Source organism: Silene latifolia, chromosome 7, assembly GCF_048544455.1.
Source record: "Silene latifolia isolate original U9 population chromosome 7, ASM4854445v1, whole genome shotgun sequence".
Taxonomy (NCBI): Eukaryota; Viridiplantae; Streptophyta; class Magnoliopsida; order Caryophyllales; family Caryophyllaceae; genus Silene; species Silene latifolia.
The window spans coordinates 124,140,512-124,192,434 of NC_133532.1; the positions used below are offsets into that span (position 1 = coordinate 124,140,512).

Below are 51,923 nucleotides of genomic sequence, written 5' to 3' on the forward strand. Positions count from 1 at the left end.
TTTAACGAATAAACTTTGACCGACCATAATTCCCGAGTACGAGTTGAGACGTCGGTGAATTTTTTTTCAAACGGAAGAACTCTTAAAGTCGTTCAATTTGGAAAAAAAGTTTATCGTATTCTGAACTTGTAGCCAAGAGTTATTGACGGTCAAAGTTTTTTTTGCATAAAAGGAGGGGTATATCATAGAAAATGAAAAAGTTATTGATGATCAAAGTTTTTTTTGCATGATATATATTTCTATCGACATGCAATAATTATATGCACGAAGATATTTAATTCCTTCCGACATGCATGACCCGTTAACTTTCTCTAATAAGAGGCTCCCACTTCAAGTACATACTTAGCCTCTATCAACTTTTCTTTCACTTTCCATTCAAACTTTTCTTTAGTACGATTTCTATCACGATAATTTATGGATATATAGAGTAATTTGCAAGCAAGAAGCTTGGAAATAAACTACTCATTAGTATGTACTCCGTAGTTGTTATTAATTTACCGGTTAGTATATTAAGATACTCGTCGATTGTTTGGGCCCAATTTCTACATACGTGGGCCATACTATCAAATAAGAGTCAACTGGGACCAAGTCAAGGAGTTGACGGGTCACGGGTAGCAGGCGAACGGGGAGCTGAGTCAGGCCAATTAATTAAATAGCGGCATATACTATCTTGAAGAGCAAGCCAATTAAACTCTACTAGGGTTTATTCCTATATAAGACGATGGGAAGTAAAGGAAGATTCATTCACAACTCAAGCTACAACCCTAATCTAAGCGAACATACACTAGCAATATTGCCGCCTAACTCTTCTTGTACTCGCGCGTGACCTAAAGTTATAATATTGGTGAGACTCCGTCTCCCCCCGCGGTTGTTTCCCTCATAGGGTTTTCCGCGTCACCAAATCTCTTGTGTCAGTTATTTATGTTCTTTATTATTCGTATTGCAATCACTATCACTTACATAATTAACCAAACATAACCTAAATACACGATTATCGAATAAGACCGCTTTAACTCGTTTAATATCATCTACTCGGTAAAATTTACCAAAACATCGATATTTATTAGTGAAAATAACGTGACAGACGAACAATTTTAATCGAATAATTTGTCACACCCCGTTTACAAAATATCGTTAATGAAATAACTAGGAAGTCTACGATATGCATATGGTGGCACTATTAACACATGTACGTACGTAAGTGACTTGCTGGATTAATTAGTCTACAGATTATTAATAACATCTTAATCATGATTGCTTAGTTTATTGTAGGGTAGGAATAATTATGCAACAATAATTGCAGAAAACAATCACTAGATTGTACATGCATAATTCCTAGAGCAGGTAAAGCAATCACTTTTGTTACTACCTTGTTCTTGTCCCTTTTAGCCCCCTCCTCTATTACTTTTCTTCTTCTACAATGTAGGAGATAATCACGCGTCGGCCCGTTCTCTTCAGTTTAATGTCAGTTCATATAGTTTAGCTTAACTTATTTGTAGTTTAATTGAGTTCACTTCAATTCAGTTCAACTTCATTCATCGGTTAGTTTAATTGTACTCATTATTACATAACTCAACTCTCTCAGCTTATTTCTATAATTCAGTTAAATTCAGTACAGTTCAGCTAATTTTAGCCCGAAAGAACATGACATATACTATCGACAAGTTATTTTTTTGACCGCCGTTGAATTTATTGTTATAATTAAATTTAGATTTCAAAAATTCATATACTGAATCCATATATTACCGCTTGAATTTAAAATAAACATATAACTCGTGATTCATATCCTACCCAAACCTGATATTATCAAACTTATAACATTATCGTTTCGAGACGTTTGATGAATTTATTGTAAATCATTTCCAATTAAAGAAAGACTTAACTTTTTTTTTACATGCAAGACAGATCAATAACGGTGGACAAAAGTGTCCATAGCGCAAGGACGTACATGCATGGGAAAAAATTAACGAAGAAAATGACAATAAAACGTAACTTTCACCAAATGGGCAGCCTTTAACCAACAACTAACTAATAACCATAGTTGTTAACCTCGAGAAAACTATGCATAAAATGCTACAAGACATCACATGTTTGTTAGCATAATTGAACATCAATATAACTTTATATTCCTCATATTATTATTAATTAATCTCCGGTCTTAACTTAAGACGGAAAAATGTCATCATTTTATAATAAAAGGAGACCATTTATTAAAAAGTTGTAATTAAAATTGTCACTTTCTAATCATAAACTGATTACAATTCTATTTATCGTAAAATGATCACATTTTATCTATCTTAATTTCAGACGAGTTCAGCCGTCCGGAAAGAGAATTTGCATACTATTATTATATTCCTTATAACTTAGATGTCTATTCACTATATATATTGACTTGTTATCTCCTCAATTTATCACACACTTACTTAAGTAGTTCTATTATAATTTGCTACAATTTGTCTCAAGTTATACAAAAAAAAAACATGAAAATGGCTTGTTTTAGTATGATCATAATAGGAATAATAGGGTTTTTAAGCATTGTTGATGCTCAATTAGAAATGGGTTATTATGCACAAAGTTGCCCGAAAGCCGAAGAAATTGTGCAAAAATTTGCTCATCAACACATATCAAATGCTCCAACTTTGGCTGCTCCGTTACTTAGAATGGTATTCCATGACTGCTTTGTTCGGGTATGTTATTATTCCGATTTTTTTTCGTTAACTTATACTTCGTATATTTATGTAACATTATGGAGTTGTTTGGTAAACAACATATTAGGTGAAATGAGTAGATTCCGGCGTAAATATAGTAGATTCACCAATCAATCTACTAATTTTAAGTGTTTGGTTAATGACATATTTAGATAGCATATTGGCCGGAATCTAATGTTTATGAATATGCTGCTAATTCATTTTATACATGAAAATGGTAGATTTGTCCTATAATCTGCTAATTACGTATCAAACACGTTTTCTTAATTCTGCTAATTTAATTCGATGGTCAAACTTGCTGCTAAAATCTGCCAACCGTATTATGCTAATATTATGTGCTAGCTAATATAAATCTGTTTCTGCTGTTTGTCAAACAGGGCCTATATACGTAATGTAAACCCTAACACATTTTTGTTAATGTTTCGTATTTAAGAATTTACATTTGTTAGTATAATGTTTACGAGTTACTAATTCATTTTGTTCCGGGTGAACGTAGGGATGTGATGCATCGGTGTTACTAAACGTAACTCAAGCATCGGGAAACAAAACTGAGAAGACCGCGACCCCAAACCAAACACTTCGCGGGTTTGGATTCATTGATAGTATTAAGAGTCTCGTTGAGGCCGAGTGCCCTGGTGTTGTTTCTTGTGCTGATATTCTAAATTTGGCTGCTAGAGATGCTGTTGTTACCATTGTAAGCTCTCCATCTTCTTTTAATAAACTACATTAAGACGTTATTATAAAGCAGATGTCAACTAGTTTAGTTGGTAAAGTCGTGAGATGTGGTACTCATGACTTGAGTTCAAATCGCCCTTTTGGACCCTCTACAAAAAAAACGGTATTATAATAGGGTAAGCTAGCTAAGAATTTCGACTTTTTTTTTTTTTGATGACGAGGGGGTTGAATCCCCCCGGGCCCATGCATTCCCGCACCACCACATGGACCATGTAAGCCACCCCCTTCGGAGGCTGCAGTGGCCAAGTGATCATCGCCCCAGCTGGTAGTCGAACCCGGGAACTCTCAACTCCTGCATTTTTGCAAACTTCAAGGTTTAACCCGGCTACCACTGAACTAACACCACTTGGTTAAATTTCGACTTTTGGCAAATGCACAATGTTATTAAAATTTTATGTACTTGTATAAGAGTAATTGTCGAACAATTTATTAATGGTTCGGTATCACAGGGAGGACCGTATTGGCCGGTGGCGACAGGCCGACGGGACGGAAAGGTCTCAAGCGCTAAAGAAGCACTCAAAAATATCCCACCACCTACTAGCAATTTGAGCTCACTTCTAACCTTTTTTGGTAGACAAGGACTTGATTTGAAAGACTTGGTCGTGCTTTCTGGTAAGACTTGGTCACACTTTGATAGACTTTATTGTTGTTATTAGTTGGAATGAAAAAATTCGATGTCAATGGATCTGGACCGGGTTTTAATCAGCTAAAAGTTAAATGGAATTTGATCTTGATCTCCACCTTATTGGGATCCAGATTCAATTTCACTTAAAAAATCCAGATTCAATTGTCACGTCTGAATTTAGATTTAAAATACAAATTCAGACGTGACAATTTACTGATTTTGATAGGGTATGTCATGTTTAATAGGGTTGAGCAAAAAATCCGATTATCCAAACTGATCCGATATCCAATCCGAATCCGATCCGAATTTTTGGATATCCGATCCGAAAGTTAAGTTTGGTTTAGATATCTGATCCGAAATCTTTGGTTTTGGTTTGGATATGGATATTAGAATTAAAACATTTGGATATCCGATCTGATCCGAAACTATAGTTTTGTAGTATATTTTCGAGAAAATAAAATTTTATTTGATACAACAACTTAATTAATGTTTAAAATATTAGAGAAATATCTAGGTGATATTTAAATTTTATAGCGAGAACATTGGAATAAGAATACGAAAGAAAATATCATGTAAAACTATGAATATAATCGTGTTTCAAACTTAATTTTAAAGTAAATTCAAAAGTATGGATATCCGATGGATATCCGCATCCGATCCGATTATTTTGGATACCCGAACATTGGATATCCGAGACATTTGGTTTGGATATTGGATATCTAACTTCAGGATTTCTAATATGGATATCCGATCCGAACTAGCACTTTGGATCAAATACCCGTTCCGTACTCTGCCCTAATGTTTAACATGTTACAATTGGTTTGCCTACCACTCTACCAGGTGCGCACACAATAGGGATATCACACTGCCCATCATTCACAGAACGTCTATACAATTTCACGGGAAGAGGATTCGGTGAAGACCCAAAATTAGACAGCGAGTACGCAGCCAACCTTAAGGCCCGAAAATGCCCTAACCCGAAAGACAACACTACCATAGTCGAAATGGACCCTGGTAGCTTTAGGACATTTGATCTCGACTACTACAAACTCGTCTTGAAACGTCGTGGTCTATTCCAATCCGATGCAGCATTGACCACCGGAGTCACGGCTAAGTCGATTATCTTGGAACTTGTCTCTAGTCCACTAGAGGTTTTCTTTGAGGAGTTTGGAAAGGCCATGGTTAAGATGACTCAAATTGGTGTGCACACTGGGTCTAGTGGTGAGATTAGGAAACATTGTGCATTTGTCAATTAATGCTAAATTTTGATTAAAATTGATTGTATTGTACTCCTCCCGTCCTCGTCCAATCATTTGTTTACCTTTTTTTATTCCTGGTGAGGGATATTTTAATTAAAGGTAAACAAATTAATAAGACGGAGGGAGTACTTAATTTGGACCGACGTATATCTTTATTACTTGTATTTTATTTTTTGTTTATTTATTTTTTGTTTTAGGTGTGATTTGGTGTGGAGGTGATTTTGTAATCACTAGGAATAAGTTGAAAGGGCATAACTTGTTGCTCCTTTTAATTGTATCTTTTGAGTTGATTTTTAAATTAATGTATGATTATTGTTTGTGATAAGTGTCCTCTCAATTCTACTAACCTTGTCTCAATGTTTTATCTATTTTAGAATTATTAGTTTGTTCTATATATGTAAAAAACAAAAAAAAAACAAAAAAAAACAAGTTTTGTTGGAGGTAATGGAAAGAATCGTGTAACATCTCGACAGTTAAAATTCTTGAAGTCAAACGAAAATATAGTATTGTTAAATGGAAAAAATGATACATATACAACTCTAAGGAAAAAAAATGTATTTAAGATTCCAAAAGAGAAAATAAATAGAAGCTTAAATCGAACATAAATAAGAAAGTTGTCATTAACCTTACATTAACCAATAGATAGATCAAAAGCCAACTCTCTCTCTAAAAATCAGGTTTCTTTTTTCTCTCAAAAACCCCCAAAACCAAAAACCTAATTTTCCTTGAGCCGCCGCCGCCTCCATCCACGCCCTAGCCTCCAACCTGCCGCCACCCTTTCGCCGGAGATGGGGCCTTCTTTTGGCCCATCTCCGGCGACCGTTCTTCTCTTCGGCTTTATCTTCCTTTCACTGATCCGACACCCGGTGTTTTTCGGTTTTCTCGGCTTTTCATGGGTTTGTTTCTTGATCCGGGGTAGTTCTTGGGTGTTTGTGGGTGGTGTTTGTGGTGGTCGCCGGTGATTCGCCTCTTTCCCAACGATCTCCTTTTTCCTGGCTCCTTTCGGTCTTGCTTGCGGTCGTGTGGTGTGTGCCACGGCCCCTGGGGTTTCCCCCGCCCCTGGTATGGTGGCTCCGGTTTGGTGGCTGCTCTAGTTGTTAGGTTGTTGTCGGTCTCTGGGTTGTGTTTTTCCCCTTCGGGTTGGGTCTTGGTTCTCTGTCGTCCCCGCCCTTCCGTCACCTTGTCCTGTCACCGTCGCTTTTGGTTCCATCCTAGAGGTGATCCCCCCACTCCCCCCACCTCTTGGCTGGTTCTCTTTGTCTGCTTTTGTATGTGAGTCGATGAGTATAGCTCATCCGTCTGTGGCTCCTTGAGGGCGTGTTTTGGGTCTGTTTTGGTGATCCCCCCATTTCCCCCACCTTTCGGTCCCTTTTCCTTCACCTCTCGTGTGCGTCTGTGTTTTTTTTGGGTCCAGTTGGTTGTTTGACGGTGGTCCTGGGAGGTGCCGGTTGGTGAAACGGGTTTCGTTGGAGTGTATCTGATTCCTTTTGCGTGGTTTAGGTCTTTGTCTAGGCCTCTGTCCTTTTGTGGGGTTGCATGTAAGCCTTTTGTGGTGCTGTTGTTGGGTTTTCGTTTGGGTTCTTGTGGTCATCGTTTGGCGTTTGGGTCTTTTTGGTGTTGGCGGGTTTCTCCTTTGCCTGCCCTGGATGTTGTGATGTTACGCAGTGGTCTTAACCGGTGTGGGTCGGTGTTGGTGTTGGAGTCGTTTTGAGGTCCTTCGGGTTGGTCTATGGTGGGTTGGTTGTGGCGTTGGATTGGATGGCTTCGGTGGTCCTGTCTTTTTCTCATGCAAATTTGTTTTATTCTATGCTTTTGTTAATAATAATTGCATCCTGTGGGTTATGGGTGTCTTGTCCCATAATCTTTGGGGTGGCTTGTAGTGCCATGTCTCCCTTTCCAACTAGGGTTATGGTGTCTTCGCACCCGACTTTGAGCATGGGTGTCCTGTCCCCTTGGGTTCGTGGTCGTGTTGGACATTGCATTTCGGATTTCTTGGTCTGTTGGTCCTACGATCAAAGGGTTCAATCTCTAAGGTGTAGGAGTTTTATCTCCATCGGTGGCGGACTTAGTCGTCTTGCTTACCACTTTGTCTTTCTACGATCTTTTCGCAAGATCGTAAGTACATCTTGCTATTGTCACTCTGCGGCTCGTCTGTATCGGCAAATTTTGGAGGTCTTCCGTGTTTATGAAGCTCGTCCTACGGACCGTGGCTCTCTCGCTTGCGTTCACCATCATGTCCTTGTTGCTCTTCTAGCTTTTGTTATCGTCTTTCATGTTTATGTTATCTTTAGTTTTGGCTTGGTAACACTAGATTTGGTGGGTAGGTCTCTGGTGTTACCTAGTCGAATAGTTTACTTTGTAACATTTAAAATAATGTAAGCTATTCATCCTTGTTGTCAAAAAAAAAAAAAAAAAAAAAAACCAATTCAATTGCTCTCGCTAAGGGAACATCAACCTTACATTAACCATTCAATCGAGCACCAAAAAAAAAAAAAAAAAAAAAAAAAAAAAAACATTAACCATTCAATCAACAACACTTAACTTTAATTCATCTTTCGATGGTAGGTCATGACATCAATATATGCGTAAATTTGTCATGCATTCTTACTTTAATTCCACTTCATGAACTGCATTTATTTAATTCTTATTTCCAATCTTAAGGGTTGTATCTATCATTATCCTTATTTTATTACTTATATATAGAATTAATATAAAACAGATAAAGGTGCTACTCATGAAAAAAGTTTTTCAATAAGAAACTCAATCTCTAAATATTTTCATCAATTGGTAAAAGATCGATCTAACTATATCTAAATATTTTATTTTTTGACAGTAGGAGAAAAATAACTTACAATGTCACAGACGTTACAAAGTAAGCTATTCGACTTAGTAGCATAGAGATTACATAAAACTTATTTAAAATTATAAGTACAACAAAGAGAGATAAACTATAACATCGAAGGCTTGATGGTAACAGACAGAGAGGATGATAAGCTTCCGCATCAAAGTCAACAGTAAGGCAAACAACTTCTACTGGCCATTGAGACAGTTGAGGTGCAAAGAAGCAAGACCAAGATGCATTTACGCTACAAGAGCGTAGAAAGACAAAAAAGATAACGGGCCACGAAGTCCTGCCTCTGATGGAGAAAATTCTCCTACATCGAGGTAAATAGGTCCTTCAAACAACCCAGGCCAACAACCACAGAAACTCCGCCAATAGATGAGATGGAAAAAAGAAAACCCATTAGCCCAACGAACAACCACCTTCATACTTAAGGAGACCTCAGACAAATTAAAGAACATGTTTCCCAAGTTCGTCGAAGTCATTATTACCACATATATCTAAATTATTTGGAGGAAATGAGAATAAAGGCAATTAGACATTTAATTTTGAAGAACCACCATAACCGACAAACCAAAATCCACGGACCACCCCATATCAACACAACCAGGCACACCATTTTCGAACAGATTAATCACAGAATACCAATTTAAAAACAAGACAAACAGAGCCGTCTTCCCAACCAACAATAACAAAAGAAAACAAAAGCTTCATAAGATGCACCCAAAGACCAAACGAACAGAAAAGAGGACCAATAGTCAAAGCCAAACCCGACCCAAACAGACCATCAAACCCAAAAAACCAATCAAGTCCAAGATGGAAAGGACAACAAACAAAGAGAAAGACCATTCACACAAGGAGACATGCAAGACCGAAAAAAGACACCCGATTCACCAAGCGACACCTCCCAGGACCACCGCCATACATACAACCAGACCAAACAAAAGAACGACACTGACTGACACTAGTGATAAAGAAATTGAAAAACTCCATTATGTTTCCTTAGGAATATATTACTCGATTACGATGGAGTAAATTTTACTCATAGTTTTGAGAATTTTGTCACCCTCTTAACCATCCAAGGCCGTCGGGTAAATTATTAAGGCCCCAAATAATAAAAAAATCAAATTTGAAGTGCTTCATTCTTACTACCTCAAAGTTCCGTTATTACTTATTTTGAAAAATTTAAGCACCGATTTTTAAAACCTTTTGAACTTGCTAATCAACGGCTTACGACCCTGAACCCTTATTAAATCCAATTGAATAGTTTCTTTTTGGTATCGCAAAACGATTTAAAACGCTGACAGAATTTGAACTCACGTCATTAAGCTACTTGACATTTACAAATCCAATTAAATAGTTAAATAACATAGTTTCACAAATATCTTATTCTGGATACGACCAGCAAACCGTTATGTTTAGTTAATAGACTATACAACCAGTTGTAGTGGGTAGAATCTGAGTTTTATAATAAAGTTTTTGAGTTTTGTTTTAAATTAAAGAATTTAATAGGAGCCCGAAAATCAAGCAATCAAGGCTGGCAATCAGAAGGCTCCAACGGACTAAATCATGCTATTTATGTCTATATTGTTAATAGTGTATATTTACCATAGTTAGATTATTTTGTAGCTGTTATCATGTAGTCTATATATAGCCTTGTACCTCTGACAGTAATAACACAATCATATTAATAATAATATCTTTCTTCTCTATGCAATACATACATATCTCTCTATTTCTAACATGGTATCAGACGTGATATTTCTCTTCTGATCTCTTCATCCTCTTCTCTTCTCCATTTTTTTAATTTAATATCATCATGACAAACTCCTCATCAAACTCATCCCATAATTCCTCTGTGGTCTCGGTTATTCATTCTGAAAATCCGGGTACCAAGATCTCATATGTTTCGTTCAATGGTAATAATTATGACGAGTGGTCTCGTGCATTCCATCTCGCTCTCCTCGCTAAAGATAAATTGGGCTATATAGACGGCACTATTGTCAAACCCTCGGAGACGGCATCTGATTTTAAACTTTGGCGTTCCACCAACGCTCTTGTTACGGCTTGGATATATGCTACCATCGAACCTGCCATTGCTAAATCTATTTCATGTCGTCCCGAAGCCAAATTGGTTTGGGATACAATCCGTCTTCGCTTCAAGCAAGCCAATGAGGCACGCATCTATAGGCTGAAATCAGAGATTAGCACATGTCGACAGGGTCCAACGGAATCCTTGATGGCGTACTACGGTCGTCTTACCAGCCTTTGGGACGAATTGATGGAGCACGACCCAATTCCTCCGTGTTCCTGCAAATCGTGTCCCTGTGACTGGGTGTCTATTTTCGAAACTCGTCGAGACAAAGATCGGGTACGTGATTTTTTGATGGGATTAGACGATCGTTTTGATAATGCTCGCTCTCAAATCATTGGTATTACTCCTCTTCCTCATCTTGATATTGTTTACAATCGTTTATTGCAAGAAGAGGGAGTTAGATTATTGTCTAAAAGCCTCACTGACACCAATGAAAATCGCCCTGACCCTATGGCTTTCGCGGCCAGAGTGCGTAATAATAATAATAATAATTCTAGCCAGGGAGGGGGTCGGGAGTCTACTGCTCATCATGCTAATACTCATTATAATTCTCAGTATAATAATTCCACTAATAATTCTAATAATCGTCCATATTGTATCGTGTGCAAAAAGCACGGTCATTTTTTGCGAACTTGTTTTCGTGTTACGGGTAATTGGCCCGAATATTGGGGTGATCGTTTTCGTGATCGTGTTTATATCGATTTGAATGCCACGGATCTTAGTCAAGCAGTGTTCGTACCAGACCCTCGTCGCAATAAGCAAGAGCACAATAAGCCAAATACTGGTTCTGGTCCGCGCGCTCATATGGCCGCAGGCTCCTCTAATGGTAATAGCGCTTCTACTTCTCGTTCTTCTCTTAACAATTTGGACAGGATTGATTTTAATACTCTTGATGCCCGGGAGCTTGATGAGATAACTCAAATGTGGAAGAATCGTAAGACTGAAAATACTGATCGTCTCAGCGGTAATTTTTCTACTTTTTCTTGGATAATCGACACTGGTGCTTCGCACCATATGTCGGGATGTCTTTCTCATTTTACTAATTTACACTACATTTCGCCTTTGTCCGTGGGATTGCCCAACGGTGACAAGGCCGTTGCCAATCAAAGCGGTGACATACATTTATCCCCTCGTCTTATTTTACGGGATGTTATTTATGCCGAAAATTTACAATGTAATTTAATTTCTGTTTCCAAGTTACTCTTAGACACTTCGCTTACTATACAGTTTTCCCAACAACTTTGTTTAATACAGGACCGTACCTCGAAGATGGTGATTGGTGCGGGTGAGCAAAGTGAGGGGCTTTATTTCCTGAAAGGTGTCCGGAATGACAAGGTACACGCATATACCATTGGCAATCTTGACACCGTCGAACTTTGGCATCGTCGTTTGGGGCATCCGTCCTCCAATCTTTCCCGTTTTTTACCATTTATTGATAAAACAAAATTTTCTCATTCTACTTTTCACAGTAAACACTGTGACATTTGTATTCGTGCGAAACAAACTCGTGCCCCTTTCCCTTTAAGTTCTAATAATGCGGATGATATTTTTGATGTCATACACTGTGATTTATGGGGCCCGTATTCAGAAAATGGGTCATGTGGGTCGAAATATTTTCTTACTATCGTTGACGATTTCTCTCGCTCTACGTGGGTTTATCTTTTACGTCGTAAAAGTGATACTCGTCAAACTCTTTTAAATTTCTTTGCCATGATTGATCGACAATTTCAAAAACGTATTAAAATCCTTCGTAGTGATAATGGGGGCGAATTTCATAGTCTTGAAATTTTTTTTCGAGAAAATGGTATCATTTTTCAAACTTCAAATATCGACACCCCACAACAAAACGGGCGCGTAGAACGTAAACATCGTCATATTTTAAACGTCGCTCGCGCCCTTCTTTTTCAAGCTAGTCTACCTATTCGTTTTTGGGGGGAGTCCATTTTAGGGGCCGTCTATCTCCTTAACCGAACCCCATCTATGATTCATAATGGTAAGACTCCTTACGAAATGCTTCTTAATAAACCACCACCTATGAGTCACATTCGTACTTTTGGTTGTTTATGTTATGCGAAAAACATCAATCGGTCTCATGATAAATTTGCCCCCAGAGGCCGAAAATGCGTTTTCTTGGGATACCCGTTTGGTAAAAAGGGATGGCTTGTCTACGACCTTGACACGGGTACATATTTTTCCTCTCGCGATGTCATTTTTCTTGAACACGAGTTTCCTTATTATTCTCTAAACCTTCACGACACAACCCCATCTTCGACCTCATCCCTTGATGATAATCTGACCCCCATCGACCACATCATTGTTTCCACTCCATCATCTTCTCACGAGCCAACACCATCCACGTCCACTACCCCCAACAATCCCACTACCACCCCCTCCACCACAGACGCCACCCCTATCTCCACTTCATCGACCACCACTGAAACTATGGGCAAAGGCCATCGTGCTAAGATACCCAATACCCGGCTCGCTGGTTATGTTCGCCCACCTATCGGCCCCTCCACTCATCTCGCTTCCGCCACATCATCATCTTCATCAGGTACTCGATACCCTCTCTCCAAATTTCTTCAAAATGATAAATTTTCTACTAACCATAAAGTTTTCTTAGCGGCCGTGACTGACAATCACGAGCCATGTTCTTTCAAAGAAGCAATGCAGGATCCAAAATGGCGCGATGCTATGCAAAATGAAATCGATGCTCTCGAGCGCAATCATACTTGGACTCTTGAAACTCTTCCGTCTCACAAAAAGGCCATCGGTTCTAAATGGGTTTACAAAATTAAATATAATGCGGATGGTTCAATTGAGCGACATAAAGCTCGACTTGTCATTATGGGCAATCGTCAAATTGAAGGTGTTGATTTTCAAGAGACTTTTGCTCCTACTATTAAGATGGTTACCGTTCGTACTCTCTTAACTATTGCCGCAGCCAAGAACTGGGATGTCCATCAAATGGACGTTCACAATGCTTTCTTACATGGTGATCTGCAAGAGGAAGTTTATATGAAACCCCCACCGGGATTTCTTTCTAATTCAAACGGAAAGGTATGTCGCCTCCGTAAATCTCTTTATGGGCTCCGTCAAGCTCCACGATGTTGGTACGCTAAACTCGCTTCCGCACTCAAACATTATGGCTTCACTCAATGTCCCTATGATCATTCCCTTTTTTCCATCCTCCAACCCGATAATGAAATCCATGTTTTGGTATATGTCGATGATATTGTCATATGCGGGAACAACACTCACATGATCAACAAGTTCAAAACCTACCTAAGTAATTGCTTTCACATGAAAGACCTCGGTCCTCTAAAATATTTTTTGGGCTTGGAGATAGCGCGTAATTCAAGTGGTATTTACATCTCTCAACGCAAATACACCTTAGACATCCTTCAAGAAACCGGACTGTTGGGCTCCAAACCCGCATCCATTCCTATGGAACCAAACCACAACCTACCCGAGTCCGCCTCTCCCACCATTCACGACCCTCAACCTTATCGCCACCTTGTTGGTAAACTTGTTTACCTAACTATCACCCGACCCGAGATAACATACTCGGTTCATATCCTTGCTCGCTTATGCACTCGCCAAAACAGGACCATTGGCACGCGGCTCTCCAAGTCGTGCGTTACCTAAAATCCAATCCTGGTCAAGGTTTACTCCTTCGATCAAACACCCACCTTCTCCTCCATGCCTACTGTGACTCCGACTATGCCACTTGCCCCCTTAGTCGCAGGTCCCTCTCGGCATATATCGTCTTTCTCGGCGGCTCCCCCATCTCGTGGAAGACCAAGAAGCAAACAACGGTCTCTAAATCCTCGGCCGAGTCCGAGTATCGAGCCATGGCATATACCGTTTGCGAGCTCAAATGGCTCAAAGGCCTCCTTACATCTCTCGGTATTGCTCATCGCCCACCCATTGCGTTATCATGTGATAACCAATCAGCCCTTCATATCGCTCGCAATCCCGTTTTTCACGAACGCACCAAACATATTGAGGTGGATTGCCATTTTATCCGAGATGAAATCTTAAACGGTCTCATCAAACCAAACTATGTTCCTACCAAGGTACAACTAGCTGATATTTTGACGAAAGCCCTTGGACGTTCAATGTTCGAAGATTTACTATCCAAGTTGGGCGTCGTAAATTTACACGCACCAACTTGAGGGGGGGTAATAGGAGCCCGAAAATCAAGCAATCAAGGCTGGCAATCAGAAGGCTCCAACGGACTAAATCATGCTATTTATGTCTATAATGTTAATAGTGTATATTTACCATAGTTAGATTATTTTGTAGCTGTTATCATGTAGTCTATATATAGCCTTGTACCTCTGACAGTAATAACACAATCATATTAATAATAATATCTTTCTTCTCTATGCAATACATACATATCTCTCTATTTCTAACAGAATTCAAGTTATGACATAAAGTTTCTCAACACCCACCTAAACATAAAAAACAAGCTTTAAAATAACTCAGAAAAATAACACATAATCGCAGTTATATATAAGTTGGTTGTACGATGTTATTATATCACACGTATAATGTTATTTGTGGTTAGGTTCAAGTACCTACCAAGTACCAACAAACTATTATGTTCCAAGTACAGATCACTTGGTAAACACCTGATAAATATATATACATTATATTTAATAGAAGTATTCGTATACATTCATTTATATAATTTATAATATACATCATAAACATGATGCCATTTAAATATAGAAGACAAAATATTATGTTGATTATTAATATCATTTACAATTCTAACGTCAACGGTTGGTGAGGCCACAGGACGGTCCAAAAGCATATGGTACAACACCCTTTGCATCCCTTCAAAAGTCTCGTCTCCGTTCGATGTCGACCGTGATACATTCGAGTTTAATCGGGGCGTGACAAGGTACATTGTTTCCAAATTGGGAGATTTCGTCAAGAAATCTATTGCAAGTTCCATATCTGTACTTGTCCCTCGAAAATTAAGTAGTTTCACGTCCCGGAGATTGTTGAAGACGGTTTTGATGGGCTCGACGTTAGGTTTTCTGAATTCGCATACGAAGTTATCTTCCTTCGACACGGTTGATAGCTACAATGGATTAAATTGAGCAAAAAATAAGTTCACGACACATCCGATATATTAATGTTACCTAATTTTTAAGACGATATTTTACCAATATACGGTTTTTTTAGCTATTATTTATGGGGTAATGTTAAATACAGCCCTTAGAGCAATGGCAATAGTAGAACTTTATATAAAGTTCTTCACATGTCATGTCACAATACACCAATCCTAATTTTTAAGAATTTTTGTTTACAATAGAAGAACTTTATATGAAGTTCTTAGATGGAAAAAAACCATAAATAAATAATGTAAAATGGTTTCTCACATTTTACAAAGTTATATTTATTGGTTGTACATTTTTCAATACTTTAGAACTTGGTTCTTATTTTAGAACTTGGTTCTTAAAAATAAGAACCAACTTTTAAATGCAATAGAAGAACTTTTAAAATAAAGTTCTTGGTGACAACCCCAATGCTAAGAACTATTATTGCTAGCTATTGCTCTTAGGGTTGTATTTAAACATTTAATTTCTTCCATATTTGGTATTAACTTGGAAATTTATGATAAAATTACATATACATCAATGCAATAAATACATGTTTTAAGAATTTCTTTCTTATTTTTGTACCTTAAATATAGCCCTAAGAGTTGTATTTATCATTTTCCATTATTTAACCGATATGAGCAATATATAAATGATATACTCCGTATATACCTACTCGATATGACGGCTAAGCCGGCTATAACTAGCTTAATTATAGTCCGTGTATCGTTGACATAATTGATACTAGGGAGTATTATACTAGAAATTCCTCGGTAACGTTTCGAAACTATATGGAGAACACAAATTCTCATTGTAACGCGTCACATTTTATGATAAAAAGTAACTATTATCTGATAAATAAGAATTTGTAGATCATGGTTATTTTTTATCGTAAAATGGTCATTTCGTCCGTCATAACTTGTGTCCGTCACAAGAGAGACCAATTAAATCAAGAAAGAGGATCGTACCTCGATTGTAATCTTCTTCAAGGAAGGACAAGAACAATGCTTAAAGAAGCAATAAACATCAGTGTTGAACAGTCCAAATAGTGGACAATTAACAAGCACTAGTTCCTCCAAGTTGCTAAAATTCACCTTGAAATCTTTAAACAAACTTGGCTACACCAAGAAAAATCACATTAAACAATGTTAGACAAATTTAATGATAAAACAAACACAAAATCACTAAATACGTACTCCCTTTGACTCAGCTGATTTTGAAGAAGAACGTAAAGAAACAACTGAGACAGAAGGAGCGAAACAATTTTAAAATTTTCGGGAGGAAAGTACCATAGGGTTTTAAAGAAACATTACTAACTACGTACTCCCTTTGACTCAACTCATTCTGAAGAAAAACGTAAAGAAACAACTGAGACAAAAGGAGCGGAACAATTTTAAAAATTTCGAGAGGAAAGTACCAAAGGGCTTCAAAGGTACAAAGAAACATTACTAACTATGTACAGCCTTTGACTCAGCTGATTTTGAAGAAAAACGTAAAGAAACAGCTGAGAGAGAAGGAGCGGAACAATTTTAAAAATTTCGGGAGGAAAGTACCATAGGGTTTCAAAGGTACAAAGAAACATTACTAACTACATACGTACTCCCTTTGACTCAGCTGATTCTTTACATTTATTCAGACTTTCCTTTGAAAAAAACGTAAAGAACCAGCTGAGTTGAAGGAGCGGAAAAATTTAGAAAAATTCGAGAGGAAATTACCACAAGGTGTCCAAGGTACAAAGAAACATTACTAACTACGTACTCCCTTTTACTCAGATGATTCTTTACGGACTTTCCTTAGAGAAAAACGTAAAGAATCAGCTGAGTCGAAAGAAGCGGAAAAATTTAGAAAAAATTGAGAGGAAATTACCACAAGGTGTCCAAGGTACAATGTCAAACTCTTGACATGTGCAAAACTTGACAAAACCTCCATGAAAATGTACATAACTCCTCCAAACTCATCACCTCTTGTACCAATAAATACATTCTCCAACAATGGCATGTTTTCTAGCTTACATGAATCTAAATGACCACAACTGATAAGCAAAGACCGAATATTTGGACCGGAAATGTCGATAATCGAGGCGTTGTAACACTCGTAAACTGTCAGTTTTCTAAGGTTGATCACAGGTGACAGTATTCTGATTCTACTTAGAGACCCACATTCCTTTAAAACCACCTCTTCAAGAATTTTGCAGTTTTGGAAGATATTTTCGAGCATTTCGTCGAGTATATGAACTTCTTTGAGATACAATGTAGTAAGCTCTGAAAACCCAGTATAATTTCCTGGTAATGTTAATATACAACGTCGTAATTTGACAGTTTCGAGTGATTTGCAATCGAATAGAAAACCCGGTAACTCGAAAATTTCATGTTTGTCAATAATATGAGATTTTGTTAAGAAATGTATATGAATGTGCCTACAAAAATCTAAATCAAATTCTTTGATATCCCTTAAAACCGCGAATTCGATCCAATTTACGACATTTGATTTATGAAATTTATTTCTTGGGCTAAAAATAAGTTTAAATTTGTCAATTTTGTGGGATTTGTTTAGGGTTAGGATTGTGTTTAGGGTTTTTGTTGATTCATCTTGTGTATGATTTTTGGAAAAATCTTCACTAAAATCATAATTGTTGGCATATGTAAGATATTCAGTTGAAATTTGTTGGAATCTTTTGGATACTAATGATGTTGTAATGACTGATTTTGTTGGGATTAGAGAAAGAATGAGATTAAGGATGGAATTTGGCAATTCACTAATTATATCTTCATTAATTTCTTCATTTCTCGTCTCGGTTTCGTGTTTTTGCCTTCTGGTTAGCCGACCCTGAATCATTTTCGGTATTGGCTAGAATAATAAACTTAATTAAATGAAATGAAATAGAAGAAAACAAACTTTTGGTGTTTTGGTTTGATTTCGCCCTTCACGGATGGATGGTTAGCCGACCCAGAATAATTTTAACACTGCCTCGAAGAACAAACTAATTAATGAAATGAGATGGAAAAAAACAGAATTTGTGATGAAATTCCGGGTTTTTGGTTAATTAGTCGACTCTGAATTGTTTTTGGTGCATGGAGAACAAACTTGTTTATGGAGAAAGTTGGTGTTTTGGTTTGATATGGACCTAAAAAAAAAGGTTAATTACCACTAATTTATAGGGTAATTAATATTAATATTAATATGAAATTTGAGTTGAATATTTGTTATTTTAAGGGAATCAAATAAAAAGGATTGCTCACAAAACTTTGATTTAATTTGTGGAATTAGATATAGATTACATAAGAAAAAGATTGTAGTTGATTAGGTGGGTGATTAATTGATAATTAAGTGAATAATCTAGCTTAGCTACCAGCTGATGTAAGAAAGACAAAGACACATCTTTTGTTGCTAAAAGATGTTTAATTAACACCAACTTGGCCTAACAAAGTAACATTGAGTCACCCTTTTAATAAACAAATAGGGTCTTCCTTAAGTTGGACGTATTCGTTTAAGAATAAAACGCACGGGTTAAATAATACCCTATTGCATAGATGAGACAAATCTTTTTACAATTTTAAATGTATTCTATTTTTATCGTAAATGTGTAATATTTGACCCGTTTTGAACTTAAACAGATATATTTGTCTTAAACGAAAATTTGTGTTTAATCAATAAACTAGCTTAGACTTTGTCTTATCAAATACCACAAAGGTACATATAAAAATGTAAGGAGATGGAGTACTATTTTTACTATTTTATTGTGAAGTATTAGTATAATACCTTAATATGATTCCATATTTCCATGTATGAGAGAATGTTTAAGATTTGCTTCTTCATGTAGTTGGCATATGAAGGTATAAGGAGTAATCCAATTGGGATTTTGAGGGGTGGATGTGGTTTGGATGGTTGGAAGTTAATACCATAAGACATAACTTATAGTTATATGATATGAATCATATGATTGATCATTATTTGTTGTTATTAAAGTGGGACAAAATATCTTGAAATGCATTATTATCCACAATATCACTATGTATTCCCTCCATTTCGATCAATTGTTATTCTTTTGTTTTGGTATAAAGACGCGGGAAAGAAGAAGGAGCCAATTGTTAGATGACACTTAGATTAAATTGGATGTGAATGATCAAATTGCTCATCAAATACAATCCTGAAATAAGAATGACAACAATTGACTGAGCCCCAAGTGGAATAGGACAACAAATAACAGGGACGAAGGAAGTATTATTTGTATTATATTGTCTCATATATCTTTTGATCGTTGATATTTTAGGCCGATCGATACGACCTGTTTTTTCAGATTTCCGACCTTGATACAGCCCAAGCACGATAGGTTGGGTCGTGTCGTGCCAATGTGCCATAGCCCACAAGCGTACTAGATCAACTAATAAGGAGTTGTTCTATCTTAATCAGAGTTCTTGTTATTGAGCCCTGAAAATGTAGCAGTATTACAACTCATAAGGATGAATTTTACCGTTTTAGTGGTCATACCTATCTCAAATCCAGACTCAACCGAATAGTTAATCAGAAAAAACCTCTTTCCAATAAAGAACACAGATAAAATAAGTGGATAAAATAAGTGATTTAGCCGTTCAAGATATATGTCGCAAATGCTTGGAAGAAAGGTTCAATACTAACACACTTATGCGCCTCACGCATGCATGTTTGACCCCATCCAATATCCAGCATGCGATTTACGACTCTGGTCACGCGCAAAGATATACTCTATGTGAATAATTTTTTTATTTTTTTTTTGGTACATAAGAGGGCATAGCTCATAACTAAGGAACTAGATGAGGGGTTGTAAAGACGATTTTGAATAATGAATATTTGATTTCTCGTGTTAAAAAAGTTATAAGGACGATTTTGATATTAATGAAATTCGAAGTCAGTTTATGAGCATCGTCTCTTATAACTTTACAATTTAAGTTAGTTGATATCTACACTTTATTAAAAAACATTGATAACTCGCAAACATTCTTTTTATAACTTACATTATACATAACTGTTAAGAAAAATACTTTGTGTCTTTCGGAAGATGACTTTACACTCAAAAGCAATTCACAAAATAGAATATTTTAATAAATAGCAGGTGTAAGGGTGTAAGACTGCATCTCCTTGAAAGACACAAGAATTTTTCCCATTTTGTACCTAATTCCATATAAAAAATAAGATGGTGTTATCAGGCAGTATCGAGTTTCAATGTCACACTCACAAATACTCCACATTATATAGGATCCATTAAAATGACTCTTTAATTCAAAAGAATGTGTATTACTTGGCTTGGTGACGACCATTATTTTATTACTAATGAGGATTCGTATTAGTTTGTAGTATGTAAATATGTAATCAATTTGACATATACGTACGTATGTATGCTTGTTCACCGTACCGGTGAACATCCCATTTTTCAAGACCTGGAGATCACACTGGTCAGATCCAATCGGCCCGAGTTGTTAGGGGTTCAGACCATTTTTTTATTTGGTTCGAAACGGACCGGACTGAAGATCGGTTGTTTTATTCTTCATGACCCGGTGGCCAAACCGGATGACAACTGGCCCGATCCGGTTTGATCCAACTCGAATTATCGTTCCGACCCAATTTTTAAACAACCTTATACGGTTATACTATACCTATGAAATAATCATTTCTATAATTAATTATATAGTTGGATTACCTATAAAACCGTTTTTACATAAAATTTACTCCTTTATTTACAGCTTTATGGTCTTCATACCTCCCCATTATATTCTCAAATCTCAATTCACATATCATATATCATATATTTCATATGATTGTAGTAACCAATCACAAATAAGTTAAATTGTACTATAGCTAGACCTTTTCAAGTATCAACCGTGATAGTGTTGTTGCGTCAAAGATTTGTTAAAATAGAAAATGTATGTAATTGCCTTAAAAAAAATAGTCATGGTGTTAGGTCAACGTATAAAATGCGCCAAAGTCGTGTCATTTAGTATGACTTTTGTTGTAGGAGACAATTTGGTCCAATAGTAGCTCATTAATTTATAAAGATATTGTTCACGAAAATAAAGTCAAATATTAAATCAAGATCACAAATATTGCATTACGATACAAAAATTTTCTAATCTTAAAATGTTTAGTTTATACCATATGAACTTGTCAAAATATATAAATTGTGTATTTGAATATTAGTTTTTCGGCTAAACTTGTTGAAATAAGAAATGTGTATTCATTGTCAAATGTCCATCGATTTATATTGTCTAGTCCTCGATTTTATACATAATTCGATAGTTACTTAATATGACATGATTCATGCATCTACGGAGTATTTAGCATTTGTTTGCAGGTACATGAGACGGTCGCAGTGGTCAAGAGGAATAAAAGAAATGAAGCCCGCCTGATCCAATTTGGCGCCCAGGCCATTATCATCCACCATTCAAAAAACGTCGAATCTCATCTGTCGTTTGGTCAATTTCTAAGTGTAGCCGAGTTTGTTGGATATCTACTAGTTGGGGGGCCTCTGATGCCCTCCGATTTGTATTGTAGTTAGTTTTATGTAGAGTTGAACACTATATAATCTCATTTTATCTAATTTACCAGTTTATCGTTGTAAAAAAAAGGCATCTATAATCGATTATTAAACAAAAGAATTCATTTTCGAAAGTGGTCTCTATGTTTATCCACTTAAACAAAACAAATAAATCATCATCCGAGGTATGTTAAAGATTAAAGAAACAATTGTTTTATCAACGGTTAAGTTTCTAATCACGATTAGATTTCTCACGAGATGATAAACTTGCATTAAAAAGCAGCAAGAATCACATTATAAAGTGAGGTCCGAGTGCACAGGGGGATAAACATGCCTTAGAAAAGCAGCAAGAATCAAGACTACGAAGTGCAAAATAGAAAATGCGGTTGCCTGGAATCGAACTTGAGATTAACATGCATTGAAAAGTTGCAATAATCAAATTGCAGAGTGATGTCGGAGTGCACAGGTGGGGGTAAACATGCATTACAAAAAGCAGCAAGATTCAAGTATATGGAGTTCAAAATTAAAAAAGCGCCGTTGCCGGGGATCGAACCCGGGTCACCCGCGTGACAGGCAGGAATACTTACCACTATACTACAACGACTTTGTTGTTTCCTTTATCACAAAGATTTTTAAGATTTTGTTGTTTATCACTATTCGTTTGTTGACCTAACACACGGAGTAACTTAATAGGATGTAGGGATATAATTTTCAATTAGTCTTGCCGAAGACGGGTCGGAGCAAGTGACGGATAATGCTACTCACAAAACGGATAGGGGGGACAAGGTGGGGCCACCCCCATGTGCTTCCCTCTCTCCTCTATTTGGGTCATTTGTGAGGGAAAATGGTATCCGTCACTACAAAGTGACGGATACGTGCCGTCACAAATGAGATTTTGTGTATAATTTTGTAGGGTTTTAAGTTGAGTCTTTATTTTCTAAGATTTGTATTGTAATTTGTCATTGATGTTCGATGATATTAGTTTGTAGATGTCCTCGGAAATAGAGCCCAAATTGAGTAGGACAAATTATCTTGAAATTCGAGCAGAGCTTGAGTCCACCCGAGCTCGAGCTCAACTCGGCTCGTTTACACCCCTAGATATAGGAAGCATATGATTGATCATTATTTGTTAGAGAAGTAAGACAAAATATCTTGAAATGCTTTTATGTACTCACAATGCTACTATGTATTTGTGTATTATATTCTTATATTTATTCATATATGTAATATTTATAGTCGATTGATATTTTTCAACTATGCGTATTAATCTCTTTAAGTATAATCACGATCATTATGCTCTAGTTAATAATAACTTTGTATATAACACAAAGATAAAAAAAGATAAAAGACTGACTATTTGTAACAACAATCCGTCTTATTGTAGACGCACGTTACCTGTCTAAAGCTGTAGACGAATAATGTCCGTATAATATAAATTGAGAATTTGTGTAAAGCGGACCCTCAATAAATGACTTGATCGAAAAAGACGGGTTTGGAGTTTATGACTAGAAATCTGTTCAGAATAATCAAACCCATACCAACCTATACAAAAAATAACCCAATTCACCGCGCATTGAAAATTAATCCCGAGACTTAAAATTAACCTGGATCAAAATACAACCCGGATGACGTGTTTGTCATAAGTCATAACCAAAATCGTTGATTCAATAAAACCGAACTGAATGACTTGTAGTTGTCTGTCATAATCAAAGCCGTTGATTGAATTTGGTTGGAGGTCTATAAGAAAGGGAAAGAGAAAGAAAGTTATTGATTTCCTTTTGTTGGTGTTTGTTTGACCCAAACAAAGAGAATGAAATTCTCTTTCTTACCTCTTAAGGCTTCAATCCATCTAACTCATTACCCCCAAAGTATGAGATTTCATTACCTTTATTACCCTTCAACCACCTTACTTACCTACCAGTCTACCACCACACTTGCGACTCCCACCACATTAGTTACCTTCAAGAATCAAGACGCCATCGCCACCACCACAACCAAAACCACCACCACCATCGCCACAACCACCATGACGCCACCACCACCACCACAACCACCCCACGTCCATCACCACCATCACCACCCCACTTAAACCACGACCCACACACAAAAACAACCCACAATCCACCACACTTCATTTTCTTCGTGTAATAGTTAAGTTTTAGGTAATCTCTTACCTTTCCCCCTCTTACCCTTTCTAATTTTCTGTCCCTTTCTCTAAACAAACGCCCCTTCCTATTTTAATATATTTTCTTTCCTCATCTATTAAAACTTTATTTTTATAAAACGATTACCAGAATTGGATCATAGTAAAATTTGATCCGGACCGTTTATAGGAAATGAAGGGCCATTTCTATTGAGAAAATAAAGAGATTCCGGATCGATTGAAATTTAGCCATTGTGAATCGAAGTAAAATAAAATTTTCGTACGAAGTATACCCTTCGATTCACAGCTCTTCCAGAAATCGATCGATAATTACCATTAAAACCCTAGAAAATCAATCGCAATAGTCAAACAATCAAAGCTGTAGATCGTGTAAATCAGCATTCCTCAATTCTATACGCAACAAATTCGAATCAGGTAGTTTCTTTATATCAATATAGATTTAACGATTTCATACAAGTTTTCAATTATTTGCTTTTATTTTAAAGTTAATTGTGAATTTATGAATTCAGCTGGAAAATTGAGGTGATTTGAAGTTAATTTCATATTTTTATGAATTAGATAGAAAAATTACTCATGTTCTTCGCTTTTTTAAAATTGAGATTATCTGATTATATGTGAAATTGAGTTGTTTGATTGTGAATTTCCTCTTTTATGAATGTGAAAAGTTACAGATGTTCTTCGCGGTTTTTAATTGTTTGGTTGCATTTAACTGTTATTATCTGATCCTGAACTTAAGGTTGAGATTATTTGATTACTTGATAGCGAGATGCGTAATTGTGAATTTCCTCGCTTATGAATGGTGGTAGTTATAAATAATGGCTAACTGAATGTAGGATTGCTGATATAAAAAGACTGGTTTGGTGGCATTTGAGGCTGTGGGTGATTGCATTTTGTACGGATTGTATAGAGATAGATCGATAAAGGATGTTCAAATTCTTGAAAGGAGTAGTAGCAGGATCTGGTACTGGCGTCAAGGATTTGCCCTATAACATTGGCGAACCATACTCCTCGTCTTGGGGATCCTGGTCTCATTCTCGTGGCACTTCCAAGGTTTCTACCTAACCAATTTCATCGAGTATTATATTATGTTTCACGATTTGTATCTATTATTACCATCATCACTAGTAACATAGCTTACTCGATCTGCCTACAACTATACTTGTGTTGGATCCCACATGATATCGAGTGCTTGACACCCAGGAAATTTTATCACCTCTTTGTTTTGACGAGCCCTTGTCTACCCTGTAGCTCTAAAGGGAACTGGAAACTGACAGTAGCTGAAATCTAAAAATGTAGTGATAAATAATACTCCCTCCATCCCATATTTTTTGCCCCCCTTTCTATTTTGGGAGGATTTAAGGAAAATTGGTGAACTACCAACTTTACCCTTAAATTAGAGAAGAGTTGAGATATTAATTTTAGGGTGTTTATGGTGATGGTTAGTTATCTAGGGGTAGTATTGGATAAGTAAAGTTCATCCTTAAATTTAGAAAGGGGAGAATAATTTTGGGATAAAATTTGAAGGGAAAGGGGACAATAAAAGTGGGATGGAGGGAGTAGTTGATAAACTAGGTGATTAACTTTTAAAGTGTGGTAAAACTAGCTGACGAAGTAGCTGATATTTGGTAAAATTACATAAAAAGACATGTTTATTATTATGTTAATTAATCAAGGGTAGAAGTGCAACAAATTAACCTCAATTTTTTTTATATAACAAAATCTACTTGGAGTAGTTTTTTATTTCAGCTACCTTAAATTCATTTCAGTGAGGTGAAATGCTACTTACCAAAGACTTAACGAGAAAAAACAGCTAGGTAAAATTTTGGTCAAATAAGTCAAGTTTATTTACCTTGCCAAACAGAATTTGTGTCTCTCTCCTCTTTATTTTCTCCAAAGGGTTTAATTACATCCGTTTATTTTTTTCCTCTCGTTATTTTTCTTTTTTGATTCATGATGAGTGTATTAGTCATGTCTAAGTATTGTGTCTTATCTCCTGGATATATCATTTTCACTCATTGGTTGGATGCGGAAAATTCTGAAGACATTTTCCTTTTCTCATGTATTTTATAAAAATGCCTTTATTGGCCCGCTTGCTAGTATACTTTGCAAATTAGAGCTCATGGTTGGTTGGGTCAGCTTTTTTTTTTTCACCCATCTGTTGATGAAAATTAATGAGCGGGCATCTCTGTTTTCTGTTCTTGTAAGTCAATTTCATCTAGTGTCAAGTTTCTTATTCATATCTTCTTAATATCATCATTATCTGCTAGGTTTATTATTGTCAATATATAGCTTCATTGGAAGTAGAAATTCCGAAAGCCATTTTCCTTTTTCTCACTTATCTGTAAAAAATGCCTTGGAATTGCCCTCTTGTTACTAAACTGTGCAGTCAGAGCTCATGGATGGGTTAGTTTTTGTCCTTTCATCGGTGGACAAAAGTTAGTAAGAGTGAATCTCTCTTTTCTTGTCCTAGAAGCAAACAGTAACTTAATTTATTCTCTGTGGGTTTGTTGAACCATCTTGACAGGACGATGGCTCTCCGGTCTCAATTTTCTCTCTTACGGGAAATGCCCAAGATGGTCATTTAGCAGCTGGCCGCAATGGGGTGAAGCGGCTACGCACAGTATGTGATTCTTCCTTTTGTTTCAACCCTTTTCAACATGAAACTTCTGCATAATTGACTAGAAAAGAAGGGACAACAGTCCACATGTGTATCATTAACTTGGATTTAAGTGCACATAATATGGTCATTAGCAATAAAGTAATCATGGAACTTCTGCAGAATGTTGTTCTCTTTTGCTTGTCATATCTAGATAAAGTACAGTATTTATCATTTGACATTGTAGGTATCACACTTTCACCTAACAATACAGAGACTGTTTCCACATGACCCAAAATGAAAATTGCGTCAAAAAATCCAAAACACAGCCATTTTAGCGAATCTTTTTGCTTATTCGATCCTAATTCAATACCAAAGAATAATGATTCTTTTGCGTCATAAGTGGAAACATTTTCACGCTTTCACGGTTTCACCTATGAATTGAAGATTTGGAATGCATAGCGGGGAGTACGGTAGTTGTTAAGTGTCTTTTCTCGAATTCTCCCTCAGGGTAGTAATGTTGATGCTGAAGCTTGAAGCATTCAACTGTTGGTTCAAGGCATTGTTATCTCAATTTTTTTTGTCTTGCTACTTCGCACGCCACCTCTCTTTTTGCCTCAAGTGCAACCTTACATGCCGCCTCCACTCAATTTTGAAATAGAATTGATGGCGTATAACTTTATAGTATTTGATACAGTAGGTATGTATTATTAGCTTGAACCCTAATCCTATTTACAATTTATCCCTTTTAGCTTTGTACGCGGCAAATTTAGGGTTCGCTTTTTTGTTTTGAACACGAATGCATTCTATGCCGTAAACAGTTCTTTTGTGCATGTTTATGCCTTTTGCGTGGTTATCCTTTGATGCTCATACATTTAAATTTTGCTTTGTTTTTCTTTTTTACAGGTCAGACATCCTAATATACTGTCATTTCTTCACAGTACAGAGGTAGAGACATTTGATGGGTCAACTTCAAAGGTCACTATTTATATTGTAACTGAGCCTGTCATGCCATTGTCGGAAAAAATAAAGGAGTTGGGTTTGAATGGCAGACAGAGGCAAGTTATCCAACTGATTCTTTATTTTCACTTTTAGCCTGGTCATTGTGGTTTGTAGGTGCTCTGCAGCTGTTATCTTTACTTGGTGGTACGTCATTCTTCACCTCAAATGAGTGTTGAATGACAAAAAAATTGAATTAAATGGATCATATTCTGAGAGAGCACTTTTGTTCTTGTGGATAATTTAAATTGAGAGCTCAATTTCTGGATATGTGAACTTTTTGCGTCTCTGAGTATTTTGTATATTTGGTGACCTGGTATAAAGTCTTGCATATTGAGCAGCACTTGCTTCTTTTTTACTTTTGTGTTGTTGTCGTCGTCGTCCTGATTCACCTTACGGTCAAGGAAGCTCAGGTGGCGAGCTTCTCTGTTTCTCATCATCTCATGGGCTTACCTTCTGTTGTGATTCCTAACCTATCACGGAGACCCCTTTCTCTACAGCCAATGGATTTTACCAATCTTAATTTGTGGGTGCATCGCAAAGGAATGGAACTCCCATCCTTTGCAACCATACATATGATCATAACTTTTGTTAAACTTTTGCCGAATTTGTGATAGCATGACAAAGCTACTGAAATTATGTTTCACTTTACGTGTCATTTGATTATGCATAATAATATATGTAACAGGAGGCCAAGTGTGAGAAAAATGCAACATGAATAATTTTTTGTAGAAACATATATACTCCTATTAGAGAACCACGATATCCGACATTTGAATGTGTTGTTGAGGAAGTATACATATGTGCTGCAGTGTTAATTTACGCTTTTATATAAATAAGTTTCATATGTGATAAATGCTTTTATTTCTCTCCATGTTGACAGGGATGAGTATTTTGCTTGGGGACTTCACCAAATAGCCAAAGCTGTGAGCTTTTTGAATAATGATTGTAAACTTGTAAGACTTCTTTTCTCGACTTGCTACATAAAAGAATTTCTGGTGTATTGTTTCTCTGTTTACCTATTTCTGGTTCCTCCCTATCCTCAGACGTGCCTTTCTTAAAGCAATTTATGGACCATGAACATGCATATAAGCTCGTTATTTCTTAAATAGTTTGATTAATTATTTGACTGATGCCTATGTTGTTTTTGGCTAAAATCTGCCTTACTCTTTCTGTATCTCTGCCACATATGTGCTTCGGTGATTAATGGCTCATGTTTGCATTTTGCTTGCTTCGCCACGTACTTTTGAGTCTTTGACTGCAACGTCTAAGAGAACAAATCCAAATTTATGAAATTTTTTCTCTCGAATGAGATACAGATTGTGCTATTCATGTATAGGTCATAATATGGATGATCTGTAGTTAGTTACTGCAGTATTGTTCTCTTCAATTTTTCTACGGGGTTTAACATGGCAGTGTTGGAAACAAAACTGAACGTCTTTTGCTTCTCGAGTCCCAAACTGAGTGAGTGTGTTTGTTATTCCGTACACTCTACTTCCAAATTTCTGGGTGTTTTTGCTACTTTTATGTCCTTTGGTAACAAATGTGGTTCTATAATGAACTAGTTTTTGCTGCTGTAGATTCATGGTAACTTTTGAGTCTTTGACTGCAACGTCTAAGAGAACAAAATCCAAATTTATGGATTTTTTTTTCCGAATGAATCATACAGATTAGTGCTATTCATGTAGAGGTCATAATATGGAAGATCTGTAGTTAGTTACTGCAATATTGTTCTCTTCAATTTTTCTACGGGGTTTGACATGGTAGTGTTAGAAACAAAACCGAACATCTTTTGCTTCTCGAGTCCCAAACTGAGTGAGTGTGTTTGTTATTCCATACACTCTACTTCCAAATTTTTGGGTGTTTTTGCTACTTTATGTCTTTTGGTAACAAACGTGGTTCTTTAATGAACTAGTTTTTGCTACTGTAGATTCATGGTAACGTTTGCGTGGCCAGTGTCGTGGTTACTCAAACTTTGGATTGGAAGTTGCATGCTTTTGATGTGTTGTCTGAATTTGATGGGAATAAGGAAGCTTCTTCTGTATCAATGCTGGTAAGATGTTAATTTTGCACCTAGTTAACTCTAACATCTTAGTTTTTGTTCCAAAAACAGTTGATATATTAACATATGAATGTTATTAACACTAAAACACACGACAACTTATCATCTTATAGTCACAAAAATTTGGAGATATATCTGTTGTGTAATATCTATTTCGTCAACGAACGAGAAAACTGGTTATAGCTGAAGACGAACATTTATGCTGAAAGGAATGTGTTGTATTTTATACATCCGTAAGAAGAAAATGAAACTCCTGAAAATGAATCCCTCTTTTCATATTGTTTTCCATGATTTGCCAGTAGCTGTAGGCGGTAGCCTCGCTACCCATTCATCTCCATCTCCCCTTTTTGTGCATGAAATTGTTAACATTCCCAGAAAATGTCATATCAATCATCCATGAAGGATAAACATGAACAGACTCCTTGCGATTTCAATAATATTTCGAATAGTTGATTCCGAATTGGATCCGTCAAGTTATCCATAACTCAATAGTCAAAACAACAATTCATTTTGAGCGAACAACTTGGTATTTTATCTAAAGTTTATTTGTTAGACCCTACCTTTGTTTTGTACCATTTTGCTAACACCCTACCTTTTCATTTTTTTTCCTTAAGCATCACCTTCATCTTATTTTTATTTGTAGAACACTACCAACCTTCATTTTCCGGCCAAATTTGGTCAATTTTCGGATTTTGACTTATTTGGCACCCGTAATTCTTTTTTTTTTTTTTTAGTCAAACCCTTATTTCTCCATTTGCTCTGCTTTATTTTCTTTATTTTCATTCAAAACACCATATTTCCTTATCTTTATTCTTTCTCAGTTTTTTCCATTTTTGTTCTCCTTCCACTCTCCCCTTTCCGCTCTCCTAGGTTTTACAAACCGTTATTTTGCACATGTTTCTGGGTTTCATCTACTTGAAAGTGAAACCAACATCTCAAATTTGAAGCAAAAATATAATTGGTGTATTCTTGTGGGTTACAAGACTTCTTGCATAATTCACTATCAAAGGGAGGAGGTTTGCCACTTGCAAATCCTACAACCTTAATTTCGAGAAGCAGTAGTGTAACTATTTTAAGTGGGTTAATGAACAAATGACGGACTGGCAAATATGCTTGGTTAACCAACTATTGGATGAGAATAGAAGCTTGAAAATGAGGCGACACGACAAAAACAAAGGTTGTATGAAATTGCAAAAGAGAAGAATTCCACATATGCTAGGAAGATTGAAATAAATGGCTTGGTTGGAGATGCTAAGAAACAAAACTTTCATAGTTGTTGCTATTGTTGTATTTTAGGGTTAATGGTGTCTGGAATGGACCTAAATGAGTTGGGAAAAAAATGGTAAGGAAGAAAGAGAAAGGAAAATGGTATTTTGAAAAAAACAAGCAAGCTAAATGGAAGAAATAAGTGCCCAAAAAAAAAAAAAATTAGATTCATACATGGCAAATGAGTAAAGCTCGGAAATTTGACCAAACATGGCCGGACAATGAAGCTTGGTGATGGTCTACAACTCTACATATAAAATAATAAGAAGCTAGTACATAAACAAAAAAAAAGAAAAAGTAGGTAGTTGTTAATAAAGTGATATAAACCAAAGGTAGGGTTTGACAAAATACTCTTTATTCTAATATAAAAACTAAGTCTCATCTGTGGTGTTTGGTTTCAAGCTTACGTTGTCCATTCTAACGTTTTTTCTTCTAATTATTCTAGACAACAATAAGAACAACATCATAGTCTTAATTCCAAAATGATTTGGGTCGATTGACATGAAAAGTAATGTTTGAGAGACTTTAAAAGTCAACAAAGCATGATGATATAAGGAGTGTTAATTAAAGTGGCTGAAATTTTTTAAAGTAAACAAATCCAGTAACATTTCAAAATAAATCCAGTAATTTAAATAGAATTTTTTAAAAAACAAGTTAAAAATCAAACTCCTTTGTCGACGTTTCATTCCCTCCCTCTCTCCGTTGCCATACATTCCTCAATCCCAAGGAGTCTCCTTTATGCATGTTTTTTGACTTTTTATACTCCTTGCAATCTTCCCCATTCCCAGTTTTGGATCCTCCTAACTAGTGCATTCACTGTCTCACATGGCCAAACTATGTCAACCAACTCTCCATTTAGCTTCAGAGTGCAATTATTACAAAATGTTCGATTGAACGTGACAATGTATCACATTCTGAGTCGATACATGTGTGTATGCTACGGTGGATGTACGGCCATCCAGTATTGTTTTATTTGTTCAGAGTGCAATTATTACAAAATGTTCGATTGAATTTTTATTTCCATTTCTAATTTAAATTTTTGATATCAACTCTTCCATATTGTAACATATTATGGTAGAAAAAGTAGTTATCGGTCTATGTTCATCTTTCAGTATATTGTGAACTTATTTTAAGCACACTTTTAGTCAATGTAGATAACATTGATCTATGGTTGCAGTATCCGGATGGCGGATACCTACGAGACTCTGACTTTTAGTGTGGCGTCGCTTATCTATTGTATCTTATACAGTTATGCCGTTTCTAACTTTCTAGCGTCTCTTAGGCAAACTGTCATAATATGGAAGAATGTTACTAATCCTTACTATGTTGTGTGTATTTCGACTAAAAATGTACACACAAACTCATCGCCATTCTTTCTTTTAATTACCTCATGCCATACAGGTGTAATTGTGTGAAAGTCCTATCATCATCCATTTATATCGTTTTATTTATGTTCTGTATGTATCATGTAATATGTTAGAAATCCTTATGTTATTAACCAGCTTTATACTTGGTGACTATTTTTAACTCCTTGCAGCCATATGAGTGGCTTGTTGGCACACAATACAAACCAATGGAGTTAGCCAAGTCGGACTGGGTAGCCATTAGAAACTCCCCCCCTTGGTCTATCGATTCATGGGGCATGGGTAAGTATGCTCTTACTTATTTTAGGTACTTACTGTCCGATTATTTGGATACCGTGTGGGGAAGGTTGAAGTTTTTTGTTGGAAGATTGCTTGTCAGTTGTCATAGTCGAAACTTGAAAGCTTCATTTCCACTTTCAAATCTTGCTCGTCAAATTTAATTAGGATTCTAATTCAATTTATTTGTAAAGACATTTGGACCGCAATTGACATAAGAGCATCCTAGAAAGACCTTGTTGGTCGAAAGTGAGAGCACTACTACTTCGCAATTCTTGAAGGAAAGTTTGTAGGTGAAGGTGGCTTTTTTAATCTTCCTTGCAAATTCTTGTACCCACTGTGCACAATGACGGTAACGTCATGTCATTTAGATCACTTCGTAAAGATGAGAGCAAAGAAAGCAGTAGGGCTTTATTTTTTGAGTCTATCGAGAGTTGGAGGGGTTTGTAGGAGAGAGGAAACAAATGGTTGTAGTGTTTATAGGGTTTTTACAATAGTGGAGTGATTTAGTCCGGTGATGCAGCATACATTTGAAGGGATCTCTATTATTCTCGATTTTTAGATTTCTTTTGGTCTCTAATTTATGTATTACTATTTTTCAGGTTGTCTGATATACGAGCTCTTTTCTTGTGTGAAGTTGAGCAAGACGGAGGATCTCAGAAACATATCTTCCATCCCTAAGGTTTGACCTTGTATGCGTACTGAAAATGAACATTTAACTCCTGGATGTATGTTTGGTTCTCTTTTCTTTCTAGATTTCTAAATCTTCTACTCAAATATTATTAACAAGTACTTCCTCTTTTTTTTTTTTTTTTTTAATTTTTTTCCCACTTCTCAAATTATATGAGGGAAAATTTGTAAAGTGGGAAGAAAATAAAAAACCCGAGGGAGTATCTTTTAAATGGCGTGAAATGTGATTTCTTGCAATAGTACTTCTGACAAAAATTCCAAAGCTTATAGTTTAATTGGAGTGTTCAATTATTTTAGTATTCAATTTTACCAAAACGCATAACACTTTCATTCTTTCCCATTTGTCTCAGTCTTTACTTCCAGATTACCAGCGGTTATTGAGTTCGATGCCTTCCAAGAGATTGAACACATCCAAGCTTATAGAAAATAGCGGTTAGTTCTTCTCTGGTGCATAAACTAAAGGTCTTTCGGTCCTTGGCTACGTTTGAAATCACCTTTATTTTAGTACACTATAAGTCTCTGCTTAAACAGATCCTAAAACTTTCCCCAATGTTGATGCTTCAGAATATTTTCAGAATAAGTTGGTCGATACCATACATTTTATGGAGGTCCTTAGTTTAAAAGACAGTGTTGAGAAAGACACATTTTTCCGGAAGCTTCCCACTCTGTCTGAGCAGCTTCCTCGCCAGATTGTGCTGAAAAAGGTACTCCTACGCGGTCTAAAATATGTAATTGTTTTCATATATTCTTTAACATAGGCAATCCGTTGCTGGTTTATAATAGCTTATCTTTCACGTAGATACTTCCACTACTAGCTTCCGCTCTAGAATTTGGTTCTGGTGCTGCTCCTGCTTTGACAGCACTAATGAAGATGGGTTCTTGGCTGCCACCTGAAGAATTTAATATCAAGGTATGTGGTCGTCTTGCTTAACTGAGGTGGCATCACGATTTATTTATGGCCAATGTAAGATTTAATTTACCAATATAAGTTCCTTCCCTTCACTCTCAGGTGTTACCTACCATCGTAAAGCTTTTTTCATCTAATGATCGGGCAATTCGAGTTGCATTGCTTCAGCATATTGATCAATATGGGGAGTCACTTTCGGCTCAGATTGTTGATGAACAAGTATGTGTAGAACTTCCTTCCATAGTATAAAATCTTACATTTTGCTCGTCATGTTAACCCTATTATTAATCTGATTTGTGGTGTGATTGTATGTGGAGAGTCCTCTCATTTTCTACTTTCGACTTGGTTATATTGTTTGATGCCATCTACGTGCTGTACTAAAATCTGCTCTTTTATAATTAGGTTTACCCTCATGTTGCGACTGGATTCGCTGACACGTCAGCTTTTCTACGGGAGTTGACATTGAAATCGATGCTTGTTCTGGCTCCAAAGGTATACTACTAATGCTTTTAATAATTGCTGATAGACTGCCTCTCTTCTGGTTATTATGTTGGTACGAGGATTTGAGCTTGCCACTTCAACCATCCACTTCCCCTGTTTGAGATTTATTGGACATAATTATTTCTATTTGATTTAATGCATATATGTAATGTATTTATATAAATATATAAGACTCTTAAAATTGCATGCCTAAATAGTAAAAGTAATTCTCTTATTAGTGAAAAGAATTGTAGTAACATTAGATATAGTAATATGATAGTAATCACTCATTTGAATAGTCAAAGTAACAATATTAGCAGCGGGAGTAGTAAAAGTAATAGAAGCAACAACAGGAGTAGTGAAATTATCAAAATATTAATGCGGCAGTAATTATTAACAATGCTAACAACAAAAGAAAGTATATATGAACAATTAGCTAGCTAATCGATTCAAGTAAAATATTAATAGCGGGGTAGTGAATTTGTCTCATAATTTATTTCATTGTAATTTTAAGATATGTCATAGCAAAATATATTAATGATAAATTTATGAGTTATGCAAGTTTTAAGTAGTTATGTTTAATTGAAAATAATTTTTAATGGTAAATAGAGGTAGCCCGGGCGGGGCCGGACACCAATACTAGTTATCTATGTAAACGACAAACCAGTAACCGGTGTGATTTGTAGTATGTGTCAATCCAACAAAGATTCCACCTTTTATTCTTTAAACTAGTATGGATCGCGCGCATGCATGCGCGGTATTTATAGATCTTTTAGTTTATAATGTACTCCCTCCTATCCACTATATACTCTTCCCCTTTCCTTTTTACACAAGAAATAAGGAAATGCATTTGTACCACATAAAGCACACTACCCCACATGCAAATGAATTTGGACCACACAAATCTTCCAGAAAAGAAAATAGAGAAGAAAACCTGTATAATCCGTTTTAGTAAATAAGGAAGAAAATAGAGGATAGGAGGGAGTATTATTATTTATAGATTTAAAATTAACATACTATTACTTTTTCATATTTTAATAGGAGGATAAAAAATTGAAATGTAAAACTAATCAAAAGAATTGAGTAAAGTCATTAAATGTGTGTTTTAATGAATTTTTTTACCACAAACTAATGATTTAATTAATAAATTTTCTCAAATAATTTTAAAGTTTTTTTTTGTCATGAAATTAATAATATCATTTCATAATTTTTTTTATACGAATAAAGTACGTGGTAAGTTTTTTTTTTGTTTTGTTTTTTTTTTTTTTTTTTTTTTTTTTTTACGAAGCTAATAATATCAATTTATCGGTTTTTCATATACGAATTTTTAGATTTATACCAATTTTATTTTATTTTAATTTATAATTTAGTTAAAAAAAGATTATAGTGATTAAAGATTATATCTTAATTAAAAGATAAAAATGTAGTCTTGTTGAGTTGTTTCCTTATTTAGCTAGATTCCTTTTGGAGGGAAAACTATTGAGAAGTTTTATTCTCTTAGTAGTAAGGGGAACGCTCTGGTTAGATATTTTTGTCAAGAAACTGTCGGTTTTACTCCATGTTTGGGGTCAAGGCATGCATGCTTCATTGTAGATTATCTATCATTATTGTCATGTGGTATTTCCAATAACTGATAAGACTAACCTATGATACTCGGACTCGCCCTTTTGCCCGGAGTACCCGTGTCCGTACGACCCGACCCGGATACGGACACGAAATTCGTGTCCGGTCGGCTTCCAGAAATATGGACACTTCATTGTCAACAACCCGAAAGAGTTGTCGAAGAACCAGTTCGCCGGAGAAATAGATTTTTTTTTAAGCCATAGATAGTGTATATACAGTAAAGAAGATGAAGATGTGTCGGGGTAGATGAAGATGTGTGGGGTAGGTGAAATGTGGGGAAGGTGTATGGGGATAGGGAACCTTTAAATTCTCTCTCTCTCATTTCTTTTATTTTTTCTATTTTTAAAGTGGAGGTGGGATTGGGATGTAGTGCTTGACAGGTGTCTCTGTCTTGTTATATGGAAAAGTCACATTTGGTCTCCTTAATTAATACTTCAAGACAATTACTTTTCATTATACTACTTCGTTTCTAATTCCAATTAAATAAAGAGAATAAAAAGCTAAATATATGAAAAAATATAAATAAAAATAAATTCCCGAGTCCAAATATAAGATTGGATACGTATTGACCGTGTCCAAATATAAAAATTAGATACGTTGACCGTGTCCAAATGTTGCCGTATCCACTAATTAATCGTGTCCCCGTATCCTTGATTTTATAATTTTAAGTGTCGGACACAAGGATTCGTACCCGTATCCGTACATCGTACCCGAGTCCGAGCATCATAGAGACTAACTCATGAAGATTCAATGAGTATCATGAATTTATGTTTTCTTATTATTTGAAGACTTAAGTTATGTAAAGTTATTTCTGGAAGTATTTTGTTATTCTTTCTGAATATTATCTTTTCTTTTACTTTCTTCAGCTCTCTCAACGTACAATGTCAGGATCCTTTCTGAAGTATCTTTCAAAGCTCCAGGTATTATATGTGATCTGTGGCTAACATTAATGGTTTTTTTAAATCGTCAAAAATGAAAAAAAGAGCAAAAAGGAAAAGAAATGGTTAAACCCAACAACTAAAAAGAAGACAATAAATAAAACAGATCATTTAGTGCTACTATAAGAATGAGTCAGATGTACAAATGTGGAGAACCTTTTGAAAAGAGAGTTAGGCAGAGTTGAGGTTGAAAGTGTAAAGGAAAAAAAGAACTGGGAGTGAAACAAATTCAAAATCTTGGGAAGGGTAATAAGAAGATCCAGATGAAAGAACCAACTCCCCTGATGAGATATATGGATACGTTTTAATGCATATCTTACCTACTGATTTGAATGTTTCCTTTTTTGAGACTGGAACACCTCTTTTATACTTCTTTCCTCCCTATAGAGTACTGGATGCTTTTTTTATTAGTTTCCAGACTCTTTTGAGCTCTTTGATGCGTCATTAGGGTAGATTACTGGGGCAGTATTTCGTAAGGGGCTTTTATTTATCCGTCTTTTTTTTATAGGTTGATGAAGAGCCCGCAATCAGAACAAATACCACCATATTGCTGGGAAATATAGCAAACTATCTTAATGAAGGGGTAAGTATGTGGTCTTTTGGGCTGGTGTCGTATTCTCCCTTTTATTTCCAAAATTCAGGACTTTTGTATTTCAGACTTTTATTTGTCAAGTTGATAGCCTTGTGATACATGATTACATTATCGATAATGATTCTGGCCCTATTAATGTATACAATGTAACAAAAAAATTGGCCAAAAGATTCATGGTTTTAGTTTATTATTATATTGTTTGTGAGTTTGTGACCGACGTTTTCAGGTTCTCTTGATTCCAGCTGTATTCGGCTGGGGATTCTTGTGCCAAGTTTCTTCCGGCAATTTGATGCTTATTCACTCCAATCGCTCTGATTACTGTTTATCGAGTTCAGACTTTAAGAATATGAAAATTCAGGAAGAGTTAAAACATAAAGTCCCTTTAAGCAGTTCTATGCTTATTCACTCCAAGTGCTCTGATTAACTGTTTTTCTAGTTCAGACTTTTGAAATATGAAGATTTATTCAGCATGTCCTTTCCCCAAGACTGCTGTTTGTGTAAGATACATATTTATGGCAGGAGATTAGGAAGTTAACTTACTCTGATCTGACAAAAGTTTTGTACGTATCAGTTCGAATTTGGAAAGGAGCCTGAGCTTCATCTTTTTTATTTTATTTTATTTTTTTTATTTCTTTTGTGCAAGTTGGGCTTTTATAAAAGTTTTTTTTAGCGAGAGGAATTCTTTTTTTTTTTTATGGAAGCAAAAAAGGATTTCATAGAGATGTCTTATGGTCATGGAGCATGTTAAGCGGAGTTTGTTAGCTTTATTGAACACAAGTGAACCTGTTATGTCTTTGGTTGGAAGGAAAGGAGTGGGGTGTAACTGTATTTACTTGTTTGTTATAAATGATTATAACTGCAGATCCACAAGTGAATCAGCATGCTCTTCGTTTTTAATTACTTTTTTCCAACTGTCATAATTCATTTTCTTGAACAATCTCCTCCACAATTTCATTATGCTTTGTTTAATTATTTTTTTCAATCTGAAATCATTGTCATTTGAAAGGCTTATTTGCGAAAGGCAGCTCATAATGGTAACTTTTTTCTTGTAGACGAGGAAAAGGGTGCTCATAAATGCTTTTACTGTTCGTGCATTACGTGATACGTTTCCTCCAGCACGTGGCGCGGGTATTGGGTTTAAATTTATTTCTCACGTTTCTCTTTACTAAGGGCTAAGGGTCAGGTTATGTCATTATTTTTCTTTTAGGTTTATAGTTTTTTCCTTCCTATCTTATCAGGAATTATGGCGTTGTGTGCTACAAGTTCCTCTTATGATATCTCCGAGGTTGCAACAAGGATCCTACCCAATGTGGTGGTGCTAACTATAGATCCTGACAGGTGTTCTCTCCTTGTATTTTCGTCTAATAGGTCTTAAATAGTCTTACTTGAATCGTCATTTGTTTCATTCTGGTAGCTCGTTGATCGACATTGCTTATAATGTGGTACAGTTAAGGTGATGTTTGTCCTCTCCTTATGTTGTCCTGTGTTGTCTTATGTTGCCGCTTAACATGGAAGTCAGATGCATATACTCTTACCAAATTTACACATAATGTAGTCGTTGAACAATGTGATTACTGTGTTTGTAAATTTCACTAGCGAGCGGAGGCACTAGCCAAAATGCCTTGGGGTGCCTTAGGTGTGCCATTTGCATGAGCTTCAGCTTGTGAGGCACTCGACTATGCAATTTCTATATTTTTCCTTTTACTTCTTTTTTTTCCCTCATTACACCAAGATTTTATTTATATACGAGCTTGTTTGAGTTGGGGAATTTGGAAGGAAAGGAAGGGGAAAGAAAGTATGGGATATAAAATCCCTTGTTTGGTTAGCAAATGAGGGTGGGGAAAAAAAGGAGGTGGCTAGGGGTGAATTCGGAGGGATCCATTTTCCCTCCCCAGGGCAAATCAAATCGCTTCAACACATGAATGATTTGGAGGGAAATTGTATCCAAACACACCTACTTCAGTCCCCTTCCCCTTCTCTCCCCTTCTTTTCCCTTCCCTCTATCCCTCTCCCCTCCTTTCCCTTCTATTTTGGTATCCAAACACACCCCTACACGATAATTTCTTAAGGAGACAGCGAAATTGGTGCTTCATGTGTTGTTGTAAGTTAATTATTTTTGAAGTATTAATGCTGAGAACCAGTTACGTAGGATTAATTTATCTCGATCAACTATTATATGCAAAACAATGAATATGTAGAACTTATTAGCAGCATGATTCTACTTGGTAAATGTACTAGTAGTCCTTTGCAATTGCCACGACAGTCAAATCATTGTTTTCATGAGCAGTTTAGTTTTCTGGAGTTTGGAATAGCTTCAGAGTTTGGAATATTTTTCTGGACTTTGGAATAGCTTCAGAGTTGCTTCAACATAAATATGCAAGTATCTGATACACCATATGCCATTATACGAATATGCGCAAATCAGTTCACAATTTGCTTGGGAAAAAGCAAATTTGGTAACCTAGCTTGGATCGTTTAGAGGTCTTATATGTATCGTATCTTTCATTCTGTGTAATTTGGTTGTTGGAGCTGAAGTTGTTAGATGTAGTTATGATTCAGTTGGATAACCGGGTTTACATTTTACAGTCTTCAACATTTCAATTTGGTTAATTCAGAAATTATTGCCATTCTTTGAAGATTGTTCCCGATTTGTTTTCCTTCTTATGCCTGTTGTATTGTGAGCAGTGATGTTCGATCCAAGGCGTTTCAAGCTGTTGATCAATTTTTGCAGATTGTAAGACAATATAATGAGAAGGTACGTGTTCTAGTCGCTTTTCAGCAGCATCTTTATTGCCCACATTATTATCGTTATTTAATTGTCACCATCATCGTTTTGGGCGTCATTAATTTTGTCACCATCTCATATTGCTTTTCATGCGAGAAAAAAAAGATCGAATGAGTTAATGGTTGAGCATGCTTGACATTTGTGAAAAAATGCTTACTATTTTAGACTCAAGTTATCCTTAACAAAGCTGTAAAGGCTAAATGAGGTTGTGCTTGACATAAACTGACTTAGGATTGAAATTTCTTGATGAAGCACGTCTTTGCTAACTTCATCAAACTTGGCAATGATAGATTTTTAGGTATAACTTTCTTATCGCAAATTATATTGAACATAGAAGCAAGTCTGAGGCACTGATTTTTGCATTTCTGTTTATATAGACCGTATAACTGCCCTTTTCCTTGTTTAAGACCTTGTGACATATAAGGACAATATGTGACTCAGGGATTCTAGTTGTCTGTTTCCAGTCTTTCCACTTTCCAGAGTGCCCCTCATTTTCCTGGTCAATATACTGCCTAAGGTCGGTGTCGTGAAGACACTGCTCAGGGTTGTGCAAATAGCATGTACTCGTGAAGACAATATATTGAGACACTGCATTGGGATGTTTATGGGGCGAAGTATATGTTAGTATGTTACGCTGAAGTGGTAATACGATCCATCAAGTCCTTAAACTGTTTGTTTGGGCATATTTCAGGGGGATACAGGTGATGACACTATGACAACCATGGGAATTCCTGGAAATTCAAGTTTGCTTGGGTGAGTACTTCTGCTACAGCAGCAAGTCTTTTCTAAAATATCATGTAAATATATATTTGATTCGTTGGTTTATGGCTTTATGCTATAACTTTGTGTTTGTATATATTAGATGTTTCCATCATTCCAAAATTTAAATAGTCAGAAATCAACATTTTTTTGCCTGAAAGCTTGATAAGTGGCTAATTTGATTTACATTGTAACATTTTTAACTAACTGCGAGAGGAAAGATATGGGTTCGAGGATATCTGTGGTATTTTGCTCTTTCTGTGTTTGCTCTTCTCGACCTACAATCGTCAGAATCCTGTCGTTTGTACTATTTCTTACTCTATGCTTCTGGATCTTGATATATACAAGTATACATTTATGATGCAGATGGGCTATGAGCAATTTGACTTTGAAGGGAAAAACTTCAGAGCATGCACCAGTTGTTCCCGCAGGATCTGGTATACCTCTTCCTACAGCCACTTCTGATGCAAGTTCAGGTGTGTGTGTTTAGCTCTAAAGTTAACTGTCCATTACACCCAAGTTTGTTTTCTGTTGGAAGCTAGTAAGGTCTAATAATGCTCGAGGTTATGTTTGACATAAATAATTTATACGGCTCCTGCTTCAATACGTTCTATTATAGCATAAATAATACTTCCTCCGTTCCATTTAATTCTTTACGTTTGCTTTATACACATATGCCAATGCACGTTTTCTTTTGTTCATATTTTCAGCTACATGTTACTAAAAATTATAAAAGTTTGATTTTCATAATCCATTCGGTGAGACGATTTAAACAAGATCTCACATGACTATCTTTTATGTTATATATTAGAAATTGTATTGGAGATTCTCCTTGAATAGTGCCGAAAAAGCAAACGTAAAGAAACAAATGGAACGGAGGAAGTAATAATAAACAATCTTTTACAAAACTATATGCAACCCAAAAAATTTCAAGTTGGTAGATGGGTTAGACTTAGAGGTCAGGGAGTAAGTATCCTATCATGTCTTCGTCCGAATGTAACATAGCTATATGCAAAACTATTGCAACCCAAAAAATTTCTCACAATATTCACTCATCCAGTTGCCTTTAGTAGACAATTTCTTTACCCTTCCTACTTTCCACCATCTTAAATATTCTACCATTTTCGAAACCTGCATCTTCCAAAAAAAAAAAAAATAGTCCATTTGCAAATGTATCGGTTTCAGCTGAATGGAGAGGGTACAATACTACTGAAAAGCATATGATTTTCGTACATAGCTTATAGCTACTGCACAAATTGAAAAACAGTGTCTATTTGATTTGTTATGCATATAATCATATTGGAAGTGTTAAAGCATCAGATGGAAGCCACATTGAATGCGATACACGGATACAGTCAACATAAAATATTTTCTGCATCTCACAAGTACTGTGACTTCATTGGTTTTTATGTGTCTCGTTCAATTATTTTAGTTGCAGATAGTATGGAGACAAGTACAATTCCTACGCCTATCCGCACTAGTTCAACTGTGGATCTAGTTGATCACCCTATGCCAGCATCCCCGACATCTACTGATGGCTGGGGAGAACTTGAGAATGGAGTTGATGAGCATGTTAGTGACAAAGACGGTTGGGATGATATTGAACCACTTGAGGAGCCAAAGCCTTCTCCTGCACTTGCAAACATCCAGGCTGCTCAAAAACGACCAGTTTCACAGCCAAAATCTGTCTCTTCACAGCCAAAACCTACAGGTAACTTGATAGCCATCCTGAGTGCCTATCCTCTTATGTTCAAAGTTCAAACAGACACAATAAAAATCATGAAAACTGTGGATAATAAAGCTACTAGATGGTATGATCGGATTTGAGCTAGCGAGAACCAACATTACTCAATGTTTCAAAGGCTCCCACAAATTGCAGGATATCTTACTCTTTTGTTAAGAATGCAGAGACTAAATCTCCCATTGCCCGGGATAGTGGATTAGTGGGTACGATTTTTACAATAAAAAGAAATGCAACCAGCTTAATGAGGGCTTTGACTTTATTCTGTTACCATCTAAAAGCAGAGATTAATTTTTTATTCAATTGATGTTTTACTCTCTCTTTTACTTGGTTCACTTTTAGGGTGTGTTTGGATAGCAAAAGTGGAGGGAAAGGGAGAGGAGGGGGAAGGAGGGAAGGGAAAGGGAGGGAAGGGAAGGGGAGGGAGAATGGAGAGTTGGAGTTTTCCCTCCAAATCTTGCCTATGTTGGAGGGGAAACATTTTGGCTTGGAGGAAGGAAATGGAGGGATCCATTATCCCTCCCCCTCCAAATCCCTCCACCCCTATTTTGCTATCCAAACTATGGATATTGCCTCCTTCCAAATCCCTCCTCTTCTTTTCCTTCCAAATCCTTCTATCCAAACAAGGCCGTAAGGTATTCCGGATCCTTAAGTTTTACTTCGGTTTTTAAAATCGTTTTTAATCTTTATTCTCGATTTAAATTCTAAGTTTTTATAAAAGAAATCCGGACTTCGATTTTAAAACCTATAAGTTTACCTGACTTTTTTATTATGTTTCACTCCCCTTTTGTTTTTCAATTTTTCTTTTCTATTTTTTCGCATTTTGAGCTGAGCGTTCACCCATAGACGGTTCTAAAGGATGATTCATGTCAGCCAACCCCAAATCATTTTGGGATTAAGGCTCTGATGTTGTTGTTGATGTTTTACTCTTTTCTAGTACACCAAGGAACAGCAAGAAAAGGAAAGGATGACGATGACGAATTATGGGGTTCCATCGCTGCCCCTCCTCCCAAGATAACCGCAAAGCCTTTGAATTTGGGAGCTTCAAAAACATCTGATGATGATTTATGGGGTTCAATAGCTGCCGCACCACCCATGACAAAAGCTAAACCCTTGTCGGCTGGCAGGGGCCGAGGAGCTAAACCAGCTGCCCCTAAGTTAGGTGCCCAAAGGATAAATCGGACATCATCAGGGATGTAGATATCGCAAGTTGACTACTGAATTTGACAGTTCAGGTCAAGTAGATAAGAAATTGAATTTGTGAAGGTTTTGTATGATCTCATTCTTTTTTGTCATTTATATATAGAATTCTCAGTAATAACTGTTTATTTGGTCATTAAACATTCGACTAGTTTGTCACGAGTCTCTTCTAAGTCGGTTATCTTTAAGTTTTGGTTTTGTTGTTCAAATGATCGATTCTTCATGTTGTAAAACTACAGCATTTTAATTGTACGTACAACTGTTTCTTCGCTTGGGAGATGTGAGTTATTGAGGTATGTTGTACTCCGTGTCGGACATTTATTTTGTGTTATCTAGTGTTTTACGACTTTTGTGGGAGAAATGTTTAGATATGCTATAATGTCGAAAGCTTTGTATGGTTGAAAGCTCTCTAGCTATGGTTAATTTTTGTACGGGTAGGCAAATGTAGTTTTTTTTTTTTTTTTAATTGAAATAGTGCGCTAAACCAAACTAATTAACGGTTTAGGATCGTTTGGAAGCTATTCTTCATCAATGGATCCGCGTCTTCACTTTTGATTTTTTGTTGTAGATCTTAGATAAATCGCTACTCTAAATAGCGAATTTATCCTCTTATATCAAAATGTTCGCCTTTCACGGTAACTGACAAACTAAGCACTGTAGAGTTATATTTGATGTAAATACGAATAATTAGCTGCGGCTGCCCTTGTGACGGAAATATTCGTCATAAGCTTGCGACGGGTCAAGTACTATCCATGTGGGTAGATAAGACAAAAAAAATTGTTACTCCCTAGTCATTCTGCTTTTGTCTTATCTATCCTACATGGGTAGTACTTGACTCGTCGCAAGTTTGCGACGAATATGTCCGTTATAAATGAGAATTTGTGCCAATGAAGAGAGTAGAAATAGAATAATTAGGAAGGAAGTTTATGATACTTTATATAAGAGGATAATGGATTGATTACCAATAAATAGTGAATTAATTGGTGATTGCCAAAATGTAGTGAGCCTTAGGCCGTTGGGGTGGCTTTCATTTGATTCGTTTTCTGTCATGACCTAACAAAATTAAAGGACCTATAGTTATACAATTACACACACACATACACTTATGGCCGACTTATCTATTAAACATACAACACTATACAAGTGCTAAAAATGGGTCCATTAATTATGAAGAGTTGACTATTTTGTGTTAACTTTGGTTCATAATTGGTGGTGGTTGCTTCTTTAATCTCTATTCTAACATTCTTCTTCTAATGATTGATGATGATGAGCAAATAGCTTGTGATACATGACTCAATAGTGTAATAATAAAGATATTTTACTCTTCTAGCCCTAGAATGATTTTGGACATGGTAATTGATATCAATTACTGATAAAAAGACTCTCTAGCCTAATCACGACATGATCTATATCAGCGCGATACGCTTTGATGCGCCTGACCAAGCTCAAAATATAAGGAAATAAGGCTAAATTGAAAGAGTTGTGTATTTGTGTGGGCATGCCCAAGCACGGCACGACACAATACGTTATGGGTCGTGCCTGGGCTGGCACGACACGACATGACATGAAGCTCACTAGCTATCCCGTGCCTTGGCCGTGCCATTTTGTTCTCCTAACACGGTGGGCTGACACGAGACATGACCCAGCACGACTCACTTCCATCTCTAGAATCGTGACTAGACCCATGGGCCGGTTCAATGTCGACCATGCTGAGCACGGCTGGACCAGTCCCTATACCAGCCCGTGCTAGCTCCTGCTTAAATAAATAACACGTCTAATAAATTAAACAAAACATCAATTTAGTTATCTTCAGGTTAAATAAATTAGAGTTATTCATAAGCAGAACGAAAAATTTCCGATTGGACCGAGACCATATACCCAAAATCGACCCAACAATGTCAAAATCATCGTTGTCAACCCTTGATGACTAATCATCTTTCAACCTACCAAAATTACTAAGGTGGTTTAGTTACCAAAAATCTTATCATATCATTAAGACATCATTAGTTACTTAACTTAGCTTATGTGTCCTATTTAATCAATAAAATATAAACACATGGACAAAAGAGTTCACAAGAAAAATACAAATATAACAACCACATTAACAACCAAAGAATAAAGATTATTTAGTAGAAGAAGATTACAAGAAAGTGTGTGAAAGCAAAGTCAAGAACTTCTCTTGAACTTCTCAACTTCCTTATTTATAAATTCTTACAAAAAAAAATATATAAATAAAATTAGAGATTATATAGAGAAATTACATAGTAACTTTTTTTCTATTAATTTCTCAATATTTTAGTTTAATTTTGTGTTTTCTTTTGTGTATACCATTCGGTCAAGCTCTGCCTCATAAGTTTTAGCACTGCTGCATTCTGTATCATGAACCAGAAAGCTGCCATTAGTAAAGAGCTTAACGCTAAGCACACAAAGGTTAGTTCTTTCGTTCGCCCTTTTTGATTAACGGTTTTGCGTTAGTTCATGATTGTGAATTTCCGAGTATTTGAATAGCTACCCGACTATTATAGATGGATAATAATTTTACGTTGCTTATTTCAAACCAATTGAAGTTTTCTTACCTTATTAAAATAAAAAAATAAAAATAAAAATATGAAGTTTTATATGATTGATCAAGGTTGTTTGGATGAACACGTAAAATGGAAATTCCATTTACGTAGGGGCTAGTTAAGTAACTTCCTCTATTTCGATCGAGTAAAATTCTCTAAGGCTCTAAGCCTTGTTATTCATGAGTTCTTTGTCGGCCAAAAAAAAATACTGTACTCCCTTTGACCCTTTTTTTTACTTCTTTATTTCTTTTTGACGGGTAGGTAAATAAATTATTGAGACGGTTTGTCTTGTTAAGCAAGCAATCAAAAGATGACTAAAAGAGATCAAGATTAGTTGGATTAAGACCACTTCAAAGAAAAGTGGAATTAGTCAAAATGCTCAAACAATTATTCGGAGGGAAATTACTCTAATATTGTTTTTATAGTTTCTGAGCATTATAATAAAGCTTTTGAGTTTTGTTTTAAAAATTATGAGTTTTTACTATAAAATTTCTGAGTTTATTCAATTAAACATTAAGCTCTAAAAAATTACAATAAAACTCAAAAACGTTTAGTTAAATTTGAGTTTTGACAGCAAAAAAAAAAATTAAAATTTAACTTATAAACTTTAATATGCTAAAAAAAAATACACATATGCTCAAAAACAAATAAATTTGAGGTAATAACCTAAAAAAAAAATACATGTCAGCTCAAAAACAAAAAAAGTTGGACTGGTAAAGTCATGACAGACAGTATTAATATTAATGACTTGAGTTCAAATCCCGTCAACATTATATTTCCCTTGTGACTCACTTTACACCAAATGACAATGTTCTAATATTTCTTCACATATGTTCAGATACTGGAAGGGCTACTTAAATTACCAGAAAATAGAGAATGTGCTGACTGCAAAAACATGTATGTTGATTGATTGCCAGTTTCCCTTGAATTTCTTTGTAATAAAAGTATGTGTTACTTAAATTCGATGTGTTACTTGCAGAGCGCCCAGATGGGCTAGCATAAATCTCGGTATATTTATCTGTCTGCAATGTTCAGGAATTCATCGGAGTCTTGGAGTACACATATCGAAGGTGTGTGTTGTTTTAGAATTCTTAATTTCGAAGGTCAATATGCCTTTGTAGCTTCCTTTACACGAAAAGAAATATATTATGTAGTACTCGTATCATTTATCCTAATTAGCTGAAATGAAAACTTTTTGGGATATTCTTTCGTGTATCCCTTAACTTTTTCATTTTCTAAGATATACACTCTTTTCTTGCAAAAAAAACTTTGACCGTCAATAACTCTTCGCTACAAGTTCAGAATACGATAAATTTTTTTTTTTTCAAATTGATCGTCATTAAGACGTCTTCAGTTTGAAAAAGAATTCATCTACCCGGTGTTACTCAGAATTCAATCTGCCTTTGTAGCTCCCTTTACACGAAAAGAAATATATTATGGAGTACTCACATCATATATCCTAATTAGCTGAAATGAAGACTTTTTTAATTATGAGATATTCTCTTGTGTACCTCTGAACTTTTTCTTGCAAAAAATTTTGATTGTCAATAACTCTTGGCTACAAGTTCAGAATACGATAAACTTTTTTTCTTTCAAATTGACCGTCTTTAAGAGGTCTTCAGTTTGAAAAAGAATTCACCGACGTCTCAACTTGTAGTCGGGAATTATGGTCGGTCAAAGTTTATTCGTTAAAAAAGCTCTGACCAACCATAACTACCGGTTACGAATTAAAAAAACGGTGAATTTTTTTTTTTCAAATTCAAGGCCTCGACAAGATAATTGGTTTGAAAAAAAAAATTACCGTTTTCTGAACTCGTAACAGAGAATTATTGTCGGTCAATTTTTTTTGTAAAAAACGAGGGGTATACCTTAGAAAACGAAAAAGTTCAGGGATACACGAGAGAATATCCCAAACTTTTTTTGATGTAGATTTCTTTCACTAATGTATTACTGTCTCTGCAGGTGAGATCTGCAACTTTAGACACATGGTTACCGGAGCAAGTCGCCTACATGCAGCGTAAGTGTAATCTACTCCGTATGTTACTCAGACTTTGTTAAGAGTACTCATCACGGGTGCATGTCCAAGTATCAGAACTTCGCTATTTTATTGGAATACCGCATATTACTAGCTTACGAGTCAGAGTAAAAATGACTGCAATGCTTTTCTATCAATCTGACAGTACATTTTTATTTTATTTTATTTTTCCGTTTGCCATAATGTTTTTTCCAGCATCGGAAATTGGAATGTTGAGTTCTTATGCTTTAGTCTTTCTCGTGTACAGGCATGGGAAACGAGAAATCAAACGCCTACTGGGAAGCAGAATTGCCTCTTCACTACGACAGAAGTCAATTTGAGAACTTCATACGCGAAAAGTATGGCCTCATAGGAAAACTGATTCTTCCGTGTTCTCATGAAGTCGTTTTTATCTTTAACCAATCAAATGAAATTCCTGTTTAGGTACGTTGATAGACGTTGGGTTCCTAGAGATGGAAAAGTGAAGTCGTCTCCAAGCTCTCCCTCGTCCACGTCTGAGAGCAGTTGTAGCATTACTGAATTTCTTGCTAATCAAAAAATAGTTATAGAATGTCCTCGGGTTGAAAAAGAAGCATGCTCCGGAAAAGAACTGACTTCTGCCGCTCAATCATCTAGTCCTGGTAATCCTGAGGTGCATAAAAATGGTTCCGAGGATCAAACTGCGCAGGTCGCGAGAAAAGACTCACAGATCACCGAACAATCAGTTTTGAAAAATCCGTCTGCTACTGCTAGTACTACTGCTACTGCTGCCGCTACTGCTACTGCTACTGCTACTGCTACTGCTACTGCTACTGCTACCGCTACTGCTACTACTGTTCCTGTTGTGCAACCGTCAAAAGTAGATTATGCGACTGAGCTTTACAGGATGCTTTGTGTGGATGATTCTGCTGAAAGTGACTCGAGTCCTTCCTCTAGTACGAGTGCATGGGTTGATTTTGACAGTACGCTCTTGTTTTCCTCCCACAATTCCAATATTAGTTGGATTTGCATATATATTAATGAATACTCCGTACCAATCAAATCCAACTTACTTTTACATACAGCTGACGAAGAAGAAACATTACAAGAAAACAACGTGCAGAGATCTTCAGACAACAAGGTACATCCTGAACCTAAAATCGGAGATGTCAGAACATCCATGGTGCCTGAGACCAAAGACTGTCCTCAGGAACATCAGAAAGACGCAACAAGCCATAACAAAGGCCTTGTAGAACAGGTACATTCCTATAAACAATTCTAAAAACGTTTACCGTCTGCTATTAGTAATCAGAAACATCATCTAAACTTCATAGTATCCATCAACAGTCTGTTACGGCTTCCCAAGCGTCATATCTAAATGGACGAATGAGTACTATCAACCAGTCACCAGGAACCCATTTGCAGGTAAATGAGTTGAATAACAATATGATAAGAGCGCAATGCGCTGTCAGTATATTTCTCTGATTTACATATGCAATATGCCTTTATCGAGTTTTTACTTTTTACAGATGCTAGATATTCCACCAGGGAAGTTTGCCGCGAATACTGCTCTGCACACCACAGCCAGGTAAACACCCTTATCGAGTTTTTACTTTTTACAGATGCTGGTGAATTTGCTGCTAATCTGTCACATATTCGTTAAAAAACTTTTGTTTGCGACTAATAATGGGAACGATCCAATCAAACACTGGAATTATTGGACGATAATGTGTAAAAGATTATGTAGTAAAAAATTTATTAACTTCATGCAGCTTGTATAGACCAGCAGCAGTAGCAGTCAACGGCTTATCGACAATAACTCCTGCTAAGACGCCTCATCCTGCAGCGCTTCCAGTATCAGGGTACGACTATGATTTCTCGTTCCTGACACAAGGCATGTTTACAAAGTGATAGCGGTTAGGTTCGGAGTAATTAACACATTCGCTATTTCATAGAGATTATGTACAGGAACAATTGCTTGGCTAATTCATTGATTGTGCTTACATTCATGTACACAGTACACCATGATTGATGCTTAGGCTCAATTCTTTGTACAGATTTATCCATATTATTCTGGTTTCCGGATTCCGATTATTCTTTGCACAGTTAAGCTAAATTCAAGCCCTAAACAGGATGGATGATAAGTCTGTGTCCATACTTTTTACTGATTAAAATAGAGCTGGTAGTCGAGTGAGTCGATCGTTCACCCGTCCATTATACTGATTAAGTGTGTGTTTGGCCTTGTTTTTTAAAGTGTTTTTGGACTTAAAAATACCATCTCAGCCAAAACTTAAGGTGATGGTTGAGACCCAACTATTATAATTATTCCTATTACAAACATATCATAAATTTAAAAGCTAATTGCAGATTCTCAAAAAATTCAATTACCTGAGACCAAAAAAAAAAAAAAAAAAATCAATTACCATATTTTTGCCCATAAAAATAGAAACATCAATTTGATATTTCTGTTTCTTGAAAACTATTTTTGAAAAATTAAACTTAAAAAATAGAAACTCATTTTAAGCAAACTAGGCCAAGCATGCTCTTAGAGCTGGTAGTCGAGTAAGATTTTAGGAGCTCTAGGTAATCAGTAACAGTGAATGGAACTAATACAGAAATTTATATGCATGATGTATAGAAACGTCTCATACAAGACTCACTATGAAACCGATAAATTAATTAGTTAGTGATAACACTATTCTTACCTAGTGTGACTATTATAAAACTTCGGCTATTATTGCTTGTGATAAAAAAATTGACTTCTGATATTTCACAAGAACGTCCCTTTTTAACATTATTTTAAGAGTAGGTCTCCTGAGAGACGGTCTCTTAATAACCTTTATTGAGAGACCATTGTACAGTTTTAAGAAAAAGTGGTACTAAAGGTAACAAAATAGGTACAAATCATGATTAATGATAAAATGGGTACATTTATTATGTAAATAGGTACGAAATTACTATGTCACGATCAACAATAAAAGGGGTACGAAATACAAATAAAATGGTACGAAAGATTGGTCTCTCAATAACTTAGT

At 36.0% G+C, this 51,923-nt stretch overlaps 5 protein-coding genes and 1 non-coding gene across 8 annotated transcripts; 4 read left to right on the forward strand and 2 right to left on the reverse strand.

The window, feature by feature from the left end:
- The first annotated feature begins 2,416 nt into the window (after positions 1-2,416).
- LOC141591356 (peroxidase 3-like) lies at positions 2,417-5,652 on the forward strand. The gene is made up of 4 exons (XM_074411666.1): positions 2,417-2,687; positions 3,205-3,402; positions 3,893-4,055; positions 4,909-5,652. Exons 1-4 carry the CDS (start codon positions 2,481-2,483, stop codon positions 5,322-5,324), a joined length of 984 nt encoding a protein of 327 aa, XP_074267767.1. The 5' UTR covers positions 2,417-2,480; the 3' UTR covers positions 5,325-5,652.
- Positions 5,653-9,883: 4,231 nt separating this feature from the next.
- On the forward strand, positions 9,884-11,822 carry LOC141591357 (uncharacterized). Of its 2 annotated transcripts, XM_074411668.1 has the most exons (3): positions 9,884-10,601; positions 11,007-11,228; positions 11,519-11,822. In XM_074411668.1, exons 1-3 carry the CDS (start codon positions 9,989-9,991, stop codon positions 11,551-11,553), a joined length of 870 nt encoding a protein of 289 aa, XP_074267769.1. In that variant the 5' UTR covers positions 9,884-9,988; the 3' UTR covers positions 11,554-11,822. The 2 variants fall into 2 exon arrangements, with proteins under 2 accessions (XP_074267769.1, XP_074267768.1); XM_074411667.1 differs by having other exon boundaries at positions 9,887-11,228.
- A 2,990-nt stretch (positions 11,823-14,812) lies between these two features.
- On the reverse strand, positions 14,813-18,501 carry LOC141591358 (F-box protein At4g09920-like). The gene is made up of 3 exons (XM_074411670.1): positions 17,248-18,501; positions 16,350-16,499; positions 14,813-15,362 (listed from the first exon to the last, which is right to left on the reverse strand). Exons 1-3 carry the CDS (start codon positions 18,214-18,216, stop codon positions 14,952-14,954), a joined length of 1,530 nt encoding a protein of 509 aa, XP_074267771.1. The 5' UTR covers positions 18,217-18,501; the 3' UTR covers positions 14,813-14,951.
- A 3,920-nt stretch (positions 18,502-22,421) lies between these two features.
- On the reverse strand, positions 22,422-22,493 carry TRNAD-GUC (transfer RNA aspartic acid (anticodon GUC)). The gene has a single exon. It is a non-coding gene; the product is annotated as a tRNA-Asp (tRNA).
- A 1,260-nt stretch (positions 22,494-23,753) lies between these two features.
- Positions 23,754-44,603, forward strand: LOC141592944 (uncharacterized). Of its 2 annotated transcripts, none has more exons than XM_074413838.1 (22): positions 23,754-24,467; positions 24,887-25,103; positions 26,578-26,673; positions 27,556-27,707; positions 28,532-28,604; positions 29,579-29,701; positions 32,514-32,622; positions 33,219-33,298; positions 33,657-33,738; positions 33,871-34,010; positions 34,106-34,216; positions 34,316-34,432; positions 34,616-34,705; positions 37,183-37,236; positions 37,763-37,837; positions 38,899-38,974; positions 39,085-39,184; positions 40,532-40,601; positions 41,323-41,384; positions 41,757-41,866; positions 42,823-43,101; positions 44,069-44,603. In XM_074413838.1, the coding sequence occupies exons 2-22, from the start codon at positions 24,978-24,980 to the stop codon at positions 44,329-44,331; spliced, it is 2,388 nt and encodes a 795-aa protein (XP_074269939.1). In that variant the 5' UTR covers positions 23,754-24,467; positions 24,887-24,977; the 3' UTR covers positions 44,332-44,603. The 2 variants fall into 2 exon arrangements, with proteins under 2 accessions (XP_074269939.1, XP_074269940.1); XM_074413839.1 differs by having other exon boundaries at positions 24,077-24,467; positions 42,829-43,101.
- A 1,792-nt stretch (positions 44,604-46,395) lies between these two features.
- Positions 46,396-50,966, forward strand: LOC141592945 (uncharacterized). Its single transcript, XM_074413840.1, has 10 exons — positions 46,396-46,761; positions 47,734-47,792; positions 47,875-47,965; positions 48,858-48,912; positions 49,178-49,268; positions 49,354-49,871; positions 49,974-50,146; positions 50,236-50,313; positions 50,418-50,476; positions 50,661-50,966. The coding sequence occupies exons 1-10, from the start codon at positions 46,711-46,713 to the stop codon at positions 50,797-50,799; spliced, it is 1,314 nt and encodes a 437-aa protein (XP_074269941.1). The 5' UTR covers positions 46,396-46,710; the 3' UTR covers positions 50,800-50,966.
- The last annotated feature ends 957 nt before the right edge of the window (positions 50,967-51,923 follow it).

Bases quoted from the DNA above. Each gene is read 5' to 3' on its own strand.
- LOC141591357 (XM_074411667.1), top strand. From the start codon at position 9,989: ATGACAAACTCCTCATCAAACTCATCCCATAATTCCTCTGTGGTCTCG. The intron at 11,229-11,518 runs GTAATTTTTCTA...TGTTTAATACAG, and splicing joins AAATACTGATCGTCTCAGCG to GACCGTACCTCGAAGATGGT.
- LOC141592945 (XM_074413840.1), top strand. From the start codon at position 46,711: ATGAACCAGAAAGCTGCCATTAGTAAAGAGCTTAACGCTAAGCACACA. The intron at 48,913-49,177 runs GTAAGTGTAATC...TCTCGTGTACAG, and splicing joins GCAAGTCGCCTACATGCAGC to GCATGGGAAACGAGAAATCA. The intron at 50,477-50,660 runs GTAAACACCCTT...AACTTCATGCAG, and splicing joins GCTCTGCACACCACAGCCAG to CTTGTATAGACCAGCAGCAG.
- LOC141591356 (XM_074411666.1), top strand. From the start codon at position 2,481: ATGAAAATGGCTTGTTTTAGTATGATCATAATAGGAATAATAGGGTTT. The intron at 2,688-3,204 runs GTATGTTATTAT...GGGTGAACGTAG, and splicing joins TCCATGACTGCTTTGTTCGG to GGATGTGATGCATCGGTGTT. The intron at 3,403-3,892 runs GTAAGCTCTCCA...TCGGTATCACAG, and splicing joins GAGATGCTGTTGTTACCATT to GGAGGACCGTATTGGCCGGT.
- LOC141591358 (XM_074411670.1), bottom strand. From the start codon at position 18,216: ATGATTCAGGGTCGGCTAACCAGAAGGCAAAAACACGAAACCGAGACG. The intron at 16,500-17,247 runs GTAATTTCCTCT...TTCTTGGTGTAG, and splicing joins TGTACCTTGGACACCTTGTG to CCAAGTTTGTTTAAAGATTT. The intron at 15,363-16,349 runs GTACGATCCTCT...AATCCATTGTAG, and splicing joins TGAAGAAGATTACAATCGAG to CTATCAACCGTGTCGAAGGA.
- LOC141592944 (XM_074413838.1), top strand. From the start codon at position 24,978: ATGTTCAAATTCTTGAAAGGAGTAGTAGCAGGATCTGGTACTGGCGTC. The intron at 27,708-28,531 runs GCAAGTTATCCA...CCATGTTGACAG, and splicing joins GGTTTGAATGGCAGACAGAG to GGATGAGTATTTTGCTTGGG. The intron at 28,605-29,578 runs GTAAGACTTCTT...TTGCTACTGTAG, and splicing joins TGAATAATGATTGTAAACTT to ATTCATGGTAACGTTTGCGT.